Raw genomic sequence first — 55969 nt, forward strand, 5'->3', positions numbered from 1 at the left:
ACGATTGTATTATGTAGTAGCTCATTTTTTGTGGGATGAGGGGATGGTTTTATTAGTACCATTTTGTGGGACATGTGCCTTTTTAATCACTTGGAGTTGCACTTTTTGTGATGTAAGGTGACAAAGATGGCTTTTTTGACACTATTTTATTTATTTATTTTTTATGGTGTTTATCGGACATATTTGTGATATATTTATAGAGCCAACTGTCACGCACGCACGCGGCAATATCCTGCAAGTTGATCCAGAGGAAGGCAAAAAAAATAAAAAAAATCTGTGAGGTAGAAGCCAATTTTCCCCACTTTAAGGGAATAAAAAATTCCTTCCCGACTCCAATCAGGCATCAGAATAACTCCCTGGATCACCGACCCCTCTCTAGTAGCTATAGCCTGTAATATTATTACTCTCCAGAAATACATCCAGGCCCCTCTTGAACTCTTTTAGCGAACTCACCATCACCACCTCCTCAGGCAGAGAGTTCCATAGTCTCACTGCTCTTACCGTAAAGAATCCTCTTCTATGTTTGTGTACAAACCTTCTTTCCTCCAGACGCAGAGGATGTCCCCTCGTCACAGTCACAGTCCTGGGGATAAATAGATGATGGGAGAGATCTCTGTACTGACCCCTGATATATTTATACATATTAATTAGATCTCCTCTTAGTCGTCTTTTTTCTAAAGTGAATAACCCTAATTTTGATAATCTTTTAGGGTACTGTAGTTGCCCCATTCCAGTTATTACTTTAGTTGCCCTCCTCTGGACCCTCTCCAGCTCTGCTAAGTCTGCCTTGTTCACAGGAGCCCATAACTGTACACAGTACTCCATGTGTGGTCTGATGATTTGTAAAGTGGTAGGACTATGTTCTCATCACAGGCATCTATGAACATTTTAATGCAACCCATTATCTTATTGGCCTTGGCAGAAGCTGCCTGACACTGGTTTTTGCAGCTTAGTTTGCTGCTTATTAAAATTCCTTTTCCATGTCAGTGTTACCGAGTGTTTTACCATTTAGTATGTACGGGTGACTTGCATTATTCCTTCCCATGTGCATAACTTTACATTTGTCAGTGTTAAACCTCATCTGCCACTTATCTGCCCAAGCCTCCAGTCTATCCAGATCGCTCTGTAGTAGTTTACTGTCCTCTTCAGTGTTACTTTACACAGTTTAGTGTCATCTGCGAAAATTTATATTTTACTATGCAAACCTTCTACAAGATCATTAATAAATATATTGAAGAGAATAGGGCCCAATACTGACCCCTGAGGCACCCCACTAGTGACAGTGACCCAATCTGAGTGTGTACTGTTAATAACCACCCACTGTTCTCTATCACTCAGCCAGTTACTTACCCACATACAGACGTTTTCTCCCAGTCCGAGCATTCTCATTTTATATACTAACTTTTTATGTGGTATAGTGTCAAATGCTTTGGAGAAGTCCAGATATACAACATCCATTGATTCACCGCTGTCAAGTCTAGAACTTACCTCCTCATAGAAACTCACGAAGCCATGCTGATATGGCGTTATTTGCTTATTTCCGATCCCTCACGAAGCCATGCTGATATGGCGTTATTTGCTTATTTCCGTTGAGATGCTCTAAGATAGCAACTCTCAGAAAACCTTCAAACTGTTTACCCCCAACAGATGTTAAACTTACCAGCCTATAGTTTCCAGGCTCTGTTTTTGGCCCTTTTTTGAATATTGGCACCACATTTGCTATGCGCCAATCCTGTGGGACATTCCCTGTCAGTATAGAGTCCGCAAATATCAGAAATAAGTGTCTGGCTATGACATTACTTAATTCCCTTAAGGATACGGGGGTGTATGCCACCCGGTCCTGGCGATTTGTGTATTTTAATCTTTTCAAGTCGCTGATGTACTTCTTCCTGGGTCAGACAGGACACTTTTAATGGGGAATTTATTTTTACATTCAGCATTTCATCTGACAGTTTATTTTCCTCAGTGAATACATTGGAGAAAAAAATATTTAACAGCTTTGCTTTCTCCTCGTCGCTCTCTGCGACTCTCCCCTCATTACTTTTTAAAGGGCCGACACCTTCAGATTTATACTTTTTAACATTTATATAATTGAAGAACATTTTAGGGTTAGTTTTACTCTCTCAGTCTCTAGTTTGGCCGCTTTTATTTGTTTATTACATGTTCTATTTTTTTCCTTTTAGTTTTTCAGTGCTTCCGTGCTACCTTCCTGTTTTAGTGTTTTATATGCTTTCTTTTTGTCATTTATTGCTTTCTTTACAGTTCTATTTATCCACATTGGTTCATTTTTTTCCCTTAACCTTTTATTCCCATACAGTATGTACCTCTCACAATGAGATTTTAGGATGCTTTTAAAGATATCCCATTTTGTGGCTGTATTTAAATTTTTGAGGACTTTATCCCAGTTAGTTAGGCCTATGGCCTCTCTTAGTTGGCTAAATTTAGCTTTTTTGAAGTTTGTTATTTTTGTTCCTCCCTGTAGAAACACTCTTTTAAAAGATGATAGGAAGGTTATTACTTTATGGTCACTATTTCCCAGGTGTCCCCCAACCTGCACGTCTGTTGTTCTGTCCGGCCTATTGGTTAATACTAAGTCCAGTATGGCTGTCCCTCTAGTCGGGTCCTGAACCAGTTGGGAGAGGTAATTGTCTTTGGTTATTGCCAATAACCTGTTTCCTTTATGAGATATACAAGTTTCAGTTTCCCAGTCTATATCTGGGTAGTTGAAGTCCCCATAATAACCACCTCATTATGATTTGCCGCCTCGTCTATCTCATTTAGTAGTAGATTTTCTGTGGACTCTGGTATATTAGGTGGTTTATAGTAAACTCCTATTAGTAATTTATTATTGTTTTTAGCTCCATGTATCTCTACCCACAGTGACTCCACATGTTCATGTCCCTCACTTATATCTTCACGGAGTGTGGGCTTTAGACCGGACTTTACATAAAGGCAAACCCCTCCCCTCTCCGGTTTTGATGATCCATTCTAAACAGACTGTAACCCTGTACATTAACTGCCCAGTCATAGCTATCATCCAGCCATGTTTCCGTTATTCCCACTATGTCATAGTCCTCCTCACACATCACTAATTCCAGTTCCCCAGTTTTATTAGTCAGGCTTCTGGCATTAGTATACATACATTTGAGAGGTTTATGTATATTTTTTACCCTACACCTTTCCTTCTGAACTGTTCTAGTCCCTCCTTCCATTCCTCCCCCAGTCCCACTACCTTGCCCCCAGTCTGCACTATCTTCCCCTCCTATAATGTAATTTCCCTCCCCCCCAGTCCTTAGTTTAAACACTCCTCCAACCTTCTAGCCATTTCCTTCCCCAACACAGCTGCCCCTTCCCCATTGAGGTGCAGCCCGTCCCTACGATAGAGCCTATAGCCGTTAGAGAAGTCGGCCCAGTTCTTCAGGAACCCAAACCCCTACTTCCTACACCAGTTTTTGAGCCACTTGTTACCTAATCTCCCGCTGCCTTTCTTGTGTGGCTCATGGTACAGGTAGTATTTCGGAAAATACTACCTTTGAGGTCCTTGCCCTAAGCTTTTGACCTAAATCCCTGAAATAATTTTTAAGGACTCTCCACCTACCACTAACTTTGTCATTGGTTCCGATATGGACCATGACCGCTGGATCTTCTCCAGCCCCTCCCAGCAATCTGTCAATCCGACTCACGATGTGTCGCTCTCCAGCGCCAGGAAGACAGCACACTGTTTGGCGATCACGGTCTTTGTGACAGATTTCTCTATCTGTTCCCCTAATAATGGAGTCTCCCACTACCAGCACCTGTCTGGCCTGCCCTGCTCTCCTGGTCCCCTGCTTACTGGAGCTGACATTCTGACTGGTAGAGGAAGTGTCCGGCTGCAGCAGGGCCATCCCTGGACTGACATCCCCCAATCTGCCAAACGTGCAAACTTGTTGGGGTGTGTCAGATCAGGGCTAGCCTCCCTGGCACTCTTCCCTCTACCCCGCTTTCTAACTGTTACCCAGCTAGCTACCTCACTTTCCTCAGCCTCCTCGCTACCACCCTCCCCCTCATCTACCCCAAAGAGTGCTTGCTCGGTGAGAAGCAAACTCTTTTGCAAATTGTCAATGCCTCTCAGTGTTGCAACTTGCCCATGTGAAACTTTTTTTTATTTTTATAAAACACTTTATTTTTTATTTTACACTATTCATGCTCTATACAGGGAGTGCAGAATTATTAGGCAAGTTGTATTTTTGAGGATTAATTTTATTATTGAACAACAACCATGTTCTCAATAAACCCAAAAAACTCATTAATATCAAAGCTGAATATTTTTGGAAGTAGTTTTTAGTTTGTTTTTAGTTTTAGCTATTTTAGGGGGATATCTGTGTGTGCAGGTGACTATTACTGTGCATAATTATTAGGCAACTTAACAAAAAACAAATATATACCCATTTCAATTATTTATTTTTACCAGTGAAACCAATATAACATCTCAACATTCACAAATATAAATTTCTGACATTCAAAAACAAAACAAAAACAAATCAGTGACCAATATAGCCACCTTTCTTTGCAAGGACACTCAAAAGCCTGCCATCCATGGATTCTGTCAGTGTTTTGATCTGTTCACCATCAACATTGCGTGCAGCAGCAACCACAGCCTCCCAGACACTGTTCAGAGAGGTGTACTGTTTTCCCTCCTTGTAAATCTCACATTTGATGATGGACCACAGGTTCTCAATGGGGTTCAGATCAGGTGAAAAAGGAGACCATGTCATTAGATTTTCTTCTTTTATACCCTTTCTTGCCAGCCACGCTGTGGAGTACTTGGACGCGTGTGATGGAGCATTGTCCTGCATGAAAATCATGTTTTTCTTGAAGGATGCAGACTTCTTCCTGTACCACTGCTTGAAGAAGGTGTCTTCCAGAAACTGGCAGTAGGACTGGGAGTTGAGCTTGACTCCATCCTCAACCCGAAAAGGCCCCACAAGCTCATCTTTGATGATACCAGCCCAAACCAGTACTCCACCTCCACCTTGCTGGCGTCTGAGTCGGACTGGAGCTCTCTGCCCTTTACCAATCCAGCCATGGGCCCATCCATCTGGCCCATCAAGACTCACTCTCATTTCATCAGTCCATAAAACCTTAGAAAAATCAGTCTTGAGATATTTCTTGGCCCAGTCTTGATGTTTCAGCTTGTGTGTCTTGTTCAGTGGTGGTCGTATTTCAGCCTTTCTTACCTTGGCCATGTCTCTGAGTATTGCACACCTTGTGCTTTTGGGCACTCCAGTGATGTTGCAGCTCTGAAATATGGCCAAACTGGTGGCAAGTGGCATCTTGGCAGCTGCACGCTTGACTTTTCTCAGTTCATGGGCAGTTATTTTGCGCCTTGGTTTTTCCACACGCTTCTTGCGACCCTGTTTACTATTTTGAATGAAACGCTTGATTGTTCGATGATCACGCTTCAGAAGCTTTGCAATTTTAAGAGTGCTGCATCCCTCTGCAAGATATCTCACTATTTTTGACTTTTCTGAGCCTGTCAAGTCCTTCTTTTGACCCATTTTGCCAAAGGAAAGGAAGTTGCCTAATAATTATGCACACCTGATATAGGGTGTTGATGTCATTAGACCACACCCCTTCTCATTACAGAGATGCACATCACCTAATATGCTTAATTGGTAGTAGGCTTTCGAGCCTATACAGCTTGGAGTAAGACAACATGCATAAAGAGGATGATGTGGTCAAAATACTCATTTGCCTAATAATTCTGCACTCCCTGTAAGGTCATACAAGACCTCTGGGCGACATTTAACTTCACTTTTTTTTTTTCATTATTGATTTCTCTGACATTTCTCTGATTTCTCTGACATAGTAGCCCCAGTTACAGGGGAAATACAGCCCCCAGAGAGTCTGTACAGCATAATACAGCGCTACACAGCGCTATACAGCCTCAATGCAGGGCTGATCGAGGTCTGTGAAATACCTGACAGCTCCTGCACTCCCCTGGCCACGACGATCATATGAACCCCGGGCCAGGACAGGAAGTGCATAGCCTATGGGCGGACGTGAGGTGGTTAACAAGGATAAGCGTTGCAAAGTATAATGGATACAATATAAACACCTAAATGTATTTAATCTGATGAATCAACTTAAAGTCTTTAAGGCTACTTTCACACTAGCGTTCGGGTTTCCGTTCGTGAGCTCCGTTTGAAGGAGCTCACGAGCGGACCCGAACGCAGCCGTCCAGCCCTGATGCAGTCTGAATGGAGGCGGATCCGCTCAGACTGCATCAGTCTGGCGGCGTTCAGCCTCCGCTCCGCTCGCCTCCGCACGGACAGGCGGACAGCTGAACGCTGCTTGCAGCGTTCGGGTGTCCGCCTGGCCGTTCGGAGGCGTGCGGATCCGTGCGGATCCGTCCAGACTTTCAATGTAAGTCAATGGGGACGGATCCGTTTGAAGATGCCACAATGTGGCTCAATCTTCAAGCGGATCCGTCCCCCATTGACTTTACATTGAAAGTCTGGACGGATCCGTCCCAGGCTATTTTCACACTTAGCTTTTTTTTGCTAATATAATGCAGACGGATCCGTTCTGAACGGAGCCTCCGTCTGCATTATTATGAGCGGATCCGTTCAGAACGGATCCGCCCGAACGCTAGTGTGAAAGTAGCCTAAGAGTGAACTAATTTTAAAGGAGACATTATCTCTATAATGAAAACAGCAGTCTCGTGGGTTAAACAAATTGTGTTATTATTTTTAAGATGTGTTATTTTTAAAAAGGTATCATCTATAACTTAACATCACTATTTATAATAGAGGGACTTTACTGTGGCGATTTTCTACAGCTGTATGAGTGGTAACTATAATTCCTAATCAATAACACCATTAGATTTACCATACATACAGTTCTTGGTATAATATCATATTATTTTATTTTGTATTTATCATTAATGTGGATGTATTATATTAAGCATATACTGTATATTTTAGGTTATACTTTCTCTGAATGGTTTCAGGTGCAGAGTGCCTGTCTTCAATCTATAATATATTTTATGTTCATTACTTTGACGAGGTAAGTCAAATTGGCAAGAGTACCATATCCTTGATAGCAAGGGGGTGAGCCCTCTATATTTGCTCTTTTTTTTTATTACTTAATAACGGGTCAGTATTTGACCGGGCAACATCAAGTTTATGTTTACTGCTAGATTTAGGAGATTCGCACTGTTTACAGACCTTCTCAGATTTCACCAGGCGTGGTCAGCACGTGGGTTATATATTTTCTCAGTGTTTGTTGCAGGCAGTTCACTGCGGTAGAACAGAAGAGAGAAGAGTCATCCATCTGCATGGTAAGCAGCTTCAATTGGTTGTGATAAAACAGGAGTAGAATTTTAAATGCTCAGAAATTTTTTTGCCAAAAATAAAAGCATAAATCATGAAAGAGGATGATCAAGGTTTTATTATAATATTGTAGAGTAAGTGTGGAGGATGCAATGGTTACAGTCACCTGTAGTCCTGGGGCAGGAGGTGTCAATACTACTTAATAGAATATCAGCCACTGGCGCAATTGTGCATCTTCTTTTGCAAAATCTAATATGATATTCTGTTTGCTTTGCTTATAAATAGAAATGTTTCTTTGAACAATCATCATCCTACTGTATTTAAAACTCCACCGATTGTTCGACAAACGCAAAAACACTTGGCGAAGGTTGATTGGATTTTTATAATCATTTGTTGGCAGCACATCTCTCCATGCAAGCAGGGGATGAGTGGCCGACTATATCCCAACTGTATAGGAGAGGAATGATGACACTCTCCATAAGCAAGCGCCGATCGGCGTTGTATACCTGCCATTGGCGCTTGCTATGGTCCAGCAACATTCTATGTGGACCTTTAGTGAAGTGAAATAATAACCTGTATCACTGCCTACATCCTACGTTTGCATGTAAATTTAATTTATAGACCATTTTCACACCTATTTGGGAGCACATAGAATTCTAAGAAATAGAAAACGCGACCAACTGACAAATTTAGTAGCCAAAATCTGTGCATCAGACATAGACAATTTTTATTTAAAAAAAATAAGCAAAGTCCATGAATAAACAGGCTAATATTCAAATAAAACTTTAAAAAATCCATGGTATTTAGTACAAAAAACAAGCTCACGCATTTCTACATGTATGTAGTCTATGATTAAGATCTCATGTCTGAAATGTGTTAGCATGCTGCTTGTTGCAGACATCACGTATACCAGCCTGTCTGCAGAAAGACTACCTCTTTCCCATAACGTTATAGAACTCTTTGCCTTCTATTACCGGTATGTAGCATATTTAATGTTGCTCTAGTCGTTGAAGCTCCTGGTCCAGTCATAGGATAGGGAGAATAGCTTTCCAGCAGCATTTTCAGCTTCTTAGAAGCAGAGACAGAGTCTCGACTCAGTGTTACTTTGAGAGGGGTGGGGGGCTTGCACAATAATATTGACAGCCAGAAGTGATGTCCAGTACTATTGTGTAACTAAGGAAGAATTAGACTGCATAACGGGTGAGGGGAAAAAATACCATCCTGCAGTGGTAGAAGTAGGAGACTGGTCGACAAAGTGACTACTCTACTCTGAGGAGCAAAGTACACCAGGTCAGTGAGTGATTATTACTTAAAAGGACAGAACTTTCATCTAATCCGCATGGCTGCCTTTTCTGTACATGAAAACATTAACTTTACTCCTTTATACTATCATCTACCTGGCTGTGATGTATTTCTCTTCCAGATGGACAGATCCATTGGAGTAAACATTACACAGTAGATGATCACCAGTAATTATATCTCCTTTTGGAGATTATAGGTCACACTCTAAAACTTATGCAAGTTATTTCCCTTTCCAAAATGAAAGCTATGCCTCTGGTGCCACCAGTTGAATGAAACATATTCTATAAGTCAATGTTCCAACTTTTAATCACCCATTGAGTCATAATGTAGGATTACAGTCAAGCCAGTACTTGATCTGCAGACAGCTGTTTCTGGGAGATTGTCCCTCATTAGAGCAGAGTAGAGGGAACTGACTTAGCTGGATGAGAGGCCCAAAGCAGCTGTCTGAAGATGAAGCATTTATTTGTGTAAAGAAACACAGGTGAGGAAGAGTACAGGATCACCGTCTAGGACCACCACCAGCAAACTGTAAATCTGCTACCTATCTGTCTTCAATCCAATTGCAGCAAGCCCCATAGGAGCTAGTATAGAGGATGGGTGTGGTATTGGCCCTGAGGAAGTGTTGGGTCATGGTGTACTCTCTCAGGCCACTGCTCCCTGGGGATTAATGCAATGGAAAGGTAGTTTTGAAGACTGGGGCCAGCTGTAAATGTATAACACTCTCTTTTACTATGTATAGAATAAAACTTAAGGTATATTCAATAGCAGCAGATGCAAGTTCTGGCACTATTAAGAAATATCGATGTAGGATCAAGGGCTGTAGCATTTGACTTGTAACTGGCCTACTGGAAGTCTAGGTGATGTGTGTGTTAGCTTTAGTCCCTCACCTTCCTGCAGTGTCTTCAATGCAGAGTTTAGCTGTATGACTTCTCAAGAATTTACCTGAGGCTGTATATACAGTTGCAAGAAAAAGTATGTGAACCCTTTGGAATTATATGGATTTCTGCACAAATTGGTCATAAAATGTGATCTGATCTTCATCTAAGTCACAACAATAGACAATCACAGTCTGCTTAAACTAATAACACACAAATAATTAAATGTTACCATGTTTTTATTGAACACACCATGTAAACATTCACAGTGCAGGTGGAAAAAGTATGTGAACCCCTAGACTAATGACATCTCCAAGAGCTAATTGGAGTGAGGTGTCAGCCAACTGGAGTCCAATCAATGAGATGAGATTGGAGGTGTTGGTTACAGCTACCCTGCCCTATAAAAAACACACACCAGTTCTGGGTTTGCTTTTCACAAGAAGCATTGCCTGATGTGAATGATGCCTCGCACAAAAGAGCTCTCAGAAGACCTACGATTCAGAATTGTTGACTTGCATGAAGCTGGAAAGGGTTATAAAAGTATCTACAAAAGCCTTGCTGTTCATCAGTCCATGGTAAGCCAAATTGTCTATAAATGGAGAAAGTTCAGCACTGCTGCTACTCTCCCTAGGAGTGGCTGTCCTGTAAAGATGACTGCAAGAGCACAGTGCAGACTGCTCAATGAGGTGAAGAAGAATCCTAGAGTGTCAGCTAAACACTTACAAAAGTCTCTGGCATATGCTAACATCCCTGTTAGTGAATCTACGATACGTAAAACACTAAACAAGAATAGATTTCATGGGAGGATACCACAGAGGAAGCCACTGCTGTCCAAAAAAAAAACATTGCTGCACGTTTACAGTTTGCACAAGAGCACCTGGATGTTCCACAGCAGTACTGGCAAAATATTCTGTGGACAAAGTTGAGTTTGGAAGAAACACACACCACTATATGTGGAGAAATAGAGGCACAGCACAACAACGTCAAAACCTCATCCCAACTGTGAAGTAAGGTGGTGGGGGCATCATGGTTTGGGGCTGCTTTGCTGCGTCAGGGCCTGGACGGATTGCTATCATTGAAGGAAAAATGAATTCCCAAGTTTATCAAGACATTTTGCAGGAGAACCATTGCAGGAGGCCATCTGTCCACCAGCTGAAGCTCAACAGAAGATGGGTGTTGTAAAGTAAATCAACAACAGAATGGCTTAAACAGAAGAAAATACACCTTCTGGAGTGGCCCAGTCATACTCCTGACCTCAATATGACTGAGATGCTGTGGCATTACCTCAAGAAAACGATTCACACCAGACATCCCAAGAATATTGCTCAACTGAAACAGTTCTGTAAAGAGGAATGGTCATGAATTACTCCTGACGGTTGTGCACGTCTGATCTGCAACTACAGCAAAACATTTGGTTGAAGTTATTGCTGCCAAAGGAGGTTCAACCAGTTATTAAATCCAAGGGTTCACATACTTTTTTCCATCTGCACTGTGAATGTTTACATGGCGTGTTCAATAAAAACATGGTAACATTTAATTCTTTGTGTGTTATTAGTTTAAGCAGACTGTGATTGTCTATTATTGTAACTTAGATGAAGATCAGATCACATTTTATGACCAATTTGTGTAGAAATCCATATAATTCCAAAGGGTTCACATACTTTTTCTTGCAACTGTAGTTGATCTCTCTATAACAGATACAGGAGCTCTGCAGTGTGCATCCTCTCCCAGCAAAGGCTTCTTTAAAAAAAAAAAAAAAACTCCTGGCAGGAAGTGGGAACAGACGACTCCTACCAAGATGGGAGGAGCAGGGTGGTAAGCCGTGCTCCTTGTCAACCTTTGTCAACCATTTTATTAAGGGTAGATCTGGCCAAACACAAAACAATACAAAACTATTTACTGCAATTGCAAATACCAAAGGTCTGGGGTACTGCAGTTTTTACCAAAACCTGCCATGTGCCCGGATGGAATTGGCTTCTAGGGATCCTTCTAGGGAAAATTTCTGTGGATTAAGGTAGCAGAAAACAAGTGCAAGCTCACAGATAGCAGACCTATCAGATTATTAGGAATAGCAAGCCAGTGTTAGAGCCAAGAGAGTCAATAGCAGACAAAACAACAGAAAATGGGTTAAACTAGAAAACTGGCTGAGGAGTCAAATCCAGGAGAAATATATACAGCCTAATCAGTAGTCAAGAAGGTTAATCCAAATTGTAGATTAGGGTAATAAACCAGAAGGTCCAACACAAATGCAGCACTGTTCTGAGCACACAAAACATAGTGGAGACAAAATTATAGGCAAAACAGCAATGAGCACAAGTCTAAGCTCTGGGACTGGAGACCGAAGCAGAAACCTGTTTGGCTCAGCATCCATTCTCACATCTAGGTTGACAAGCTGGTTCTTGGCAGGTCGGCAACAGTCATGCACTGGATCATGACTAGGCGGTTTCCTTTCCTCACAGTTCATATCCTATTTAAAAGGTTAATCATTGCATTGCCTATTGGAGGCACCAAGGGCACCTGCTTTTCTTTTAGGAAGTAGCGGTAATATGCAATAATTTCTTCTTATTGTTGGTTTACTTATTTGCGCATTTCTAATACTTTACTTCTAGGTTTGAACCCTTTCACAATGGAGCTCATCTTACTTCTTCTATCTATTGTCGTCATCCTGTTTCTGGCCAATGTGATCAAGAATCAGAAGAAGTACAGCAATTTTCCTCCTGGGCCTAAACCTTTACCAATTATTGGAAATATGCACATAATCAACTCATTGAAACCTCAAAAATCATTTATGGAGGTAAAAAGAAAATTAAAGAACAGATGTAGAACATAGATGCTGAGGTTGTCAGTGACTCCATGTCACAAAGAGAGCACAATCTACCCCATGTAACTGGTAATGGTTCACCACAGTACATCACCAATCACAGGACAGAAGGGTTCTAATCTTTACATGTTTGGATAAGCCCATCATGCTATAGCTAGGTGTTCTTCACCCTGGGCAAAGATTCAGTTTGTTGTCTTACCAATCTAAATGCCCTTACCAAGGTATAGTGGCCTTGTGGTGCTCCTCCCTCACTGTATTCTTTTTGGCACTGGTGACTACTAGAGATGAGCTAAACGAAGTAAAACTAATTGACTTTGATCAGAAAAATGTATTTTGCCATGAAGCCAAATTTCCTTGTGCTTCATAGTAACAAATCTTTCCTGAAATAGCTGTAAAAAAAAAAAAAAAAACATACTCACCTCATCCATTTGCTCGCGGAGAGACCCCCGTGGCCATTTTGATTGAAGAAACCACTCAAACTCTCTGATGTCGTCACCGCTGCAAGCCAACGTGATCACGCCATCACGTCACTGGGTGAGATTTTGAGCTGTTTCTTCAATTAAGATGGCGACAACGGCCTCTCCATGAGCAAATGGATAGGTTGAGCATTATTGGTTATGGTGCTGATTGGTAATGGTGCCAGGTGTTGGGCTCTCACCAATCAGATATTTATGACCTGTCCGATGGATGGATGGGCGATCAATATCTAAATACCTGAAAACTCATTGCCAGGAAATGGGTAAGTATTATTCCCTTTACAGGTCTGGTAAAGTGGGGATCCCCCATTCTTGCACAATCCCTTTAATGATATTTTTTTTTATTTTTATTTTTTTATGTCATTATATTGATCATTTGGAGCTCTTATTGTCCAATATTTTTATATTGGGTTGTGTATAACCAGTACAAAGTAGAACAAAACAAAAGCTTCATTTTTTGGGATTCAGAACGCCATATTCCCTGTGTAGACATAGGGGGTCATTTATCAAACTGGTGTAAAGTAGAACTGGCTTAGTGTCCCAAAGTAACCAATCAGATTCCACCTTTCATTTTGGACAGCTTCTTTGGAAAATTAAAGGAGAAATTTGATTGGTTGCTATGGGAAACTAAGCTAGTTCTACTTTACACCAGTTTGATAAATGACACCCATAGTTTTCAGCAAAAATGTTCTTGAGCTGAAATATAAAACAATATGTAGCAAGCTCTTAAAGGAAACCTGTCACCATTAATGCACGCATTAATCTGTAGGCAGCATCTTACAGAGCAGGAGGAAATGAGCAGATTGCTGTATAGTTTTGTGGGAAAATATTCAGTAGAACTTGGATTTCATTCATTTAAAATCCCTGCTCATTCTGGACTTGGACGTCAAGGAGGCGGTCTTTCCAGTGATTGACAGCTATCTCTGTATTCACAGTTATAGAGAGAAGGCTCAGAAACCATGTTCACCATGATAGGTTTCCTTTAAACTCCCTCTAGTGGTGGCTTTAGGCTACTGGAATTGTAGATTTTATCAATGTGTAGTTTCTTACTTGGCTCAGTGTGTATGGATATGTCTGTCACAAGATTAGTGCAAAGCAATTTTTTTAATAGATACCGATCCTATATATGTCTACGGTGTGTGTGGCCAGCCCATGGTTGTGTTGTGAATTGAAATCTGTTAAGAGTTTTCTTAGCATGTCAAAATATTGCATTGGATTTAATGAATTAGCATTTAGAATCCTTAACCAAATTTGAACTAAAGTAATGGTGGACGCATCTATAACTCTTTGGGGCATATTTATTAAGACTGGCACTTTTGACACCGATCTTAATAAGGACTTGCACTGGCAGTGGATCCCCCAAAGTTATGTAGACGCACCGGCCTCTACATAACTTTGGTGGATCCACTGCTGCTTCTAAATGTAAGACAGATTCCTAGCTGTCTTACATTTAGACCATTTTCTATTCCTGAAACTTGCATAGAAAATGGTAATTGAGACGGGTCTGCCAGCCCTTCCACACCTACATCACACCCACTTTTTTAGACCTGGCATGAGCGGGGAAAAGTCACAGATTATGGCACAAAGGACCTAATATAGGCATGTTTATGTTTATTAAAAGACCCCCCTACATCTTTACAGGAAATTTGCCTTGTAAAAAGTGGAGTTCTCATCTCTGTAAACATATATTATAAAATCAAGTTGTACATAATCTTAGACCTAACAACATGATGTTATAAGATGGGTGCTCATGTATTCTGCTTTCAGATATCCAAAAAGTATGGCACAGTATTCAGTGTCAACTTTGGCACAGACAAGATGGTTATCGTGTGTGGTTACGACACAGTGAAAGACGTTCTTATCAACCATGCTGAAGAATTTGCTGGAAGACCTGTTACTGCCATAGGTGCTATGACATTACAGAAATATGGTAAGTCTGTGATGTGTTAATTAAAAGTAATAAATAAATGTGTATATAATAAACAGGTTTAGAATTCAAACTACCATCCAACAGGGCCAATATGGAGTTACAGTCTCAACTGGGCCATGGAGCCTGAAATCCCCAAAAGATCCCTCTACCTCATATGGAGACCAGTATTGTTAAGTACCCATGATAGTTGAGGGGCCTTGTTAAAGGTTTTGCATCAGGGTCCAAGAGCTGCAAGATATGCCACTGGCTTCATGTGTTCATATGTGTTGCCTGAGCACCTGAATCTATGGGAAGTCACATGGATGTTAATAAACTGGCTAGGTCTTATGAAGGTAATATGGTTACCACTTGTGCTTAATGCTGAAAGAGGACATGTCCTTAGTGAGAAAGTTGGTGGGCTCGAAGTATGGAAAAATGTGTTAAAATGGGCCAGATGGAGGTTCGAGTGCTTGAGTATAATTCATGAAAGACTTTTGATACTGGGTTCAAGAGAGTGCTGTAAAGTTAACATTGTCTTAGAGGTCTGTGACACTGAACTGGACCCCTCACAGTGGCATTCCTGAGTATAGATGTTCAGGATAACGGTGTTCAGGTTGCGTTCTGGAATATTCAAACATGTTGTAACAACTGGAACGAACTGCAGCAACCAAGCATCTGTGGCTTACTGTATGTAAGAAACTAAGGCCATCGGGTATTGTTCTGTTTTCTGTACTTTGAAGAGAAAAAAGTAAAGACTTGCGATGAGTTGCAGGGGCTATATTCGAATTTGCGATATTTCACGAATATTTGTCATATATTCACGGATTTCAAGAATTTGAGATTATTTTATTGATTGCGAAAAATCGGCAATGTAAAAATCGTGTAATGCGAATTCGTAATGTGAAATACAGATGTGGGTCACTTTGTCCACATTTTTCAAGCTGCTAGAAGTTTAATGAGTTTCTCCTGAGATTGGAAAAATTGTTTGGCACGGCAGAACAAGTGCTCCAATATATTTGCGATTGCGCTAATCGGCAGTGATTAGAATATTTTTTTTTTACTACGTGCAACTTCACATTTTAGCAGGTCTGACTACAGATTACTGACTGGTGCACTTATTATTGTTGTGAACTTGACATTGCTTACTTCTCATTGGCCCACAAGCAAGAAGCAGAGAGGAATCGTGTTCAGATGGAAAAGAATACCGAATATTCAATATAACGAATATATAGCACTATATTGTAAATATTTGCGAATTCTCGAAGTGGCGATATTCGCGATAAAAATTTGCTATTCGAATATTTGTGCTCATAAATTCTTTAATGGGGAGCCCATTACCACCTCATCAATGCTCTTACAAGGTTACACTTATGTTGATTTTAGAACGTCAGAATATATGTGAAGATGTTCTTTGCTCCTGAATTTTTCAGTAAGCCTAAAATGATCCTGTTTATTGAATATTATTATTTTCACTTTTGAGCTGTTGGTCAGATCCAGGTGTACTGGACTGTAAAAGTTTCATAGAGAGTGTTGTGTCAGAGCCAGGAGTGTCAGACCAGAACAAAGTGAGATGGAGCTGTGCGTCAGAGCCAGGAATACTAGACCATAACAATGTAATTCAGAAATTTGGGTCAGAGCAAAGAGTATGAGACTACAACATGGCAAAAAAGAGTCAAAATTCACAGTCAGAACAATAATAAAATATGGTCAGATTGAGCTGTGGGTGATAACTAATGTCGAGCGAAAAAAAGAGACATACTCACCTCTTCCATTTGCTTGCAGATAGGCCTTTGCAGCCATCTTGTTTGAAGATACTATGCGTTTGACCTCGCCACTGCGCTGGCTGGGCACGGTGACGTCATCAGTAGAGATGAGCAAATATATATATTTTTTTTATATACGGTTCGATCTAAATTTATTTGCAGTGAATCCCATTAAAAACTTCTATTTCCTGGCTGCAGAGTGCCTCTATAGTGGTGTAGAAAACTGTGCCTTGCAGTAACACGCATAGGGAGTCTGTTTAGGTAGTGAAATAATACTATAAGTTCGTATGACATGCAGATGACGTCAAAAAGAAGGGCCAATACTGCAAATACTGACTCTTTGCATAAATGTCATGTAATTGTCGATAAAAGCCTTTGAAACGTATGAAGTGCGTATAATTATATTTCACTACATCACAGAAACAACTGAAACAAAGATCTAAAAGCAGTTTAGCAGCAAACTTTGTTAAAACTAAAATTTGTGTCATTCTCAAAACTTTTGGCCACGACTGTACAGTCGGTCCAACATATGGAGGGTGGAATTCCACCGGGTGGTAACGTAACATATCAGCCTATGTTGGGGGGTGTCGTTCCTTCGCTGCAGCTCAAGGAGGGTGTGTTTTGCGGCGTACTAGTGGCTGAAGTGTATGCAAAGTTTCCTGGCCATTTTTAGGATGTCTTGCAGATGGGTGGAAGACTTCAGGAACCACTTGACAACCAGATTGCACACATGTGCCATACAGGGCGCATGGCTTGGCCCTCCTTGACGCAGCACAGACACCATGTTCTTTCCATTGTCGTTAACAATGGTTCCGATTTTCAGTTGTCGAGGAGAAAGCCAGGATTCGATTTCTTGATGAAGGACATGGAGCAGTTCCTCCCCTGTGTGACTCAGTTCGCCCGGGCAAACGAGGTGCAGAACAGCATGATACCACCATGCCCTGAACATGTGGCATGCTGGAGGGGCACTGTGAATTTATTGTCCCTGCAGTGGAGGTTAAGGACACGGTGAAGGATGAGGAGACAGAGCGGAAATTTTCGCAGGACCAACGGCGTGACAATGTGAAGGCAGAAACAGCATTACCTGGCCAAGTTTCTGGTGTGGCTGTGCAGGAACCACATTTACCCAGTGGGCCATAAAGGACATGTATTGTCCCTGACCGTAGTTACAGTTCCACATGTCAGCGCTGCCATGCACTTTGGCAGACACCAACAGGCTCAAGGATTGGCCCACCTTCTGTTCCACATGTATGTGAGGGCTGGTACTGCCTTTATGGCAAAGAAATGATGGTTTGGGACTCTCCACCTCGGTTTGGCACAAGACATCAGTTCTCTGAAAAGTGGAGAGTCCACCACTAGGAAAGATAGGGATTGCAGCAACTTGGACAGGAGCACATTCAGCTTCTGCACCGTTGGATGAGTGCATGCAAACTGTTGTCTCTTGGCAATCACTTCAGTGATCGATTGCTGAAAGGACGAGGAGGAGCAGGAGCATCAGGATCAGCAGATGATGGGAAGGACAGACAGCTTCCTTCGGCTAAGGTGGTGGAGCCTTGACTGTCTGTAGCCGGGTGCATGCCTTTAAGTGATGCAGAGGTTGCTGTGGCAGGGTGGACCACGACTTCAAAGCCACAGTTCTCCCAGGCTACTTTATGGTGATGCTGCATATGTTGATGCAGGGCTGTTGTGCCAATTTTGGCCACGCTTCACCTTCTGTCCACAGATTCTACATATGGCCATGTTCACCTCCTCCGGCGGCTTAACAAAAAACTGCCACACCACCAAATAGGTTATTTTACCCTCAACCCTCAACACTACGCACTGACTGCTACCGCCGCTGCTTCCGTGAACTCTTGCACCGCTACTTTCTGGGCATGTAGGCATCTGCAAAGCAAGTGGTCTACCCCGGCACGTTTAGCTACCGACCTTCCACTGCTGCTACCCTGCTGACTCCCAGTCTCCTATCTGAACATCTCTGATGTCCTCCTCAACGGACTCTGGGTCAGGTGCCTCACCGCTCGCAACAGCAGCTCCCACGCCGCTCTCCTCATCACTACTTGCCTGCCTAGCGGAGGAAGCGGCAGATGTCTCCTCCACATGTTGGCTTGCCAGTATCTGCTGAATGTCCTCTAGTAGCTTCTCCTTGCTGTATAGTGAGGATGAGCCTACAGTATATAATACTTCTCTGGCTGAGGGAACAAAAAGGGACAGAGGCAGGTTGAGGACAGTTGGGGCACAGGGCCTGCTCCCGGGCCATGCCAACTAAGGGCTGTGTCTGACAAACCCACTGACTCTTGGCTGGGTATGTCTGATGTCACTTAGGATGAAGTGGATGACCGAGTCAACGATTCAAGAACCGCTGGGTTGCTGCTGGTCAAGACACAACCGCTAGCTGACACTGGGAGCTTAGGCCTCTGGAAGTGACTCCTGCTGTCACGCCCCCTTACTCTGCTGCGACCTCTGCCTGTGCAAACACATTTAGGCCTCTGCCACTCCCCTGGCACTTCTCTGTCTGACATACTGTTAGATCAAATAAAAAAGGAAATTAAAACACCCCTAAAAAATTTTTTTTTTTTACTTCAGCACACAACGGCTAATAAGCCCTTTTTTTACCACTAATACACGCCACAAATGGCTTTAAAACATATAACTGCACCGCTGACTGGCAAATATATATTTTATTTTTCCGCTAATACTCGCTACAAAAGGCTTTAGAACAGATAACTGCACCACTGAACATCAAATATATTTTACTTTTTCCGTTAATACACGACAAAAAGGGCCGTAATTTTATCATTTCACCACACAACAGCTAATAAGCCCTTTTTCCCCCACTAATACAAGCCAAAAATATTTCCTTGTAATAAACCCTGTTGATTGCTGTTTCAAACAGCACTTGCACCCTAATAAGAATGGTTTGCTGTAATTGCAGAGCTGTATAATGGCAATTTGGATCCCCAGTCAGTGCAGCAAGGTGTAATAGGATTGTTCCTATTTCCCAGTCAGTAACCTCCCCTACTGAACCCTGTTCAACATAAATGCTGTGGAATGATTCCTCCATATCCTTTCCATACACCTTGAATAATCTTGATCTTCACTTGTAAATCATTTTTTTAGCACAATGAAGTTTTTTCGATCACTGTCCCTAGCGCCTGCTGATGTCACTCCCTGCCATAAGTACACCGGTAAATGGCAGAATCTAAGATGGCTGATGCTATTTATAGGGCTGTGACATCACAGGGCTGGCTAGCTGCTGATTGGCTGCATGCATGGCATTATGGGTGATCCCGCCTAATCAGAGTTCCTTTCCTCATGTCCTAACACATGCAGCAGCCATTTTAGGAAAAAATGTGATTCATTTCCACGAATCGTGAGGAAATTCGGTGTGAATCTGATTTTTCCTGAAATTCGGATCGAATTCAACTTCGTCAACTTCGATTTGCTCATCTCTAGTCATCAGTAATGACATCACCATGCCTGGCCAGTGTGATCACCTGATTTGAGTATGTTTTTTCTTTACCTAAATTGTTGCATCAGATGCCCTCATCAGCGATGAATGCAGTATCTAAGGGGTTCAATGATAGGGGGGTGGCACTGTTCCCCGTCATTGCACCTGCTACATACAAAGGAATGCACTTTGTGATTAAGTAATTAGTTATGAATCAAATTTGTTGTGAAATTCGGCAAAGCAGCCGAATCAAATTTTTCATAACTTCACTCATCACTAGTAATAACCAAGACTGGTGAGTGGTCAGACATAGACGTGGGTCAAAATGGGATTATCAGACTGGTTTGTGGTCAGATGGAACTGTGGGATACAGACAAAAGGGGAGTGGTCAGAAAGAGCTGTTGTTCATAAACAGGAGTATCAGGCTGAAGTGTGGTCCGCTAGATATTTTGAAGAGAACCAGGAGCATCAGATTGGTTTGTGGTCAGATGGTCAGGTTTTTAAGTGATAGTTCAGGCTTCTTTCACACTGGCATTTCTGGGTCCGTTTGTGAGATCCGTTTCAGGACTCTCACAAGCGGCCCAAAATGGATTAGTTTAGCCTCAATGCATTCTGAATGGATAAGGATTTGTTCAGAATGCATCAGTTTGCCTCCGTTCAGCCTCCATTCCGCTCTAGAGGCGGACACCAAAACGCCAAACGGATAATAATAATAATTATATACATTTCAGACCAAATGTTTGGACACACCTTCTCATTCAAAGAGTTTTCTTTATTTCCATGACTATGAAAATTGTAGATTCACACTGAAGGCATCAAAACTATGAATTAACACATGTGGAATTATATATATAACAAAAAAGTGTGAAACAACTGAAAATATGTCATATTCTAGGTTCTTCAAAGTAGCCACCTTATGCTTTGATTACTGCTTTGCACACTCTTGGCATTCTCTTGATGAGCTTCAAGAGGTAGTCACCTGAAATGGTTTTCACTTCACAGGTGTGCCCTGTCAGGTTTAATAAGTGGGATCTCTTGCCTTATAAATGGGGTTGGGACCATCAGTTGCGTTGTGGAGAAGTCAGGTGGATACACAGCTGATAGTCCTACTGAATAGACTGTTAGAATTTGTATTATGGCAAGAAAAAAGCAGCTAAGTAAAGAAAAACTAGTGGCCATCATTACTTCAAGAAATTAAGGTCAGTCAGTCCGAAAAATTGGGAAAACTTTGAAAGTGTCCCCAAGTGCAGTCTCAAAAACCATCAAGCGCTACAAAGAAACTGGCTCACACGCGGACTGCCCCAGGAATAGAAGACCAAGAGTCACCTCTGCTGCGGAGGATAAGTTCATCCGAGTGACCAGACTCAGAAATCGCAGGTTAACAGCAGCTCAGATTAGAGACCAGGTCAATGCCACACAGAGTTCTAGCAGCAGACACATCTCTAGAACAACTGTTAAGAGGAGACTGTGTGAATCAGGCCTTAATGGTAGAATATCTGCTAGGAAACCACTGCTAAGGACAGGCAACGAGCAGAAGAGATTTGTTTGGGCTAAAGAACACAAGGAATGGACATTAGACCAGTGGAAATCTGTGCTTTGGTCTGATGAGTCCAAATTTGAGATCTATGGTTCCAACCACTGTGTCTTTGTGCGACGCAGAAAAGGTGAATGGATGGACTCTACATGTCTGGTTCCCACCGTGAAGCATGGAGGAGGAGGTGTGATAGTGTGGGGGTGCTTTGCTGGTGACACTGTTGGGGATTTATTCAAAATTGAAGGCATACTGAACAAGCATGGCTACCACAGCATTTTCCAGCGGCATGCTATTCCATCTGGTTTGCATTTAGTTGGACCATCATTTATTTTTCAACCGGACAATGACACCAAACATACCTCCAGGCTGTGTAAGGGCTATTTGACCATGAAGGATAGTGATGGGGTGCTGCGCCAGATGACCTGGCCTCCACAGTCACCGGACCTGAACCCAATCGAGATGGTTTGGGGTGAGCTGGACCGTAGAGTGAAGGCAAAAGGGCCAACAAGTGCTAACCATCACTGGGAACTTCTTCAAGACTGTTGGAAGACCATTTCAGGTGACTACCTCTTGAAGCTCAGCAAGTTTGTGCAAAGCAGTAATCAAAGCAAAAGGTGGCTACTTTGAAGAACCTAGAATATGACATATTTTCAGTTGTTTCAGTTGTGTTAATTCATAGTTTTGATGCCTTCAGTGTGAATCTACAATTTTCATAGTCATGAAAATAAAGAAAACTCTTTGAATGAGAAGGTGTGTCCAAACTTTTGGTCTGAACTGTATATATATATCTATTTTTTTTTTTGTTCATGGTAACTCAAACGGATCCGTTCTGAACGGATACAAGCGTTTGCATTATAGGTGCGGATCCGTCTGTGCAGATACCAGACAGATCTGCACCTAACGCAGGTGTTAAAGTAGCCTAAGATTGGAGAATTTTGTTAGTTGTTAGTTAGGTAAATGAAGTACTGAAATGGAGCATGGTCAAATTAAGCAATGGTTCAAAAGTTGGAATCAGAATCTAGAAACTGGAAACAGTTCAGGAGTTTAGGAACATGACAACCAGGGATTTAGGCAAACACAGTCCAGAAACCCCTGATAATAAAGGAGGAGGGTGTAAGCCGTGTACCGGGGTAGGCTCCCCAGGATACAGCGAAGTCACAGACAAGAAAAGCGACACTGACACCAGCTTTATATGCAAGAACAGAAACTTTACTTTAACAATAGAAATAACACAACAATATAAATATACACAGACTAAGTTATGCCCCAGGCTCCCAATCACTGTCCCTGTCCGAGGGACAGGCCTAGCCCGGTGGCGCACACAGCAGAGCCTGCAAGTCATGCTGTGCCACTAAAGAGGACACACCTAGCCGGTGGCAGACACAGCATAGCCTGCAAGTCAAATACTGCGCCGCAGAACAGTTCTGTACGGCCTAGCAAAATATATAACCCTAACTATCTAACTACTTCCAGGCCTAGGCTTAGTCTCTGTTACTTCAGGCGCCACTCAATATAAGACAATGAGTAACCAGGTGTACTGACCTGCTTCCGTTCTGGGCCCGAGGATGGCGCTTACCCGGGGTGGCCACCAAACTCTCAGCAACCGTGCGGCCTTGCTTGGTAATCAGACTTCTGCCCACATGCTGTAAACGGTCTTCCTTGAAAAATCCCTTTTTCAAAGAGCCGGATCCAAGTAAGGGACAAGAACTAATCTCCTTCCTCTGCATGCCCGTTCACTACGGGACACCCGGAAGCCAAGATGGAATCCGATTCAGTCTCTCACAGAACATTCCTTCCACTATGTCAGATCAGCTCACACTTCCTGGTTCTCTTCAGAAGTAGCCTGCATGAGTCATCATCTGCTTTACATATTCAAATCCCAAAGTGTGCTGGTTGTAGCTGCAAAACAGGGGCCTCTAGTGCCCGAAATGCCAAATGACAGTTTCAATACAATTAGGCACAAACATAATACAGGAAGAGCTGTTCCACAATCTCACAAGGGTGCTGGAGCTGGGGTGGTGAGTACACTGCATTGAGCGCTACTTGAGACTGATTTTTTTTTTTATTCTCACCATACAGCTACTGCATAATAAAATCATAATTTCAGTGTCATAACCCATGGTTGTTTCTTTCAGGCGTTATATTTTCAAATGGAGAGAACTGGAAAATAATGAGGAGATTCACTCTGTCAACATTACGAGACTATGGAATGGGGAAAAAGAGTTTAGAAAACAAGATAATTGAAGAATGTGAAAGCTTAATAAATAAATTTAGGTCTTTTGAAGGTAATTATTTTTTTGTGATCCCGATGGAATTGTATACGGCTAACCCCTTAAAGAATCTGTCAGCAGTTCTGACCATGCTAATCTGTTGACTGTAATAAGTAGGGGCTGGAGAGAGCAGTAGAAATAACTTTTTGGGAATTTTTCTCATCAAAAGCTGTGTGTATATAAAGTGTTATTCTGCCAGACTTTACTCCTTAAATGGAATCTGTCACCATCAACCTGGACCTTTATCTGCTATATGAGTAATACTGCAGATATCGAGGGCAGATAGACACTTTTTATTTTCCTGCTGCCCTCGGTTTCCCCACTATCAGCACTCAACGCTACACAGCCTAGACTTCTGTGCATGATAGCATAATGGAGAGGACTCATGTGCGCATGAATTTATTAACAGCTCTTAGTGCTCACAGCAGGGGAATGAAATTTAGAATAAAAATAAGACATAGAGATGTATCAAACTGGTGTACAGTAGAACTAACTTAGTTGCCCATAGCAACCAATAAGATTCCACCTTTCATTTTTGACAGCTCCTTTGGAAAATGAAAGATGGAATCTGATTGGTTGCTATGGACAACTAAGCCAGTTCTACTTTTCACTAAATATCGAATTGGACTCCTTATCTGCAGGACCATTAATGTAATGCTTCAGATAATAGTCAAAGATCACGGTGACACATTCTCTCTAAGTGCCCAGGTGGCGGAAATTCACGGTGAAGTGCTGTGTGCACTAAGCTTCTTCATGCAGGCTCCCCAATCCCCACCCCGCTTTAAATTAAAACCTCTAGCATCAAGCCAGGAGACACTACAGCATCCCTTCCAACTTCTGAAAAGAAGAAGTGCAAATGTTTTTGATACTAGGCCACACCTCTGCCCAAAATATAACTTTACACACCCAATCCCACCCAATCTCTTAAATGCCCCCACATAGTGATGCCCCCACAAAGTAGTTATGCCAACATTGTGCCCCCTTCACAGGTTATTCCAGGATATGTGCCCCCTTACAGTACTTATGCCCACATTATGACCCCCTTTAACATAGCCATGCCAACATGTGCCTCCCCAGCCACTTCATGGTAATGAGGCCCAGATATGTACAGTAGTTATGCACAGATGTGTCCCCTCACAGTAGGTATGCTCTAATATATGCCCCATTCACAGTAGTTATGTCCAGATATTTCCCCTTACAGTAGTTATGCCTTGATATGTACCCCCTTCCAGTAATTTTGCGATGTTATGTGCCCCATCACAGTGGTTTTGCCCTGATATGTGCCTCATCACAGTAGTTTTGTGCTGATATGTTCCCCCTCCCAGTAGTTATACCCTGAAATGTGCCGCTCCACAGGAAGTGAAAAAAAAAAAAACTGACCTTACCGCCGCTCTGAGTAGGATGAGAGGTTGACTCCTGGCCCCATCCCCCACCCAGACCAGCAGTGTGGAGCACTGGTGCGCGTGGGGGAGGGGGAATGGTGAAGCAGGGAGCTTCCTGGTTCATCATCACAGGCAACTGTCTCTGCATCCTATGCAGGGCGGGACATACCTCACCCGTTCGGGTACTGTGGACAGCCACTGAAATCCGAGATTTTCCAACCAGATTTGGGACAGTTGGGAGGTACAGTATGCTACATCCACCACTCAGAGCAGAGAGAGGCTGTGAAGAAGCTTCATGCAGAGAGCACTTTGTAGTGAAGCTCCACAAATTCTAGAATTCGTGATCTCCAGTTATTATTTTCGCGATTGCCAAATCGGCACTAATGATGCGCATATTTTTTGTGCAATACATGCAAATTTACATTTTATCAGGTCTGAGTAGATACTACTGATTGGTGCACTAAGTAGTGTTGTGACATCACAGCACTATGTCTGTAGCATGTATGTATGGACAGCAGACAAACAGTCATTCATTTCACACTACCTATATCACTATCTAACCTACATTATCTCCAACAAACTATCTGTATTATATATATATGAGCTAAATAACTATCTAATGTAATTCAATAAGAAATAGGATCCAGATGAAAGCAAAGAGCACAGCAATGACACTGCAAAAAAAAAAGCAGGAAATGGCTGCTGGGAAGTTTCTTATATAGTAAGGGGTAGGCAACTTTCCTATTGGTTGCTAGGGATGTTGCTAAGCTCTGACAAAGATATTGCAGCCTTATTATTTGCCCACAAGCAAGAAGGGAGGTTACTGATGAAAAAAAAAAATCTAGAATATTTGTGATTACGAATATATAGCATTATATTCTACATCTTTGCAAATTCTCGAAGTGCCGTTAATCGGAATAAACATTTGCAAATATAATATTTGCAATCAACACTATAGATGACACTGGGAGCTCAGGCCTCTCGCTGTGTTTCCTGCTGCCACACACCCTTACTCTGCTGAGACCTGTGCCTGCGCCTGAAACATTTAGGCCTCTGCCCCTCCCCTGTGCAGGGCCTGGCACTTCTCTGTCTGACATACTTTTAGATCAAATAAATAAATAAGCCAATTTTTTCCACTAATACACACCAAAAAAGGCTTTATAACATATAACTGCGACGCTGAACGGCAAATAGGCTCTTTCTTTTTTCCACTTATACAGACCACAAAAGGTTTTAGAACATATAACTGCACAGCTGAAGCCAAATAATATATATATTTTTTTGCCACTAATACACGCCAAAAAGGGTTTTAGAACATATAAGTGCACCGCTGAACGGCAAATAGCCCCTTACTTTTTTCCACTTATATCTGCCACAAAAGGCTTTAGAACATATAATTTCACCCCTGAACGCCAAATAATCTATTTTTTTTTGCCACTAATACACCCCAAAAAGGGCTGGAATTTTCTCACTTCACCACACAAGACGGCAAATTTTTTTTTTTTGTTACCCCCAATAAATGCCAAAAAGGGTTTTAGAACACAAAGCGTGAGGAAATTTGGATTCGCTGTGAATAATTTTTTTCCTGAAATTCTGATCGAATTCTACTTCGTCAACTTCGATTCACTTATCTCTATTCATGACCTTCTTTTATTATTCTGATCCTGTCTTATCTGGTTGCTTATGTATGACTAGCAACTTCAAAGACCCCAGCAGACAAGACACATAGCTGCACGCGTACGTGTGCACACACACATATACAGGAATTACTGGGGGTGGGGTAGCTGGACCCAAATTAATATCAGTATTTGCAACACTCATCCAAACACAAGGCTGCTCGAATCGCCCCGCCCAAATCTTGAATTTATGAAGTTCAACAGCTTTACTTGAATAAACTTGCATCCAGACAGTATTGGGTCTTTCTCTTGGCCCCAGCAGGTTTTGGGGCAAACTGGCAGGCAAACTTGGATATTCTTCTTTCTGTCTCTGTTGTGCTAGTCTCTGGCTTTAGTCTGGTAGCTGGACTATATGACTGTTTTGGTACCTTTTGAGTGGGGTGCCTTTGGCTATTGACCCCCTCGTGTATCTGTAAGGAGACAGAGTGCTCTATGAGCTGCTTTGCTTTATGGACTCCTGCAACAAGAGGAGCGGCTATTCCCCTTACTGCACTATTTGTCTCATCTGCTTTCAACTTCTAGACTCCACTAGACTACATCAATACTGTGAATGCACAATGTAGGAGGACCTGGAATAAATACACAGATGACATTATTTATTAGCCTATTAGAGATAGTGGTAGAATGGTAGTGCCGCTCTGGGCCATTACACATACACAGAGGAAGCATTGTTTCTCCTCCAGATCTTCAGGGCAGTAATGCACATGATTTCAGTGATGACGTCAAGGCCAGATTTAAAAGACACACTGCTAAAATGGCACAAAAGCAGAGAGTGGGAGTATAGAAATGTCAGGGCCTCATATGATTGCCACAGAGAACATGTAATTTGCGACAATTTGGGACTGTATGTATATTAGAAATAGCTCTCTTTTCACAGATAAAATACATGTTGGATTTATATAATTGTCCCGGAGAACCCCTTTAAATTAGAAAAAATAAATAAATAATTTAATCTTTCCTGTACTTTTTTTTATATTTTTAGGAAAGCCCTTTAATAATCATACCATCATAAATGCTGCAGTGGCCAACATAATCGTGTCCATACTGATGGATCAGAGATTTGATTATGATAATCCTACATTACTGAAGCTCATGAGATTGATCAATGAAAATGTCAGGATTGGAGGAAGCACTATGGTCAGGGTAAGTTCAAGAGTTAAATTTTAATATTTGTTGTTAAAATACTCTTTACCTTGAATTGTGCATATCCCAAATTGTTATTAGAGATTAGCAAAGTTTTGAAAAAATTTATTTGGCCGATTCGCCAAAGCTTGCCAAGAAATTTAATTCATTCTGTATTAATTTGTCACAAATCGCTATAAATCTGGTATACCCGTACGTCATGATGGCTGAGGGAATGTATGGAGCAGGCTGCTGCAGTGGTAAGTAGTATGTGCCAGCTATATTATACAGCAGACACCTGGCTGCAATGATGGGGAACAGCAATCCCACTGAACCCTGTCTTTTGATGCCTCAGATGCTGCGATTAACGCCGATCGCGGCATCTGTGAGGTAAGGTAGAAGGATGTGGCTACCTCTGCTTTCTGATTGGAGCCCCTGCAGTGACATCGTGGGGCTCCGATTGGTTACCATGTCAGCCTGGACACTCAGGAAGCTTTCCAGACCTGCCATGATAAGCTCAATACTTTGCTGTGCACGAGGCATAGCAGGGAGTGCAGTATAATGCGATACACCCTAACAGTTATCTAATAGGATGAATGGTACAAGGGATCAAAAGATCCCAGGTTCTAGCCCCCTAAGGGGGCTAAAATATATTGTAAATAATAAATAAACATTAAAATATTAAATGTTTTTAATCACCCCTCTTTCCCAATTTTACAAATAAAAATTTAGAAATTAAAAAAAATAAACATATTGGGTATCCTCACGTCCAAAAAAGTCAGAACTATTAAAATATTTTAAAAAATCCTGTGAATTGAATGCTGTAAAAAATAGTAAACATAAGATTGGCAGTTTTTTAGTCACTTTTTCTCCTCTAAATAATTGAAAAACAATTATCAAAAAGTTGTACGTACCACAAAAATGGTATTAATAAAAACGACAGTTTGTATTGCAAAAACAAGCCTTCATACAGCTCTGTAGACTGAAATATAAAAAAGTTATGGCTGTCATAAAATGGAGATGCAGTATCAGTGACAGTAGTGGCCCCATGACTATTTATTTATTTTTACATTCTTCTGATCCGTCAGAAGAACTGAAAAAGTAAAAAATAAAAAATAAATGGATCCTGTATTTTGATCATCCGTAAGGCCTCTTTCACACGGTCAGTAATATTTGCACTTCTGTCTTTGGCTTACAAATAGTGATGCAAAATACTGACCATGTGACCAAGACCAAGAGGCCTTATGCTCAATTTGCATCCGTTTTGGCCATTTATGTTTGAAATTGTTAATTATTTTTTTAAACAGAAAAACAGTCTTCCATGAAGGACTTTAATGGGCTCTTTCACACGGTCAGCATTTGGTCAGTATTTAGCATCAGTATTTGATCAGTAATTGTCAGCCAACAACAGGAGCGAGTCCCAAAAAAAAATGTAAAATGTAATGGAAATATTTGCATGTCTTCTGTGTTTTGGACCCACTCTTGCTTTTGGCTTACAAATACTGATACAAAATGCTGACCGTGTGAAGAGATGCCTTATGAATGCTCAAAATACAGTATCAGCTTTTTATTTTTCTGTTCTTCTGATGGATAAGAAGAACGGAAAAAAAACTGTGATGTCAACACGGCCAAACAGGAACAACAGTGGCCCCATAACAGAGTGGGGAGGGGGTGGAGGCAGCAGCAGTGGCAGTAACCATGATAGTGGCCCCATGACAGAGTGGCAGCAGAAGCAGTGGCATACAGTACAAGATGGTGGCAGATCACAGTAGTAGCAAAGGCCATTGGCATGCATATCCATGTAAAAATGTACATATCAGTACGCCAAGAAGCCCTATTGTAGGAATGGCAGTAGAGGCAGCAGACGGGTGGCAGCATCAGAATGGTGGCAGCTAGAGATGAGCAAATTTTTAAAAAATTCGATTTGGCCGGTTACCCGAATTTTTAAAAAAAATCTGGTTCGATCTGAATTTATTTGCAACTAATCGCGTTAAAAAAATGCTATATCCTGGCTGCAGACAGCTTTATAGTGGTGTAGAACACTGCGCCTTGCAGTAACACACATAGGGAGTCTGCTGTGGTAGTCAAATAATACTGTGAGTCAGTATGACATGCGGATGACAGGCGTCGCTCTTAGAATCACTGTACACTTTACTTATTTGGGCAGTTTTAGGGCCAACACTGACCTAATGAACTCTGCCTTACAGATCAATGTTAGCGCCAAGAAGAAGTGCACTCCTTTTACGTTGTCATCAGCTGATTGCACATAGATGTCTACAGACCCTGTTTTATTAAACGCTTATACAAGTAGAGCCCACCAAAAGAGTGGAGAGGGTGTCAGCACCACACAAGGGCTTTAGAACATGTAACTGCACCGCTGAACGGCAAATATATTTTTATTTTGCCACTAATACACAACAAAAAGGGCTGTGATTTTTGCACTTCACCACACAACGGCTAATAAGCCCCTTTTATCCCCACTAATACAAGCCCAAAAATGCTTTAGAACATATAACTGCACTGCACAAGGGCAAATAAGACATATAAATATAACACCACTTGCATCCTAATAAGAACGTTTTGCTGGAATTACAGAGCTGTATAATGGCAATTAGGATCCTCAGTCAATGCAGCAGGTGTAATAGGATTGTTGCTATTTCCCAGGCTGTAACCTCCCCTACTGAACCCTGTTGTACATAAATGCTGTGGAATGATTCCTCCCTATCCTTTCCCTACACCTTAAATAATCTTGAATCCCTACTCCCTACTTTGTTTCTAACAAACACTATCCCTAGCGCCTGCTGACGTCTCTCCCTACACTAAGTACACTGGAAAATGGCAGAATCCAAGATGGCTGAGGCTATTTATAGGGCTGTGACATCACAGGGCTGGCTGGCTGCTGATTGGCTGCATGCATGGCATTATGGGCGATTCTGCGTTCCCAGAGTACCTTGCTCCATGTCCTCACACGTGCAGCAGCCATTTTAGGAAAAAATGAGATTTGTTACCGCTAGAGATGAGCGAATCGAAGCTGACGAAGTGGAATTTGATATGAATTTAAGGAAGAATTAGATTTGCACTGAAACCGAATTTCCTCACGCTTCGTGGTAACGAATCACATTTTTTCCTAAAATGGCTGCTGCACGTGTGAGGATATGGAGAAAGGAACTCTGGTAAGGCAGGATCACCCAGATTGACATGTATGCATGCAGCCAATCAGCAGCCAGCAAGCCCTGTGATGTCATAGCCCTATACAACAGTAAGCAGCCATCTTAGATTCTGCCATTTACTGAGTGCAGGGAGAGACGTCTTATTTGCCTTTGTGCAGTGCAGTTATATGTTCTAAAGCATTTTTTGGCTTTTATTAGTGGGAAAATAAGGGCTTATTAGCTGTTGAGGGGTGAAGTGCTAAAATTACAGCCCTTTTTGTCGTGTATTAGAAAATAAAATATATTTGCTGCTCAGCGGTGCAGTTATCTGATCATTTTTGCTGTTTATTAGTGGCAAAAACAAAATATATGTACCGCTCAGCGGTGCAATTATATCATTGAAATGCTTTTGTGGCGTGTATTACTGTAAAAAGAAAAAATATATTTGCCACTCAGCGATTCAGTTTTCTGTTTTAAAGCCAATTTTGCAGAGTATTAGTGGCACACCAAAAATATATTTTTCAGTCAGCGGTGCAGTTATCTGTTTTAAAACCAATTTTGTCGTGCATTAGTGGCAAACCAAAAATATATTTGCCGCTCAGCAGTGCATTCATATGATTGAAAACCTTTTGTGGCGTGTATTACCGTAAAAAGAGAAAACAGGCAGGATGACGGTTATATAGGGCTGAGACATCACAGGGGAGTATCTGCAGATTGGCTGGCTGCACGGCATTATGGGTAAACTCGAGTTCCTTGACTTCGTACTTTTACTTTGTAATACTTGCAGCCGCCAGTTTAGGAAAACCTGATTCGTTACCATGGAGCACGAGAAAAATCTGATTTGTAGCGAATTGAAGTTTTCCTTAACTTCGGACCAAATTCCGCTTTGACTGCTTCCCTTCGCTCAACATTAGTGACAGCGTTCTACCTTTTAGTGGATTCTTCTCACTCTTCGCTGTGCCTTCTTGGTGGGGAACCTTCCTTTTTTCTAAAAAAGTGCCAACAAAACCCCTGCATGCCCTTCGGCAGATATTCAAGAGAGTCTCCTTGTTGATTTATTTTCTACTGACCTGAGGAGGAAGTGGAGGAGGAAGCTGCAGACCCAAGGCATAGCCGTGGTGGTAGTAGCAGCACCCATAGGCATGGTATTGGCATTGCGGGCAGAGACAGTGGTAGTTGGAGCGAATCTAGAGCAGGGGAAGGGGGCTAAAGAACCCACTATGATATCCCACAGTCTGATAGAAGCGACAGGTTAAGGGAGAGCACTCCATGGCGAATGTTTGCTCGACCGGAGCCGGATTTGGGTGATGAGGAGGAGGGAACCTCAGAGTAGAAGAGTGATAGCGGCAGCAATAAATAACAGAGGCCATATACCTCCCAAAGAACTGCCGGGGCCATATCTGGTTTGGGATCTGGTGATACCGCTGATGGCAGGGCCGTCTTTAACGCGGGGCAAAAGGGGCAGCTGCCCTTGGCCCAGTTGCTACTGGGGGGGCCCAACTTACTAATGAGCCGCTTCTAGTATGGATACTTTGTGGACACCAGGACAGTACATATCTTTTGTGGCCCACTAGGTCAATGCTTTATTACGGTAGCGACGAGGCAGCACTCTGGCAATGAGGCCAGTTCCTTTTGACCTTACTATGATTGTATGGGCCTGGCTCCCACACTAGGCACTCATCAGCCTCATTCTCAACAGCAGCAGGGCATAGTTTTTTTGGAACTACCCCTTCCTATCACATATGTCCAGGGGTGGGATTCAAATTTTTAACAACAGGTTCCCTACTCAGCGGTGGATACGCAGCGCGTCACGAGTCACGACACATATTTACATACACCGCTCCATGTTCTCACATTGCTTCTCCCCACAGATTCATGGCCCCCTCCATGTTCTCACATTGCTTCTCCCCACAGATTCATGGCCCCTCCATGTTCTCACATTGCTTCTCCCCACAGATTCATGGCCCCTCCATGTTCTCACATTGCTTCTCCCCACATGGCCCCCTCCATGTTCTCACATTGCTTCTCCCCACATGGCCCCCTCCATGTTCTCACATTGCTTCTCCCCACATGGCCCCCTCCATGTTCTCACATTGCTTCTCCCCACAGATTCATGGCCCCTCCATGTTCTCACATTGCTTCTCCCCACAGATTCATGGCCCCCTCCATGTTCTCACATTGCTTCTCCCCACAGATTCATGGCCCCTCCATGTTCTCACATTGCTTCTTCCCACAGATTCATGGCCCCTCCATGTTCTCACATTGCTTCTCCCCACATGGCCCCCTCCATGTTCTCACATTGCTTCTCCCCACATGGCCCCCTCCATGTTCTCACATTGCTTCTCCCCACATGGCCCCCTCCATGTTCTCACATTGCTTCTCCCCACAGATTCATGGCCCCTCCATGTTCTCACATTGCTTCTCCCCACAGATTCATGGCCCCCTCCATGTTCTCACATTGCTTCTCCCCACAGATTCATGGCCCCTCCATGTTCTCACATTGCTTCTCCCCACAGATTCATGGCCCCTCCATGTTCTCACATTGCTTCTCCCCACATGGCCCCCTCCATGTTCTCACATTGCTTCTCCCCACATGGCCCCCTCCATGTTCTCACATTGCTTCTCCCCACATGGCCCCCTCCATGTTCTCACATTGCTTCTCCCCACAGATTCATGGCCCCTCCATGTTCTCACATTGCTTCTCCCCACAGATTCATGGCCCCCTCCATGTTCTCACATTGCTTCTCCCCACAGATTCATGCCCCCTCCATGTTCTCACATTGCTTCTCCCCACAGATTCATGGCCCCTCCATGTTCTCACATTGCTTCTCCCCACATGGCCCCCTCCATGTTCTCACATTGCTTCTCCCCACATGGCCCCCTCCATGTTCTCACATTGCTTCTCCCCACATGGCCCCCTCCATGTTCTCACATTGCTTCTCCCCACATGGCCCCCTCCATGTTCTCACATTGCTTCTCCCCACATGGCCCCCTCCATGTTCTCACATTGCTTCTCCCCACAGATTCATGGCCCCCTCCATGTTCTCACATTGCTTCTCCCCACATGGCCCCCTCCATATTCTCACATAGCTTCTCCCCACAGATTCATGGCCCCCTCCATTTTTGTTATGTTGTCACATTTCAATTTCAGCCCCTGGTCGGTGGTCCCCTCCTTAATGCCAACTTGTCAGTGTCACACAAATCACACTCAACCAACCAGGCTGTCCTGAGTCCTGACCTGTCCAGACTCCTTTCTGTTAGGCTAGGGGCCGGCTCTTCAATCTTTCATGGCTGTGTGTGGGGTGTGGACTGTCAGCAACTAGGGCACTCTGCAGACAGTGAGAGGACTCCTCTCTCCTTCTCTGTTCTGGGCTGGCAGCTTCGCGGCGCTGCTCACTCTCAAGACACTCCCCTTTGTTGCCATGACTGCGAGGCTGGGGGCGGGGGGAGGGCGGCAGCACTGTGGAAGACTGGCTGACACACACACAGCCACGCTCACGCTGACTGACTGTAAGTAACAGCCGCTAGGGCTGCAGCTAACGATTATTTGAATAATCGATTAGTTGCCGATTAATTTCTACGATTAATCGATTAATCGGCAAAAACGACAAAATTACAAAACAGAGAGGTTTATATGATCTTACTTGAAAAAATATGTTCAAAGGCCATATTAAAACAAATTGTGGACGACACTATTATGGGGGATCTGTGGGCGACACTTATGGGGGATCTGTGGACGACACTATTATGGGGGATCTGTGGACGGCGCAGTTATGGAGAGGGGGGATCTGTGGACGACACTATTATGGGGGATCTGTGGACGGCGCAGTTATGGAGAGGGGGGATCTGTGGACGACACTATTATGGGGGATCTGTGGACGGCGCAGTTATGGAGAGGGGGGATCTGTGGATGGCGTAGTTATGGAGAGGGGGATCTGTGGATGGCGTAGTTATGGAGAGGGGGATCTGTGGGTGGCGTAGTTATGGAGAGGGGGATCTGTGGGTGGCGTAGTTATGGAGAGGGGGATCTGTGGGTGGCGCAGTTATGGAGAGGGGGATCTGTGGACGGCGCAGTTATGGAGAGGGGGATCTGTGGACGGCGCAGTTATGGAGAGGGGGATCTGTGGACGGCGTAGTTATGGAGAGGGGGATCTGTGGACGGCGTAGTTATGGAGAGGGTGATCTGTGGACGGCGTAGTTATGGAGAGGGTGATCTGTGGGTGGCGTAGTTATGGAGAGGGGGATCTGTGGACGGCGCAGTTATGGAGAGGGGGATCTGTGGATGGCGTAGTTATGGAGAGGGGGATCTGTGGACGGCGCAGTTATGGAGAGGGGGATCTGTGGATGGCGTAGTTATGGAGAGGGGGATCTGTGGACGGCGTAGTTATGGAGAGGGTGATCTGTGGGTGGCGTAGTTATGGAGAGGGGGATCTGTGGACGGCGTAGTTATGGAGAGGGGGATCTGTGGACGGCGCAGTTATGGAGAGGGGGATCTGTGGGTGGCGCAGTTATGGAGAGGGGGATCTGTGGACGGCGCAGTTATGGAGAGGGGGATCTGTGGATGGCGTAGTTATGGAGAGGGGGATCTGTGGACGGCGCAGTTATGGAGAGGGGGATCTGTGGATGGCGTAGTTATGGAGAGGGGGATCTGTGGACGGCGTAGTTATGGAGAGGGTGATCTGTGGGTGGCGTAGTTATGGAGAGGGGGATCTGTGGACGGCGTAGTTATGGAGAGGGGGATCTGTGGACGGCGCAGTTATGGAGAGGGGGATCTGTGGGTGGCGCAGTTATGGAGAGGGGGATCTGTGGACGGCGCAGTTATGGAGAGGGGGATCTGTGGATGGCGCTGTTATGGAGAGGGGGATCTGTGGGCGGCGCAGTTATGGAGAGGGGGATCTGTGGATGGCGCTGTTATGGAGAGGGATCTGTGGGTGGCGCAGTTATGGAGAGGGGGATCTGTGGGTGGCGCTGTTATGGAGAGGGGGATATGTGCACTGTTATGGGCATAACAGTGCACAGATCCCTTTCCACATAACAGTGCACAGATCCCCCTTCCCATAGCAGTGCCATACACAGATCCCCCCCTCCCCATAGCAGTGCCATAGACAGATCCCCCCCCCTCCCCATAGCAGTGCCATAGACAGATCCTCCCCCCTCCCCATAGAAGTGCTATACACAGACCCCCCTCCCCATAGCAGTGCCATAGACAGATCCTCCCCATAACAGCCCCGGCCCCGATGCTTATAAGTCGGACTAATCACGTCTGCATCTTTATTTTACCTTTTTACAATGACGCTCCTGTAACAGCCAGGCAGAGCGGACGGCGGCGTAACGCCACTCACGTGACGCACCTGCTCCGCCCACCTCATGAATGAAGGAGGCGGAGCAGGCATGTCACGTGAGTGAGTGACGTTACGCCGCCGTCCGCTCTGCCTGGCTGTTACAGGAGCGTCATTGTAAAAAGGTAAAATAAAGATGCAGCGACCGCCCGCCCGGATAGCAACGAATCGGCGATTATTCGATAACTGGATTCGTCGACAACGAATCCAGTTATCGAATATAATCGATTAATCGTTGCAGCCCTAACAGCCGCAGGCTGAAAAATACAGGGGTGCAGGCGCAGCTGCAGGACCGGGTCGGGATCCCTGCTTCTCACCGGTCCTGCGAACCGCCTGTAATTTTAACAAACGGTTCGGCAGAACCGGAGAGAACCGGCTGGATCCCATGCCTGCATATGTCAAGTCAAACATTTCCACAACATGTTGGAGCTGATCTGCCTGGTCCAGAGTAATCAAACAATTGAGCAGTTGCTAAAGTACATTAAGCAGCAAACATCCTGCTGGCTATAACCCCGGCAATTCCAACTGGGCGATGTGGTCAGCAATAATAGGCACAACATCCTGGCTGTCCTGAACTTGGGAGGAATAACACATGCTCCCTGCATGGCAGACATCAACCTAGTGGTGCAATGCTTTCTAAATATGTACACTGGCTTGCCCAAGATGCTGGCAAGTCCAGGAGACTGTCCAAGCACTTGAGGCATTCTTATGTGGCGAGAAACGCTCTCCTGGACTTGCAGTGACAGAATGGCCTGCCACTACGACATTTAATCTGCGACATGCCAACTCTTTAAAATTCAATGTTGCACATGCTCAAGCGTCTGTGCGAACACCTTTAAGCCGTCAATGATTTTGTCATGCACCAGATAGCCTCCTCTTGCAGAAAGGGAAAACAAATTACATTATTACCAGGAAGCCATGTGAAAGCAGCTTGCCGCAGCTTATGGTGAGCAGACACCTGCCACCAGCATGTCTGAAAGGGATGCACCTCTGCATTCCCTGCTGAGTCACCCTCTCCCACTGCTATGAGCAGCAGCAGCCAGTGTAGCAGCAACTGCCATTTTAGTCTCCTCAACATGATGGAGCAGTTTTCCCATGTGCCACACCAGGCTGAGCGCTGTCAGCAAGCCGACAACTCCTGCCTCTGGTTAGTCTCCGATCCATACACTATTCCCTGACCCCATAGATTTCCGGGCAGGCAGACTGCAACAGTGGTCTGAAGTAGCACATCATGTTATCTTTCTTCTTTCTTGGCTAGGCTCCAAGTTGGCCTCCATCAGTGTCCAAAACGTCACTTTTGTCAAAATGAACCAAGCCTGGATTGGGGAGGATTTTCACACTCCTCTGGCTGAGGCTCAAAAATAGATCTGGCTTTGCAGGTGGTACCCCATCTTGCCACTGTTGCTTCTGCCACCTCTATCATGCCACCACCACGGCTTGCTGACTATCATATTCCGTAAGGCTGCTGCTGCCACCATTATGCCCCCACAGCTATCATGCCACTGCTGCGACCTGCCTACCATTACGTTCTGTACAGCTGCTGCCGCCTCCATCATGTCACCACAGCAATCATGCCACTGCTGTGGCCTGCCATCATCTTCAGTAAGGCTGCTGCTGCCTCCATCATGCTGCTACCTGCCTGCCAACATGCACCATATGACTGCTGCTGCAGCCGTCACTGCAGCCTCTTGCTGCTAAACCCCTACTATCACAACTATTAACGCAAGACATCGGCCACTACTACCAATACTACTACCACCACTACTACTACTACTACCAATAGCCAGCCGGCCTACTACCTTGCATGTTCCATGCTATGCCACTTCTGGTGCTGCTACTATTTTGGCAGCATTCCACTATATCCATACCCTTTCCACATTCACACTGCACTGCGTCTGCTCCCAATTAAGGCTACACCTCCGGTGTGAATTCTGGCACACTGTTCCGACAGACAATGCCAGGAATCGACCGAACACAAACTGTAACATGCAGTGGTTTGTGTCCTGCTGATTCTCCGCATTGTCTGTCGAAATGCGGCCAGATCTCAGCAGGAACCCATTATACTTAATGAGGCTTGCAGACATTTTGTTTAGATTTAATATCATTCATCTTGTATTCAGCTGTACAACAGTTATCCCTGGCTGATTAGATGGCTACCCGGGGACCATAAAAAGATTTTTGAAAACAACAAAGAGCTGCGGGACTTTGTAACAGAAACGTTCACAAGAAAAGAGAAAGAACTAGATATACATAATCAGAGGAACCTCATTGATTCCTTCCTTGCTAAACAAAAAGAGGTACAGTATTCATATGTTATATATTACAATAAATAAGTTGTAGTAGTATCTATCTACCATATCTAATAGACCATAATGGTGTGTCGGGGAGGGGTGTTTGACCCAAAACACTTACATAATTATGGCATACTAAACCAGTGCCAACTATTATACACAACAATTGTAATTTCTTGTAATTTTAGTTTGCATATTTACTGTTCGTATTTCACATTGGAAAAAGTAATTATACCCCTCACAGTCTGGGGCATTGTCACCATAATTCCTAAAGTAATGGTAAGTGAATAGACAGCTCTGAGCTGGGTGATACAGATCAATCCTGTTTGTTTTTTAAATTCTACTTTTCTTATAAAGGGAAAACCAGAATCTACATTGTATTACCATAATGAGAACCTAAACGGGCTGGTCAGTAACCTGTTCGCTGCTGGGATGGAGACCACCTCAACCACTCTGCGGTGGGGTCAACTTCTAATGATGAAATATCCTGACATCCAAAGTAAGCAATACATGCGATATAAATATATGGTCACATTGGTCATATTTAGAGTTGAGCGAACACCTGGATGTTCGGGTTCGAGAAGTTCGGCCGAACTTCCCGGAAATGTTCAGGTTCGGGATCCGAACCCGACCCGAACTTCGTCCTGAACCCGAACCCCATTGAAGTCAATGGGGACCCGAACTTTTCGGCACTAAAAAGGCTTCACGTCACCCAACACTGGAATAGTCCATTGTCAGATATTTAGGCCCAGGCACCCAGGCAGAGGAGAGAGGTCCTGTAACAGAGAATCTGGCTTCATGTCAGCAGAGAATCAGTTATCATATCATAGCAGAGAATCATGCTTCACGTCACCCAACACTGGAACAGTCCATTGTCAGATATTTAGGCCCAGGCACCCAGGCAGAAGAGAGAGGTCCCGTAACAGAGAATCTGGCTTCATGTCAGCAGAGAATCAGTCTTCATATCATAGCAGAGAATCATGCTTCACGTCACCCAACACTGGAACAGTCCATTGTCAGATATTTAGGCCCAGGCACCCAGGCAGAGGAGAGAGGTCCCGTAACAGAGAATCTGGCTTCATGTCAGCAGAGAATCAGTCTTCATATCATAGCAGAGAATCATGCTTCACGTCACCCAACACTGGAACAGTCCATTGTCAGATATTTAGGCCCAGGCACCCAGGCAGAGGAGAGAGGTCCCGTAACAGAGAATCTGGCTTCATGTCAGCAGAGAATTAGTCTTCATATCATAGCAGAGAATCATGCTTCACGTCACCCAACACTGGAACAGTCCATTGTCAGATATTTAGGCCCAGGCAGAGGAGAGATCCATTCAACTTTGGGTTGCCCCGCAATTTAATGGTAACATGAAAATAAAAATAGGATTGAATGAGGAAGTGCCCTGGAGTACAATAATATATGGTTAAGGGGAGGTAGTTAATGTCTAATCTGGACAAGCGACGGACAGGTCCTGTGGGATCCATGCCTGGTTCATTTTTATGAACGTCAGCTTGTTCACATTGGCTGTAGACAGGCGGCTGCGTTTGTCTGTAATGACGCCCCCTGCCGTGCTGAATACACGTTCAGACAAAATGCTGGCCGCCGGGCAGGCCAGCACCTCAAATGCATAAAAGGCTAGCTCTGGCCACGTGGACAATTTAGAGACCCAGAAGTTGAATGGGGCCGAACCATCAGTCAGTACGTGGAGGGGTGTGCACACGTACTGTTCCACCATGTTAGTGAAATGTTGCCTCCTGCTAGCACGTTGCGTATCAGGTGGTGGTGCAGTTAGCTGTGGCGTGTTGACAAAACTTTTCCACATCTCTGCCATGCTCACCCTGCCCTCAGAGGAGCTGGCCGTGACACAGCTGCCTTGGCAACCTCTTGCTCCTCCTCTGTCTTAGCCTTGGGCTTCCACTTGTTCCCCTGTGACATTTGGTAATGCTCTCAGTAGCGCATCTACCAACGTGCGCTTGTACTCGCGCATCTTCCTATCACGCTCCAGTGCAGGAAGTAAGGTGGGCACATTGTCTTTGTACCGTGGATCCAGCAGGGTGGCAACCCACTAGTCCGCACACGTTAAAATGTGGGCAACTCTGCTGTTGTTGTGCAGGCACTGCAGCATTTAGTCGCTCATGTGTGCAAGGCTGCCCAGAGGTAAGGACAAGCTGTCCCATGTGGGAGGCGCATCGTCATCGTCCTGCGTTTCCCCCCAGCCACGCACCAGTGATGGACCCGAGCTGCGTTGGGTGCCACCCCGCTTCCTCCTCCACCTCATCCTCGTCCTCCAGTAGTGGGCCCTGGCTGGCCACATTTGTACCTGGCCTCTGCGTTTGCAAAAAACCTCCCTCTGAGTCACTTCTAAGAGACTGGCCTGAAAGTGCTAAAAATGACCCCTCTTCCTCCTCCTCCTCCTCCTGGGCCACCTCCTCTTCCATCATCGCCCTAAGTGTTTTCTCAAGGAGACATAGAAGTGGTATTGTAATGCTGATAACGGCGTCATCGCCACTGACCATGTTGGTGGAGTACTCAAAACAGCGCAACAGGGCACACAGGTCTCGCATGGAGGCCCAGTCATTGGTGGTGAAGTGGTGCTGTTCCGCAGTGCGACTGACCCGTGCGTGCTGCAGCTGAAACTCCACTATGGCCTGCTGCTGCTCGCACAGCGCAAACAGACGGCCCGCACTTTATGCAGCAGCTCTGACATGTCGGGGTAGTTGTGAATGAACCTCTGCACCACCAAATTCAGCACATGCGCCAGGGAAGGGATGTGCGTTAAACCGGCTAGTCCCCGAGCTGCAACGAGATTTCGCCTATTATCGCACACCACCAGGCCGGGCTTAAGGCTCAACGGCAGCAACCACTCGTCGGTCTGTTGTTCTATACCCCGCCACAACTCCTGTGCGGTGTGGGGCCTGTCCCCCAAACATATGAGTTGCAGAATGGCCTGCTGACGTTTACCCCGGGCTGTGCTGAAGTTGGTGGTGAAGGTGTGTGGCTGACTGGATGAGCAGGTGGAAGAAGAGGAGGAGGAAGCTGAGTAGGAGGATGTGGCAACAGGAGGCAAAGAATGTTGCCCTGCGAACCTTTGTGGCGGAAGGACCTGCGCCAAACAGCTCTCCGCCTGGGGCCCAGCCGCCACTACATTTACCCAGTGTGCAGTTAGGGAGATATAGCGTCCCTGGCCGTGCTTACTGGTCCACGTATCTGTGGTTAGGTGGACCTTGCCACAGATGGCATTGCGCAGTGCACACTTGATTTTATCGGATACTTGGTTGTGCAGGGAAGGCACGGCTCTCTTGGAGAAGTAGTGCCGGCTGGGAACAACATACTGTGGGACAGCAAGCGACATGAGCAGTTTGAAGCTGTCTGTGTCCACCAGCCTAAATGACAGCATTTTATAGGCCAGTAGTTTAGAAATGCTGGCATTCAGGGCCAGGGATCGAGGGTGGCTAGGTGGGAATTTTTGCTTTCTCTCAAATGTTTGTGAGATGGAGAGCTGAACGCTGCCGTGTGACATGGTTGAGATGCTTGGTGACGGAGGTGGTGGTGTTGGTGGTACATCCCCTGTTTGCTGGGCGGCAGGTGCCAACGTTCCTGCAGAGGCGGAGGAAGAGGTCGAGGCGGCAGCAGGAGAAGAGGCCGAGGCGGCAGCAGCAGAAGAGGTAGCAGGGGGAGCCTGAGTGACTTCCTTGTTTTTAAGGTGTTTACTCCACTGCAGTTCATGCTTTGCATGCAGGTGCCTGGTCATGCAGGTTGTGCTAAGGTTCAGAACGTTAATGCCTCGCTTCAGGCTCTGATGGCACAGCGTGCAAACCACTCGGGTCTTGTCGTCAGCACATTGTTTGAAGAAGTGCCATGCCAGGGAACTCCTTGAAGCTGCCTTTAGGGTGCTCGGTCCCAGATGGCGGCGGTCAGTAGCAGGCGGAGTCTCTTGGCGGCGGGTGTTCTGCTTTTGCCCACTGCTCCCTCTTTTGCTACGCTGTTGGCTCAGTCTCACCACCGCCTCTTCCTCCGAACTGTGAAAGTCAGTGGCACGACCTTCATTCCATGTGGGGTCTAGGACCTCATCGTCCCCTGCATCGTCTTCCACCCAGTCTTGATCCCTGACCTCCTGTTCAGTCTGCACACTGCAGAAAGACGCAGCAGTTGGCACCTGTGTTTCGTCATCATCAGAGACGTGCTGAGGTGGTATTCCCATGTCCTCATCATCAGGAAACATAAGTGGTTGTGCGTCAGTGCATTCTATGTCTTCCACCGCTGGGGAAGGGCTAGGTGGATGCCCTTGGGAAACCCTGCCAGCGGAGTCTTCAAACAGCATAAGAGACTGCTGCATAACTTGAGGCCCAGACAGTTTCCCTGGTATGCAAGGGGGTGATGTGACAGACTGATGGGCTTGGTTTTCAGGCGCCATCTGTGCGCTTTCTGCAGAAGACTGGGTGGGAGATAATGTGAACGTGCTGGATCCACTGTCGGCCACCCAATTGACTAATGCCTGTACCTGCTCAGGCCTTACCATCCTTAGAACAGCATTGGGCCCCACCAAATATCGCTGTAAATTCTGGCGGCTACTGGGACCTGAGGTAGTTGGTACACTAGGACGTGTGGCTGTGGCAGAACGGCCACGTCCTCTCCCAGCACCAGAGGGTCCACTAACACCACCACGACCATGTCCACGTCCGTGTCCCTTACTAGATGTTTTCCTCATTGCTACCGTTCACCACAATAAGAAAAATATTATTTGGCCCAATGTATTGAATTCAAATTCAGGCCTTCTTTTTTACAGACACCTAACACTATCTGGCTATCTATTTAGGTACAGTATTACACTAATAAGGCATAGCAGTAACAACAGATTTAGCTGAATATAAATTTGAGGCCTAGTATTTAGGCGCTGGATGACAGGTATACGTTTACGGACAGAATTAGACTTGGAAATGCACGGTCGCGTGTGAAGTTATTGTGGATGACCCTATCAGCACCTTGAATCTAATATACCCATTTATGGATAGATTTAAAGTAGGTCTGATACAGCAGAAAACACTAATTTAGGAAATTGCTAAATTGGGAATTGTATTTCAACCCAGAACAAAAACTGTGCTTTGACGGACACTAAATAACTTTACCAGCCACAGTAATAAACACAGATTTAGCAGGATATAAATTTTAGGCCTAGTATTTAGGCGCTGGGTGACAGGTATACGTTTACAGACAGAATTAGACTTGGAAATGCACAGTAGCGTGTGTGTGAAGTTATTGAGAATGACCCTATCTGCACCTTGAATCTTATATACCCTTTTAATGAATAGATTTAAAGTAGCCCTGATACAGCAGAAACCACTAATTTAGGAAATTGCTAAGTTGGGAATTGTATTTCAACCCTGAACAAAAAAATATCCTTTGCCAGACAGCAGACAGTATTACAATTGGCTGGCCACAGCTGAAACACCAGATTTAGGGTACTGCTATTTTGGCAATTGTATTTCACCCCTCAATAAAATAGCAAGCACAGCCAAGCCCCTGATGTAGGATATAGCCAAAAAATAACCACACTATTGATGGTTAAATGCACTTGGTGACAGCTTGCCCCTGATGTAGGATATAGCCAAAAAATAACCACACTATTGATGGTTAAATGCACTTGGTAACAGCATGCCCCATATGTAGGATATAGCCAAAAAACAACCACACTATTGAGGGTTAAATGCACTTGGTGACAGCTTGCCTTATATGTAGTATATAGCCAACAAATAACCACACTATTGATGGTTAAATGCACTTGGTGACAGCTTGACCTTGATGTAGGATATAGCCAAAAAATAACCACACTATTGATGGTTAAATGTACTTGGTGGCAGTTTGTGCTGGCGCACCACAAGACACAAAATGGCCGCCGATCACCCCAGAAAAAAGTGAATGAAAAACGCTCTGGGCAGCCTAAAAACAGTGAGCAATTGAATAGCAGCAGTTCAGTGATCCACAGCTGTAGATCGATCACTGAATTAAGTTTTTTGGAAGATTAAATCCCTGCCTAATCTCGCCCTAACGTCGCAGCTGCAACCTCTCCCTACACTTATCAGAGCAGAGTGATGTGCGGCGCTACGTGACTCCAGCTTAAATAGAGGCTGGGTCACATGCTGCACTGGCCAATCACAGCCATGCCAATATTAGGCATGGCTGTGACAGCCTCTTGGGGCAAGTAGTATGACGCTTGTTGATTGGCTGCTTTGCAGCCTTTCAAAAAGCGCCAAGAAAGCGACGAACACCGAACCCGAACCCGGACTTTTACTAAAATGTTCGGGTTCGGGTCCGTGTCACGGACACCCCAAAATTCGGTACGAACCCGAACTATACAGTTCAGGTTCGCTCATCCCTAGTCATATTGATATACAGAACTCTATTATACTAATTCAGATGGACCTTTATTCAAATATGCTCAGTTTTACGAATGTATACGGTAAATAGGTATCGTTCTTTCAAGTTTCATCATATAAAAAGGAAAAACTAAAATGTTCTTTTTTGCAAAAAAATTATCATGAACCTGGTGATGTCACACAGCTCAAACATTCTTTGTTCTTCTTACAGTATCTGGTATTTGATATCATGGCTGAAAAAACAATATATTAAATCTACTATAGTGTAGGCATCTTTATATAAATCGGTAAATGTGTATCAAAATGATAATACATATATACTAATTAGTGGTTCATATCGCCAAAAAATTTAACCAAAATCTTCACAAAGTGAAAATCGAAAAACTTTATTGATAATTTATAATAAATACATACATGATGATAAAAGGCAGCACAAAGGATGAGGAACAGGACCCGAGAGGGGGACGAGAGGTCAACACACTAAGGCCTCATGCACACGACCGTTTTTTTTCACGGTCCGCAAAAACGGGGTCCGTGGGTCCGTGATCCGTGACAGTTTTTTCGTCCGTGGGTCTTCCTTGATTTTTGGAGGATCCACGGACATGAAAAAAAAGTCGTTTTGGCGTCCGCCTGGCCGTGCGGAGCCAAACGGATCCGTCCTGAATTACAATGCAAGTCAATGGGGACGGATCCGTTTGAAGTTGACACAATATGGTGCAATTGCAAATGGATCCGTCCCCATTGACTTTCAATGTAAAGTCAGGAGTCCCTTTACTTTCACACTTGTGTTCATAATGCAGACGGTGGCTCCGTTCAGAGCGGATCCATCTGCATTATATTGTTAAAACATTTCTAAGTGTGAAAGTAGCCTCAGACGGATCCGTCCAGACTTTACATTGAAAGTCAATGGGGGACGGATCCGTTTGAAAATTGAGCCACAGTGTGTCATCTTCAAACGGATCCGTCCCCATTGACTTACATTATAAGTCTGGACGGATCCGCTTGCCTCCGCACGGCCAGGCGGACACCCGAACATAACTTGAAGCGTCCCCATCACCATGGGAACGCCTCTACGTTAGAATATACTGTCGGATATGAGCTACTTCGTGAAACTCATTTCCGACAGTATATTCTAACACAGAGGCGTTCCCATGGTGATGGGGACGCTTCAGGTTAGAATACACTGCAAACTTGGTACAAGACTGCCCCCTGCTGCCTGGCACCACCCGATCTCTTACAGGGGGATATGATAGCACAATTACCCTCTTCAGGTGCGGCACCTAAAGGGGTTAATTGTACTATCATATTCTCCTGTAAGAGATCAGGGCTGCCAGGCAGCAGGGGGCAGACCCCCCCCCTCCCCAGTTTGAATATCGTTGCATCGCCCCCCCCCCCTTCCTCCCTCTATAGTTAAAAATCGTTGGTGGCACAGTGTGTGCCCATCGCCCCCCCCTTCCTCCCTCTATAGTTAAAAATCGTTGGTGGCACAGTGTGTGCCCATCGCCCCCCCCTTCCTCCCTCTATAGTTTAAAATCGTTGGTGGCACAGTGTGCGCCCACCATCGCCCCCCTCCATCTTCCCCCCCCCCATCATTGGTGGCAGCGGAGTTCTGATCGGAGTCCCAGTTTAATCGCTGGGGCTCCGATCGGTAACCATGGCAACCAGGAAGCTACTGCATCCCTGGTTGCCATGGTTACTTAGCAATAGTACAATTGTAGAAGATTCATACTTACCTGCCTGCTGCTGCGATGTCTGTGACCGGCCGGGAGCTCCACCTACTGGTAAGTGAAAGGTCTGTGCGGTGCATTGCTAAAGAACTGTCACTTACCAGTAGGAGGAGCTCCCGGCTGGTCACAGACATCGCAGCAGCAAGCAGGTAAGTATGATTTTTAACTATAGAGGGAGGAAGGGGGGGGGGGCCATGGGCACACACTGTGCCACCAACGATTTTTAACTATAGAGGGAGGAAGGGGGGGGCGATGGGCACACACTGTGCCACCAACGATTTTTAACTATAGAGGGAGGAAGGGGGGGGGGCATGGGCACACACTGTGCCACCAACGATTTTTAACTATAGAGGGAGGAAGGGGGGGGATGGGCACACACTGTGCCACCAACGATATTCAAACTGGGGAGGGGGGGGTCTGCCCCCTGCTGCCTGGCAGCCCTGATCTCTTACAGGAGAATATGATAGTACAATTAACCCCTTTAGGTGCCGCACCTGAAGAGGTTAATTGTGCTATCATATCCCCCTGTAAGAGATCGGGTGGTGCCAGGCAGCAGGGGGCAGTCTTGTACCAAGTTTGCAGTGTATTCTAACTAGAAGCGTCCCCATCACCATGGGAACGCTTCTGTGTTAGAATATACTGTCGGAAATGAGTTTTCACGAAGTGAAAACTTAGATCAGAAAAAGCTTTTATGCAGACGGATCTTCGGATCCGTCTGTATGAAAGCAACCTACGGCCACGGATCACGGACACGGATGCCAATCTTGTGTGCATCCGTGTTCTTTCAGGTCATATTTTTTTGACGGACAGGATACACGGATCACGGCCTCGGCTGCAAAACGGTGCATTTTCCGATTTTTCCACGGACCCATTGAAAGTCAATGGGTCCGCGAAAAAAAACGGAAAACGGCACAACGGCCACGGATGCACACAACGGTCGTGTGCATGAGGCCTAAGAGACAGGGAAAAGAATATAATTAAAAAACACCAGGACACCTCTAGACAATAAGCCCCAAGCAATATGGAAGAAGCCAAGTTACTGGCGAAACGGCGTTGGGTCAGGAGGTGGCTGAGAGATCGACACATCATTCAGGGTATGCCTTTTCTTTTCTTATCGCCAAGTTTTTTTGTCCTCATATTTGACTCTATTGCAGTATTGTTTGGGGCTTATTGTCTAGAGGTGTCTTGGTGTTTTTTCATTATATTCTTTTGACGGTCTCTTAGTGTGCTGACCTCTCGGCCCCCTCTCGGGTCCTGTTCCTCATCCTTGTGGTCCACCTTTGTGCTGCCTTTTATCATCATGTATGTATTTATTATACATTATCAATAAAGTTTTTCGATTTTCACTTTGTGCAGATTTTGGTTCAATTTTTTGGCGATAGTTTTGGCTCCATTTGTGGGTCTGTTTTTTTGTGATTTATTTCTGTCCGGTAATAATTGGGTGGTTATTAGTGGTTCAGTAATGGGCACGATGTTCACCCCATAACAGTACTGCATAGTCTATATCTAAAATGTATAATAATATTTTTCTACTCAGGAGTGGTACAGAAATGAACAAAGCATACACCCCATAGCAGTATTGGCTGTTCTATATCCAACAATGATCAAAATTATAATATTTTTCTACTCAATAGTGGTACAGTAGTGAGCACAAAGTACAACCTATAATAATACAGCTTAGTAAATATTCAGCATATATGAAAATGATTATAATTTTCTTCTCAATAGTGGTACCGTAATGGGCACCACATGCACCCTAAAACAAAAATGCTTAGTCTGTATCCAACATGTATCAGCATGATACTTTTTTACTTAATAGTGGTATAGTAATGGGCACAATGTGGACTCCACAACAGCACTGCTTAGTCTGTATCAAACATGTATCAAAATTATACAACTTTTCTATTCAGTAGTGATACAATAATGGAAACAACATGCACTCAATGACAACACTGCTTAGTCTATATGCAAATGTATTTTATTAACTCATTGTAGCTTGAAAGCTATGTACACCTTTGGAGGTATTTTTTTTTATTATTATTGCATTGTACTCATTTGCACTAAAATCATTTTTTCGATTGGTCTTTGAGCTATTAGTAATTTAGAGATAAGGGGGGTATTTAACAAAAAAAAAAATCTTTATATTAGGCATATTTCTGGGGCAGATTGCAGCACAAAGGTTCTTTGTGCCGCAATCTGCGACTTTTCCCTGCTCATGCCAGGCCTAAAAAAGGGTTTGTGGCATGGGCGGGGAAAGAGGACGGGTCGGCAGGCCCATCTCATTCATCATTTTCTACATCTGTTTTAGGCGTAGAAAATTGTCTAAATCTATGCCAGCAAGGGAGCTGGCATAGATTAAGAGGTAGTGGTGAAGTTATGTAGAGACCGGCCGATCCACCACCAGCGCAGGGTCCAAAAATGCCGGTCTTCATAAATGTGCCCCAAGGTTTATTAGATTGCCAACACAAAGTGAAAGTAGGATTCACGCAGCTAGACAAACAGTTAACCCTTTGTGACAGAACAGCTAAATGTTTTTAATAAAGACTAATTAAAAAAAAGAATTTTTGCCCAAAATGAGAAAAATTGAATCATTAAAAAAAAATTGCCCACAAAGGTGTACATAAACTTTAAGTTATCATTACTACTACTGCTATTATGAAAACTTTCACTCATAATACCATATGTGTTGTTTTACTTAATAGAAAAAGTGCAAAGTGAAATTGAAAATGTTATTGGATCTGCTCAACCCCAAGTCGAGCATAGAAAAAAAATGCCATATACTGACGCTGTAATTCATGAAATTCAAAGATATGGTGATATTGTACCTGGAAGTGTCCCACATGCCACTACCAAGGACATCACATTCAGGGGCTATTTTCTTCCAAAGGTGAGATGAATTTCTTATTTCTTATATTTTCGTTGGATTATGGAATCAGAGATGTAGTTGTACGGGGTGCAGGGGTTGAGGTTGCACATAGGCACTGAAGCCAAAAGGAGCCCAAAAGCACCCTTTCTAAGGAGAGCAGTACTATAAATTAGACAACATGTTAGTTCTGGGAGGGAGGGGGAAACTGTTCCAGATTTTACATTAAGGTCTAAAACTTTAAATTAAGCCTCTATGGAGGCATACAAAGATTTATTTTGGACTCCTTATGAATAACTCCATAATACCAATTTGTATGGAGACGCCATATGGCTCCTGGAATCTGGAATCTTTCATCACCTATCTTTTCTCCCTCTAGGGCACCACCGTCATCCCATTCCTGCACTCTGTTCTGAGAGATAAAGCTTACTTTGAGAAGCCAGAAGAGTTTTATCCTGGACACTTTCTTGACTCAGATGGGAAGTTCAAGAAGAATGAAGCCTTCGTCCCCTTCTCATTAGGTAATCATTTTCACCTGTGAATCACCATGAAACGGTTATCATATTTCAGAATATACCTGAGTCTGAAACATATTTCATGAACATGCTAAAATGCTATGAAACATGCTACTGCATAAAACTGCTGTTAACATATATCATTTTTTGCAAATTAAAGATAAACATACTGCTCTAGCTTACTAGATATAGCTGTCCTCAGTAGCTTATGGGTGGTTCTAGTATTGCAGCATACCAGCATATCTCTATTGAAGGTTCTGAGTGCCTTCTTATCACCTCTTTGTATTTAATCCAGGTAAAAGAAGTTGTGCTGGAGAGAACTTGGCAAACATGGAGATCTTCCTGTTCTTCACTTCCCTGCTGCAGAACTTCACATTCCAGGCCCCTCCTGGTGCAGAGCTGGACCTAAACCCTGCCCCAGGGGTCATTAACGCCCCTTTACCCCATGAAATCTGTGCAATCTCTAGAAGATGAGACATATTTACCAAGTTAAATGAACCCCCTGCAGTTTTCCCCAGGAAGGGGCATTATAAAATGGTTGTTAATGCAAGAACTCAGGCTTCCAGTTGATGTTGCATGCCATGAGAGTTATCACTGACATATCACTTCTCCTTATAGGTATAACATTGTATGGTGTAAGAAAGTCTCTGACATTTATTCTATGTTTATTAATTCACTGAAATATAATTAATATCACAGCTGGGAAAATGTGAAAACGAGTGTCACTGAATAAATTATTTACCCTTAAAACGTCACTTTTATTGATTATAACTGAAAAATACCCACATCAAAAATAAGTATATATATAAAAAATGATTGCAAAGGAGAAGGTTATCACAATGTAGGGATATACTATAATAGGCATAACTTATTACCACAAGTGTGGTTACTCACGGTACTTCGGACCTCGGTGATGGAGAAATATTGTTCACCATATATCTCAATAGAGGTAGTTAAATGCCAGATGTTGCAGCGTTATCCAATGAATCTTGAAGGCATCCAGGTTGGACACAGACAATGGCTGAATCAAATCTGCTTTAGGCATCGGGATGCTGTCCCTCTTAGTCTATGCTGTCCCTGCCTAAAAGTAATCGCCCCAAAAGGGGAGGCCCCACTTATCGGTGGCTGTTCCCTCTCCTTAAAATCCCTGCTTCTCCAGGAATTCCTATATGCGATATATTTGGTCAATGTCCCAACAATTCGTGATATCTCGAAATTACAAAAATGGACCAACGGGTTTCCCCCTATGTTCAATTTTGGTTCATCAGGAGACCAATACAATAAGGTGCACAATGGCACTGACCAGGTTTAAATATCCTTCACCTGATCAATGCTGGCATCTACCAAGCGCGCACATATCTATTGAGAACGCGCGCCTGCCCGATGCATAATCATCGGGCAAAATCCATTGTGCATGCGCCCGCAAATGAATGCGAGTACTATTGCACGTGCGTCCGCTCAAAGACTGAAGGATGCATACTCCTGTCCGTGTCAGGTCATATTCTTTTCGTGGACTGGAAACACGGATCACGGACGCGGATGACAAACGGTGCATTAGCCGAGTTTTCCACGGACCCATTGAAAGTCAATGGGTCCGCAGAAAATCACGGAAAACGGAACAACGGACACGGGACACAACAACGGTTGTGTGCATGAGGCCTAACTAGAGCCCTCTATGGCCCAGACAGACATGTGATAATTGAACACAGTACGGCCACGTCACAAGCACCACACGAGAATGCTGTTTGGTTGTGCCCTGCAGTCACACTGAGCCCACAGGACACAAGGAGCTTACACAGAGGCACAGGGAGAACTCAGGAGGGGGCACAGGGAAAACACAGAGCTGACAGTGCAGTACAGCAGCGGCAGAACGAAGCACACACCATCATAGCAACTAATGACGCCGTGCGCTCCTGCACTCAGCAGGAATCCAGGCTAGTATCTCACGGTCCGTGTTTCACGGACGTGTGCATGAGGCTTTACTAGATGGACTTACCAGGTGCTTTAATAGAAGGGTCCTGGGAGCTCCTGCAGTCCGGCAGCTGAGGTCAGAGCATGTGGGTCAGATGAGGCAGACGGCCCAGTCATCCCAGTCTGACGTTTGGGCCTTGCAGCCTGGAGAAAGGGCACACACAGAACATCCTAAGGGCTCATGCACACGACCGTATGCCCTCCAAGACATACGGTCGGTGAGCAGGCCATATGTCCCGGAGCGGCATACATCGTGCGCACAGGAGCGCACAGCATTAAACATTACAATGATGCTGTGCACATCGGGTCGCCTGTGGGACTATGTCCCGCACTCATAAGATCTTATGCGCACAATGTGTGCCGCTCCGGGACATATGGCCCGCTCATTATGGGTGATCCCACCTTCCCAGATTTCCTTTCTCTATGTTCTCACACGTGCAGCAGCCATTTTAGGAAAAAATGTGATTCGCTACCACGAATTACGAGGAAAGTCGGATTCAGTGCAAATAAAATTTTTCCTGAAATTCGAATCGAGTTCCACTTCATCAGCTTAGATTCACTAATCTCTAAAAAAAATGCATTTTGTACAATTTTTGTACAAATTTTTGGGCACGTCTGCCTAACTTCAAGGCGATCTCTGTAAGAGGGGGACCTAACACTAAATGTTACCTGTTATGTGCCATAACGGCCACCATAAAATTCAGGGAATGCAGGTACCAACATGCATGCTGAGCCCACTCTATACCTCTCCTGGTGCCAGACGGCTTCCAATGAATGCAATGAGAGTCCACTCTATACCTCTCCTGGAGCCAAAAGGCTTCCAGTGAGTGGCACATAACAGGTAGTATTTAGTGTTAGGCCCCTTTCACACGGGCAAGTTTTCCGCGTGGATGCGATGCGTGAGTTGAAAGCATTGCCCCCACACTGAATACCGACCCATTAATTTCTATGGGGCTGTTCACATGAGCGGTGATTTTCACGCATCACTTGTGCGTTGCGTGAAAATCGCAGCATGTTCTATATTCTGTGTTTTTCACGTAACGCAGGCCCCATAGAAATGAATGGGGTTGCGTGAAAATCGCAAGCATCCGCAAGCAAGTTCGGATGCAGTGCGATTTTCACGCACGGTTGCTAGGAGATGATCGGGATGGAGACCTGATCATTATTATTTTCCCTTATAACATGGTTATAAGGGAAAGTAATAGCATTCTGAATACAGAATGCATAGTAAAATAGCGCTGGAGGGGTTAATTTTTTTTTAAAATTTAACTCACCTTAGTCCACTTGTTCGCGTAGACGGCATCTCCTTCTGTCTTTATCTTAGCTTTGTGTAGCAACAAGGACCTTTGGTGACGTCACAGTCATCACATGATCCATCACATGATCTTTTACCATGGTGATGGATCATGTGATGACTGTGACGTCACCAAAGGTCCTTGTTGCTTCACAAAGCTAAGATGAAGACAGAAGGAGATGCCGGCTATGCGAACAAGTGGACTAGTTTAACCCCTCCAGCGCTATTTTACTATGCATTATGTATTCAGAATGCTATTATTTTCCCTTATAATCATGTTATAAGGGAAAATAATACAATCTACAGAATAACGATCCCAAGCCTGAACTTCTGAGAAGAAGTTCAGGTTTGGGTACCAAACATGCGCGATTTTTCTCACGCGAGTGCAAAACGCATGACAATGTTTTGCACTCGCGCGGAAAAATCGCGGGTGTTCCTGCAACGCACTCGCACATGTTTCCGCAACGGCCGTGTAAAAGAGGCCTTAGGTTCCCGTCTTACAGAGATCGCCTTAACGTGTGGCAGACGTGCCCAAATAATTTTGTACAAAATGTATTTGCCAAGAATCTCAAATTTACTAAATAAGCGTAGCATTAGCACCAGAATACTTTCTATTACTATGGCATTATTGTACTTTATTTGGTGTTGCATTGTATTTTTTTTCTTTGTGTTTCTAGCCATGGCAGCATGCACCTGCACATTGGAATGTGCTGACTGACCCCCTTTTTCTTTGTAGTTTGTACTGGAGGTGTGGCTGACTCCATTTAGTCTTGCGCCCCTGACCAACCTGTCAGCCCTGTAGGCTGATTTTAATTAGTGTAAGTATAAAGCTGTAGCCTGCTTTCCCTGCACTCCCTGCAAGCCTTTTGACACCAGGAGAGGTATAGTGGGGACTCTTATTGAATTCATTGGAAGCCGGCTGGCACCAGGAGAGGTATAGAGTGGGCTCAGCATGCATGTTGGTACCTGCATTCCCTGAATTTAATGGAGGCCATTTTGGCACCAAACATTATAAAAAGCAGAGTAGACCCAGCATGCATGTGGAACCTGCACTCCCTGAATTTTATGGTGGCCATTATGGCACATAACAGGTAACATTTAGTGTTAGGTTTCTGTCTTATAGAGATCGCCTTGACGTTTGGCAGATGTGCCCAAATAATTTTGTACAATATGTATTTGCCAAGAATCTCAGATTTACAAAATAAGTGTAGCATTAGCACCAGAATATTTTCTATTACTATGGCATTATTGTACTTTGGTTTGCAGAGAGCTGTTGCGTTGTATTATTTTTTTTTCTTTGCCATTAACCTATGCCTTATTAGCCGTTCAGCTGTGATTTTTACTTTGTTTTACATTTTTTTTGGGGTGTATGAATAGGAAAAAAAAATTCTTAATTGCCATTCTGCGGTGAAGTTACATTGCTTTTATATATATATTTTTTTTTTGGGGGGTATTAATAAAAAAAATAGGAAAAAATGTATTGCGTTCTGTACTACAGCCATTTAAGGGATGTAGTAATAGGAAATATATGTACAGTGCGTCTTATTAGCTGTTGAGTGGTGAATTAACATTATTATCTTTTATTTATTTTTTCCTATTAATACATCCCCCCCCCCAAAAAAAAATAAAAAAAATCTTAATTGCTGTTCTGCAGTGAAGTTACTATTGTACTACAGCCATTTTTGAGGGTGCATTTTACTTTTAATTTAATGATTTTATTATACAGTATGTCTGACAGGCCCTTTAACGGGATTGGGCAGTGTCCAAAATGTTTCTGTCACAGGCAAAAATGGCAGCAGAAGGGGGGCGGCAGCAGGAGTTGCAGCGAGAGGCCTGAGCTCCCAGTGTCATCTAGCGATTGTGTCTTGACCAGCAACCTAGAGGTGCTTAAATGGTTGACTCTGTCTTCGACTTTGTCGAAAGTGACATCAGACACCACCAGCCAAGAGTTGGTGGGTTTCTCTGACACGACGCTTAGTTGGTATGGCCCGGGAGCAGGCCCTGTGCCCCCAACTGTACTCAACCTGCCTCTGTCATTTTCTGTTCCCTCAGTGCGAGAAGAATTATATGCCATAGGCTCAGCTCCACTTTTTAGCGAGGACGAGCTACTAGAGGACAGTCAGCGGCTACTGCCCAGCCAAGATTTGGAGGAGACATCTGCCACTTCCTCTGGTAGGCGGGCAAGTAGTGATGATAGTTGCGTGGGAGCTGGTGTTACGACCGGTCAGGCTCCTGGCCTTGAGACTGAGGCGGACATAAGAGACGTGTAGAGAATAGCGGAAGATGTAGCAGATCGCACTTGGGAGCTGGGTGAATAAGGGGCTTCATCATCATCAGGAAAAGAGGGTGGCAGCTTGCACGTGAGGCAGCAACTGAGCCAGCAGATTGGTAGTGTGGCCATGAGTCAGCAGGGTGGCAGCAGTGGAAGGTCGGGAGCCAAACGTGCCTGGGGTAGACCATCCACTTTGCAGGAATCTAAATGCCCTGAAAGTAGCGGTGCAGGGGTTCACATCGGTAGCAGGTAGTCAGCGTGGAGTGTAGGAGTGTAAATGGCT

At 44.3% G+C, this 55969-nt stretch overlaps 1 protein-coding gene across 1 annotated transcript; it reads left to right on the top strand.

Moving 5' to 3' along the window:
• Nucleotides 1-7245: 7245 nt before the first annotated feature.
• LOC122934082 (cytochrome P450 2K6-like) lies at nucleotides 7246-50899 on the top strand. Its single transcript, XM_044289246.1, has 10 exons — nucleotides 7246-7321; nucleotides 12100-12284; nucleotides 14555-14717; nucleotides 23577-23726; nucleotides 27752-27912; nucleotides 38500-38676; nucleotides 39028-39169; nucleotides 49474-49658; nucleotides 50014-50155; nucleotides 50445-50899. Exons 2-10 carry the CDS (start codon nucleotides 12117-12119, stop codon nucleotides 50621-50623), a joined length of 1467 nt encoding a protein of 488 aa, XP_044145181.1. The 5' UTR covers nucleotides 7246-7321; nucleotides 12100-12116; the 3' UTR covers nucleotides 50624-50899.
• The last annotated feature ends 5070 nt before the right edge of the window (nucleotides 50900-55969 follow it).

The sequence above is a fragment of the Bufo gargarizans genome, chromosome 4, assembly GCF_014858855.1.
Source record: "Bufo gargarizans isolate SCDJY-AF-19 chromosome 4, ASM1485885v1, whole genome shotgun sequence".
Taxonomy (NCBI): domain Eukaryota; kingdom Metazoa; phylum Chordata; class Amphibia; order Anura; family Bufonidae; genus Bufo; species Bufo gargarizans.

Coding starts and splice junctions, on each gene's coding strand:
- LOC122934082 (XM_044289246.1), top strand. CDS start 12,117: ATGGAGCTCATCTTACTTCTTCTATCTATTGTCGTCATCCTGTTTCTG. Junction 27,913..38,499: donor GAGGAAGCACTATGGTCAGG/GTAAGTTCAAGA, acceptor TCTTGTATTCAG/CTGTACAACAGTTATCCCTG. Junction 39,170..49,473: donor GAAATATCCTGACATCCAAA/GTAAGCAATACA, acceptor TTTACTTAATAG/AAAAAGTGCAAAGTGAAATT.